The sequence below is a fragment of the Leuresthes tenuis genome, unplaced genomic scaffold (assembly GCF_036924035.1).
Source record: "Leuresthes tenuis unplaced genomic scaffold, fLeuTen1.0.hap1 SCAF_10, whole genome shotgun sequence".
NCBI classification, from domain to species: domain Eukaryota; kingdom Metazoa; phylum Chordata; class Actinopteri; order Atheriniformes; family Atherinopsidae; genus Leuresthes; species Leuresthes tenuis.
Window position 1 is genome coordinate 23647222 of NW_027325364.1, and position 72089 is coordinate 23719310.

Genomic DNA, 72089 nt, shown 5'->3' on the forward strand with positions numbered 1-72089 from the left:
CAATTGAACAAAAACTGAGCAGAGCCAATTTCCCCACAGAAATTAAGTCGACTCAAAGCATGCTGATTACAATCCAAAGTATGATTTTTTTTTCTTTTATATGTTCAAATATGTGAGGTATTACTTTTTTCAAGTCTGAATGTAGCTATCGGGTCTGACTTGGGGTCATACTGGCATATTGTTGATCCTGGAAGGTTCATTCTTACAGTAGCCATTAGTAGATTCTATAAGTAGTTTCTAAGTGCTTCAGGCTCATTGCGTTGGGCTCACGCCTAGAACTGTGAAAGTGATTACCGCTGTGGTTTCTGTCTGCATCTCAAACTTCTGCAACAGTTTCATTCGGCGTTCGATCCTGACAGGAAATATTTGAATAGAGCACAAAATCGTGTCACCAAATGCCTACACACTCATTCACTTTTGGAGAGGTTTGGAGCAAAGGCACATATAGGCCTGTTCGAGCAAGTTTATTGGAGGGGACGCGTGGGAAGAGCAAGATTAATGGCTTTAACTTTATCTTGGCAAATCAAATTCCAATAAAGTGCAGAGAAAAAATTTAAATCTGGCCAGCGAGAGCACTAAACTGTGACTTGATTGATGCATAAGGGTCAAAGTAGTTCAGAAAATCTGCAGGTGATTCTTTTACAGGCCGGATATCCAATTTAAACTCTGGGTGTTTTATTAGTGGCTGATTGTTTATACAGGGTCGCTCATTTCCCCAAATGAAGTGCATGCTGTTCACCTGAATGTGCATGTCAGAGGGAAAGATTTACAGTCTCAAGCTGGACATTTATTTCAAACTCCTATGTTTAAAACTGATAATTTCAATAAAGTGAGCTCAAGAAACGACATGGAGGATCATATTTAGAGCAAGTATTTTCCTGCAGATTGTAATGAATTTAACAGAAACAGTGTTGTTACTTGAGAATGCATCAGTCATATATACTAAACACGAACATGTGCTTTTGAGGAAAATTAAACAATTCTTTATTTTTGATTCATGCACCCAAATTGAGTAGCGGTAAACATTTCCAAATAGACTTTTTCAGCCTTGCAAAGTTCTCACAATTGCCTGGTTTGTGTGGGATTTACTGTTCTTAAACTTTCCCCCGCAGTGGAACGAGTTTAACAATAACAGTGAAGAATGGGAGCTATCAGTCCTTCTGACAAAGTCAGACTTTGTTCCCTCACACTTAACACAAGGAGAACCCTTTATTTAAAATTTTTAATAGTTTGATGTTGGCCCCTCTGGGAGATTGAAATAAAATTTAAGTTATTGTGTGCAACTTAAGCTTGCAGGTAATTTTTCTAGCAGAGAGTTCTTCTATCTTTTATGTGAACTTTAGAAGCCTCACATTCCATTTCCTCCTCTCCTTCTTGCATCTGTGCTGTCTAACATCTAATGTTTAAATTTTGAAGCATCCCGCAGTAAGTCCAGGCTGAACATTCTGTGCTTCCTTTAATCCAGGATGCCCCGCTGACTGGGGTTCAGGATAGGGGCGACTTAGTGAAGCTTGGACTCTTTAAAGTACTGACAGCAGAAGCTGAGGGGAGGCCAGAGGGAGGCTTGATGGATGGAAACCATTATGGTAGAAGGCCTCTGACTGTTTTGTAAACTGAGTCAATTTAAAGACAGTTTTCCTCCTGTCAACTTTTTTTGGGAAAACATTATGTTCTTAAAAGGCACCAGATTCCCAGATTTAAAAGTTTAGCTGCTTCTCAGGTAAATGCTCATTAACAGCAGTGTGGGAGCATGAGGCAGGGCCAAGGAGATGATGGGGTGGCCTGTGGTCGGGTGCCAGTCAGGCCATCATCGAGAGAAGGCCATACCCGTGAGACAAGATATCACTATAGCCTGGTTGGCTGACAGCTTCAGGACCTTTATTGAAAAATCAATGTCCATTTGTGCGTCCAGCTCACCTGGCCGTCTGCCAGCTCGGCTGAAGTCACCTAATGAAGCCTGATCCCGTTACCTGATTCCAGATTCACTGAGTCAAAGTGACTTTGCAGCTGAAGTCATCCATGCATCAGGAACCTTGGGGGCAAGTTCAAAGCGAACCTTGCAGCATGTTGTTGTTTTTTCATTTTGTGTGCTCCTGTTCCTTTTGGTGTAGAGCAGCACCTGCAGACCTGCTGGTTGCAGTGATCACATGCAGTAACGGTGAAAGTGGCTGCTTAGCTCAAGAACAATTGAAGCTTATTGTAAATTTTAAATGAGAAAAATAAGATAATCAGATATTTAAAGATTCCAAACTTTTTGTTTCATATTATCATAATGAAAGACTCGACACTCAACCCTCTGGTAATTTCATGTCATTTGCAAATGCTCTTGATTAGGCTTCTAATCAGTGTGCATGTCAGCAAGTTGTAGTTATGACCCAAGAAAACCTTCTTCCTCTTAAAGCCTAAAATGTCTGACCTAATGAAACAATTAAACTGCAAAAACTGTTGTAAACTAAAGAAACGTGGCTTTCTCAGATTGGGCATAAACCTTCCAGTCAAGGTAATCAAAGGATGAATTTCATCTATATTAAGCTAAACTGTCAGTATGAATTATTTTTACAACTGCATGACCAACTCCGTAGTTATACAACAATCCTGAGCAATCAGATGTTGTGAACTTTCACTGGAATCTTTCTACATTTTACAGTATTGTCCCATAGGGCACAAAGTTTAACACTCCTACATCAGCAACCCGATATTACCACAATGAGTGATAAAGAGCTGCTTCTCAACTGCAGAAAAAAGTGTGTGTCAATGTCACATTTTGAAGTACAGACCAATGCAAACTACATGCATGATTGTTTTCTGAAATTGCCACAAATGTCCACAGGGGGATGCTGGAGGTGATTGTGGTGGCATTTGATTCCTTCCTTCTATCCAGGAATCTTGGGTTAAGGTCATGTGCTGGACAGTTTTTTGTTTTTTTTTGCTGTCCACTTCTCTGTTTCTGTCACTTGGTTAAGTTTTATATAACACTAGTTTAGACTCAGGATGCAAAATTAAAAAGACTTTGTTGAAAAAGACACGTTATCCTGTTGTAGAATGACATGTCTATTCCATATTTTGTTGTGACACTGGGGTGGTCTCACTTTATACCACTCTGACTCATGCCAATTGTCTATTGACCTAGAATCCTTGCTAGTCAGGGTTCAGTTAAACCAAAAGCTTCTCCCAAACTATGCAGATAATCTGGCCATAAAATGACTTGTTGTCAAGCATGACAATATTCTGACAATTAATTAATTAATATTTGAGAATATTGGTGGATTTTGTCATTTCTATTTTGGTTTGACGGAGAGAAAAATAAATTCTAAATTGATTCTCTCATGCTGATGAGATGGAGTGAAAATGTTAGGAGTTGTAATCACTGTGCTGTTTCAGAATTTGGAAAAACTCTGGAAACTCCTCTGTCTGATAGCATACCGTAAATGACTCACACCGGGCTGAATTGCTACAACCAAAATGCTGCCTGGATTCTGTAGAGAAGATTCCAACTGTGGTCATCTTTTCAAGCTTTCTGGATAGACCACCGCAGTATCACCGCTTATACTGAGGTTTTCCTTCCAGTCATTCCACTCACAGTTTACCATTAGATGGATAGAGGAACTACACTATGGTATTGTGCATTGTGATTCATTTTTAGCCCATTCAAAGACTGTGGTCTAATTGTGTTCGGGAAACCTTTCCTGTGTGTAAATGCCCGGCCACTCTGACTGATCATTATGTTAAATGTCAGCTGGCTTGAAAGTTGTGGCTGAGGCAGCTGAGTGGCCTTCTTCACTAGATTACTTCTCCTGTAAAGTTTCATCTGTCCATGGACAGACTCGAATCCCTCTGGCCACAACAGCAGCCCGATCCGAGGTGGAATGAAACAACCAACTGTGAAGCCCCAATCAGAATTTAAATCCCAGTAACTCTAGTGGACTAGGGCAGCAAGTTGATACAGTAGCTGGTGATTACCACGGTACATATGACACAGATATACAATCCCTCTCTGTCCGGCTAAGTGATGCGCTCTTTCCTGAAGACCATTCCCGATGTACCTTCATGAAAGGTTGAGTCATACTGGGTAGGGGTAAGTGGAAGGAGGAGTGAGGTCAGTGAGGGTGAGGAGGAAAGAATGATGAGCAAGTTGCTGGAGAAAGGAGAAAGGAGGAGAGGAAGGCACTCCCGAGGACAATGCTCATGATAAGACAACATCGTCCAGGGAGAGAGTGCCCTGCCTATAAAGCGGCAGATGCTTTCAAAGTTGAGCTGGCATTCATTACCAGAATGACGTACTCTGTCTGTGCACCTTGACTGTCCTCAGTATGACCCTGAATTCTCACTGGCCTCTGCTTCCTTTCACTGCTTGGAAACCAGTACAGTTGGAATTCTTGAACATACATGCAACAAAGGGTTCTCTCCAAAATTTCTCTATATATATTGGGAATACCCCCCTTGGTGCCCACCCCTACAGCACCATCTCTGCAGACTATCCTGTCCCTCCTTTGCACAGTAGAGTCTCCCAGAGAGAGCAGTGTGTAATGCAATTTAGTTGATTAAAAGAAAACATTAAAGCACTACCTTATTGAATTTGACGGCACGTACGGATCCAAATCTCACCAGCCACTCTGTTATATTGGCCGGGATAAAGGGGATCACGTCATTCCCTCATCACCCCCCCACCACCACTACCACCTCCGCTTTGCTCTGCCCACCCAGCGGCCCCGCCTTCCTTCATCCCCTCCAGCCACAAACAGACAAACCTTGGCAGGAGGACGTCCTGGCAAGACAGAGATTTGTTTAGACCCTTGTCTCCATCTCTTTTTTATTCAACTACCCCCCATTTCTCATTGCAACTCTCTAACCTTGGTCACCACAATAAAGAGCAAGAGATGTGGGGGAGGACGAGATATTATGCACAGAGTGAAAGTAGGAGAGACCCCTGGCATGAGTGAAGAGGAGACATTTTGTTTGTGTCAATAAACAGGCTGATAGGTCATTAATCTCATGAGTGGATGAGTCGTCATCTCTGTCACTGTCTGTCCAAGATGACTCACTCTTGCTGTTCCTAACAGGTTCCAAGTCTTATAGTCTGTAATTTAGATTGAGACAGGCCTTTTTTCTTGTTGGGGGGGGGGGGGGGGGGGCTTTTACTCAAAATCAAATACCTGCCTGTCTTCTTAGTAGAGACCCAGTCTGCTCTCAGTTCCTCATCATGTTTTAGAGTCCATGTATTAGAGTTATGACGATGGTGCCGCTCGACCCGTTGTGTAGGAACAAAACAACTTCTGAATTAATGTCCTGTGTTTAGATGACATCATCTGCGGCTGCTTCAATTACACTGCAAGAAATTAATAACAGCACACAAGGGATGACGTAATGCATCGGCACTGTGTTGGGGCACTGAATTGTGACTTTTAATCCATATTGGGTTTGGTGCACTGTTGATGCCAGATACTTTATTACATCATCTACAGTAGAGTCTGTCCTCAGCAGAACAATTACGAAAGTTAGAAACTTTATCAAATTAATCTGTGTATTTCCTAAATGCTAAATTACTACAGCTACATTGAGTACCCCTTACCAATCCCCTTAACCAATAACCGGTTCTTGCCTAACCTCAGTTACCACATAAGCACTAACCTAACTAGGATCAATTTAGCCTTGTGAGGACACGGCTTTGGTTCCCTTAAGGATTACTGGTTCTAAAATGGTTAGTGATTATACGATGAACAAGTTTTATGGGGTAACAAGATAAAGAACGTACACACACACCCGTGCCTTTCAAAAAACTGGAGGGGCAATGTCCAACAATTTTGTTTCAGAAACTAACTATCTGCAGCTTTCTCTGGATTTTGATTGACTAGTGGAGTTGATATCGATTTTTGTAAGCTCAGCAGCGGGACAGACTCATGATTTGTTAAGACCCCAGAGCGTTTCAGATTTAGTAGATGGCAGATCCCCAAACAACATCTTACACCCTCTATACCCAAACCAAACCAAGATGGTTGGGCTGGTTCCTGTAATTTCAATTAAATTCAGACATTTTCAAAACCCCTCATCCAACCAGCATTCAGCGATCATCAAGGTCTTCATGAATCTTTATTCCTGACTAAAGCTGGTGATGTTGCAGTATAAAGCTATATTGCGGTCTGAAGTCGTTCTGTGCTCTCCTCAACTTTATCTGACTAGTAACAAAATTGTATTGATTAATCTTTACTACTATCAACTAAGACAAGGTTTCAAGATACTTTATACAAGCTAGTGTGTTTTTAAGTGTACCTCAGGCTTTAGCATGACACATGGGCTGAAACAGGAGGAAGCAGCTATATCTGTTGGAAGAGGAAAATATGTTTTTTAATAATGCCAAAGTTGCATCATTGTTTTAGTTTTTAGTGAGCAAGCTAGCCACTTTGCTTTCGGTAAGCATATGGACTTGCAGCTTCAAGTTGAAACCATTGGTGTCAGAGCACTGCAGGCAACACATTTGTTTTGGTTAAGCTAGCTGTTGATGGTCTGCAAACTGGCTTGACTACAAGCTGGCAAGTTGTTAAACCACAATCCCTCATAACTGGAGTTGACGGAATAACAGATAAACAACGAGAAGAAATGGTCGACATTAATAGTATATAGCTGTTGTGATTACTCATGCTAATCATCAAAATCCCATTTTGGGTTTATTGCTACACTTAATCCAGAGACAGGTTGCTTCTTGTTACTACAGTCTTGAATCAAAAACAGAGTGTCACTTTTAATATAGACATTCTGGCACTCAGTATGAAAAGGGAACCGAAATTCAAATATACATGTTTTGCAGGACAAAAAGAAAGGAAGTGGGCAGCATCAATTAGCAGAGAACAAAGTTTTTTCAAAGTGAAACTCCAAAATCATCAGAAGTACAGAGACACCCCGACCATTACATCCCTCTTTGGAAAGTAAATGGTCTCCATTCATGCCTCTTAGGCGAGGCTAGCACCTGCACATGTATAATTTCATTTTTTTTTTGTCACATTCCCAACTGAATTATCCTCTAACGCACGGATGGAGAGTGAGGTGCATGAAAATAGAGATGGGAAGAATAAGAGCAAAGAAGAAGAGAGGAGCAAGAGGGGGAAGGATGAGGTGGCTGTGGTGGTGGAGGAGAAAAGCAAATTTGAAGGTTAGGGTGATGAGAATGTACTGCCTCACTTTGGTGCGCTCTGCCACTGGGAAACTTGAGATGTGAGCAGATAGGATTGTATGCTAGAGTTTCCCGCAAAGAGCCCCCTCCACAGCAAAGCATCAAGGGAGGTGGAGAGGAGGGAGGTAAGAAGGGTAGAGGTATTATTGTGTTAAGACATTGGATCCAGGACATCATCATTATCTCTGTATCAGTTGCATAACACTTTTGATGCCACGGCAGAAAGGTGAATAAACCGATGAAATGAAAAATAAGGCAAATGGATCATAAAGACAGAAAAATAGATGGATAACAGTGTGGAAGTGCAAAAAGAAAAAGAATAACTGTCAAGTAACAGCAAGAAAATTGGAGTTAGAAAAGAGAAAGTCAAAGAAAATTGAAAGATCTTTGGAGTTAGATGAGTGTTTTATAACCTTTCATCAACACAGACTCCTGGTGCTCGAAGGAATCATAGGCCAAGATGAATTATTCAGTTTCTGGCTAGTGGAACTCTTCTGAGTCGCCAGCCCCCCTCAAATGTTAGAACACCACTTGATGGTAAATTCTCCATGGAACAAACAAGAGGTCCTTAAAAAAGTACCTGTGCACTTAACTCACACTATAGCACCTCTTGTCACCCTTATCCTCCTCCACGCACCCATGTCTTGACCTTTGCCAGATCAATACTTGGCCAAAGTCAGATGTTGCACAATACCACACTGGTTTAAAAGGGGAAATCTCAAGGGGAAGTTGTGTGCCTGTATTCAAATTCTTAAAATGCAGGTACTCATGTGCATGCCAGGAGATTGTGGTGGTATGGATACATTAGGCGAAAGTGTAGAGTAGCTAGTACAAGACATATATGTAATTTAATCAGTCAATTTTTTATATGTATTCATTTCTACATGTATATTTTTATATAATTGCAGTGTAACTCTGACTTCACACAGCCTGCTCTTAAAGCATCAGACTCTGATGCTAACAGGAGCGCTGGTGCAATGCTTTTGGTTCTGTTGAGAGGTATAATGCTGCCATCTTCAGGCATTAAAATGAAACAACATTTTATGCACATAGTGTAGGTGACAGCACAACTATTGGCTGTTTGTAATCCAAGTACAGTGATTTTTCTTATGTATGTAACTGATATTGCTCTTAGGACTTTGAGGCATGCACATACTGGTACTGATACACATGAAGGAAATGAGAAACAGTGATTCTATATAAATACAAGCAGCACACTGATAATTAGTGTTCCAATTTTGTTGTCAGTATCTTTGAGCATTTGTTGTCAGATCACGTGAGAAGATGAATCAATTCAAGCTGCCACAAATATTTGACCACAAAACGTTTGGACAAGTTTTTTATTTATTTATAAATTTTATTTGATTGGTGATGGTACAACCACAAGAACTCCCGTAAATGTATTTTCTAAAGAATCTGCAGCAGTTTTCTTACACTTAGTTTTAAATAATTGTTTGAATTCCTGTCTATATAAGTGTTTTTTATTTAATTTAAATGACATGACATAAAACATGCATAACCCTTCATCAAGCTCCCAAAGAGTGTAGCACCAATCTGAATTTCAGCACAGCAACATCAATTAATGCTTTTAAGCATCAGATAAAACAATTTTTGGCTTGCATTTAGCGATCATTTCTGTTTTTTTAGTTATCTAAGCATTTTTCTTATTACATTTTCAACTCTATTATAGTTTTCTTATCTTTCTTTTTTAAAGATTTTCTGTAATTCATTTTATGTTTATCTATCGGCAATGGTAAATCGACTATTTACATAGCGCTTTTCTAGTCTAGTTGACCACTCAAAGTGCTTCTTCGCTACAAGTTGCATTCACCCATTCCCATAGACAACATATTTTAGTATATACAATGTTACAGGCTATGCAGTGCTTTTATTTTTCTCTATCACACACCAGGCAAGGTGGGTTTCAATGTCTTGCTCAAGGACAATTCAACATGATGTGTGGATGACTGTGCTTCCTATATTTCGTTTCCCTTTCATTCCTGAAGAATAAAGGTGCAAAAGTCCCTCATTTGATATGTATTGCCAGAAAAACAAGAAGGTGTAATGTTTTGTTGAAATGTGCAAAAATGAATGTAAATATTAGGAAAACACAGAGTTTGAACAATTCTAATGGACTTGAGACTCAATATTTGGTATGACTCCCTTTATTCTTCAACATAGCCTGAATTCTCTTCGACAAGCTTTCTTGTCATTTCACTATTCTTCAGAATAGTTATCCAGGCTTCTTGAAGGTCATACCAAAACTCTTCTTTGGCTGCTTATTGTTACGTTTTCTGTCAAGGTGAAACCACACTGCTTCAAAGATGCTGAGATACAAACTCTGGGGAAGATTAATCACTCCATAAGACCTGTTCTTGTGTCAGTTGGCATAGCTCAGTCTTTTCTTCTTGTTTTTCTTCCTTAAGAATGGCTTCTTGTCAGCCACTCGTCCATGCAGTCCATTTCTGATGAGGCTTTGGTAAACAGTAGATGAATCAACTGAAAGATGAGATGCACATTTCAGGTCCTGTGTCAGGTCTTAAAAAACACTTTCAGACACAATCAATTTGCTGTAGATGTTTTTTGTCATCCACTTGTCCAGTTTCCTTTTTTTTTGAGGAACACATTAGAGGCCATTCAGAAGTATGTGAAATATTGAACTCAGTTCAATTAAATTTTATTCATATAGCACTAAATTACAACAAATTTCATCTCAATACACTTTAAACATACAATCCAATTCAAGCCAATTAGAATCAAACAATTAGAATTCAATAAAATCTAGTGAATCAAATTCAAAATTAGTCCAATTCATACAAAGCCAATTAGCTTTAGCCTAGCTAAGAAAACCAACAGATTGCACCAAAACTTCTCTTTGATCCAATCCTGAGCATGCATGAAGCTACTGGAAAAAAAAAAAAAAAAAGCCTTTTAACAGGAAGAAACCACTGGCAGAATCAGACTTGGGGAGGGCAGTGTGCCTCAACCAGCTGGGGGTTGTGAGGACAGGAAAGAGGAGACATCAAGCACCATAACACCAGGCCAGGGATACCTGCTGAGAGAGAGAAACACAAGTCAATGACTACAATCATTTTATATGTACAGAGAGAAAAAAGAGAATAGAGTGAGGGAAGGTTCATCACGAGAGGTCCTTCTGCAGATCGCTCTTTGAGAATCACCTTTGTGGCGCAAAAATACTACAATATACCTACTGACATATGTTATCTTCTGGATTTTTTATAGATTCAACGAAAAAAAAAAAGCAAAAAAAAAGTGCATTTGTGACAAGCCGTTAGTAGTTAAATTTTGTTATGTGCTATGTATAGAACACTAGGTTCTCCCATGAGTTAGCTGCCTATTTTAAGCTGAAATGATTCATAGGTCTGTGTTAAGTAGCTTACAAATATATAAAAAAAAACAAAAAACAAACATATTCCTCTGAAAATGGTCATGCTGAAAGGATGGTCTAAAATTAACAGAAAAAGCCTAGAGAACCATTACTGGTTACAAAAAATCAGGCTAATCTAATGCAATAAGAACAATGGAGGTGTGGCTCAAGCCGTATTTTTCATCTAGATGCGCTAAATGATAGATTATTTTATCTTTTATTTCAATCTCTTTCTCTGAACCCTTATATTGTAGCATTGTAACCCGTCAAGAGCACCCGTCTGAGAGTGGGAGTATTTGATATAATTTTTCATTCCTATGTGTGTGTCAGCATCCTCCCCCTCCACATCCTGCAACCTGTCTCCAACGTTGTCATCTCTCAGCAGACCAATGCTCTCTGGTAACACAACACTGGAGGAAAATGAAATGCAGCACAAGATAATCCACTCTGCAGCGCCTGCTTTTGGTCTGGGCTTCACACCCAGCACTATTGCTGACTCTGTCCAGTCTGTCCTTTTTTTTTCTGGGTTGCTAATCTAAAAATAGCTAATATTTTTTCTTCAAGTGAAGGGCATGCTGAAAGTGCTGAAACAGCAAACATTTACACACTGAAAACCAAACACAAGTAGAATGGATGCAGTTCTAGAGGTTGTGACAAAATTACTCTTTGAGTTCATTTTGCTTTAGCTGACCTTTGTGCCACAAACTACATATCTTATCATAGAAACATGCTAAACCTAGATAGTGAATTCGGTAAATGTAGCACTATCAATAAGTTGACCTTTTGGCGTTTCAGCTACTTAAAGGACTAGCACAATGTTGCGACAGAAATTTGTGGTTTCAGAATAATGTAGCTGAATAACTTTTAAATTCCTTGCATTATCAAGTCAAAATATCTACCCGCATAGTGCTTTGTTGTCTGATAAAATACCTGCTAAACAGCAGCTTTGCGCTAAACACTTTTTAGCAACATTAGCATGCAAGCTCGCTAAACCTAGAGGGTGAATAAGGTAAACTTTAGGCCAGCCTGTCAATATGCATAGCCAGTTGCCTTGCTACCACTAACATTTAGCACAAAGCATGACCTCTTAAACAGTAATAACTTTTTAAACAACACAAAAACAAAAAAAAAACAATGCACACATTCATTGTACTTTTTTTTAAAGTATCAATGTTCTGTTGTTCAAGGAGATAAATAAGCTGTTGTCTTGGCTCAGTGATGTCTTTCTAAAGGTCACACTCCAGCCTATTTAGAGCATTTACTGCAGCAAACTAGCAAGCAATCACAGTAATTAGAGGTAAATGCAAAGGCATAATGGGGGAAACAAGCATACACGGGAGGCCACGCATGACAAATTGCTGCATTAGCAATTTGATACAAATTAAATCAGCAGAGCCCAGCAAGACTGTGTGATTTACAACAGAGGGGGCTGAACAGAGAGGTGATCAAGAGGTGAACAGAGCTCTGATTTGTTGAGCAATACATCTACATTACCCACATCTTCTAAGCTGAGGACGCATTTAGCTCATTAAGGATATGGCGGTAATGTTATTGTTAAAGCAGCCACTGTGAAACCACAATGCTGGCAGGGGCATGGCCTCTGCCACTGAATACAGTGCATTGAAAATTCACTGTGGAGGATGACTGGAGAGGCTGAGAGACACACAGAGAGATGTAGCCTGCATTGCTTCCCCACAGTGGCTGAGTGGTTTCACTGTATGATTGATCTAACTGATCACCTCATTTCCTCTCTCATGTACCAAAGCCGCCAAAGCACTGGTAGTTTATCTGTCTGAGAAAGTGATTTTAAGGTGCCAAGTACAATACAGGAAATGGTTCTGCAGACGTTCTTGTATCTGCTCATGGAAGGTCATGATTGCTGGCTGTGGGATGAAGCAGCTAAAGAGGCATCACTGAGGTTGACCAGTCAGGGAGTGACAGAGCGCTTACAAGGACTGTTACACTCCCAGCTGCACAGAAAACGGCTGATTTGACTAAGAGCTGTTAGTTGTGGTACTTTGCCGTAAGAAAAGGGTTTTGTTCAGTGTTAGTGCAGCTTAAGAAATTTCTGTAACACTGAGACTTTTAGGAAAAAGGAGAAGACAGCACTAAAGAGGATGGGGTATGTCATTTTAAACTTAGTTTCAGAAAACGTGGAAAGGGAGAATCAAGTTTATGAGCTTTGAAATAATGTAAAAAGTGAAACCACAATTAAGAGCTTGGAAAAGGCTGAAAAGGGACTTTCTTGCTGTTTAAATGTAAAACAGCCCAGCTAAGTCCATCCTGAGCAATGAACTTTCCAAAAATCTACTATGCATATTGACTAAAAATATCCTGTCTGAATAGAGTGGTGGAGGGAGCTACCGAGAATGAAGTCATATCCCTGAGGAGCTTGGCTTTAGTTTTCCTCTCCACAGCAATCAATCGGAATGGAAACTTTTTGTTATTTTGGCCTCTGTCTCCGCTGATAGATGGAGAGCAAGTTCACCGCACATATGTATAAATCTCATATGCATGACAAACAGAAGCTGCCATTTCTGCTTTAAGCTTAAAAAGCCTATGAACACACAAAACTTTGACGTTCATTGCGAAGCAATTAAAGGAAACCTGGAAAGCTTAGTTTATTCTGAAAACTGCTACCATTCTTTTTACAGTAGTCAGAAGCAATTTACCTTGCCGTAGCATTCTTGGTCAGAAATATTTGGAAGCTGACAGATGTCAACATGAGTAAGAATAATGGATAAATTTTTTTCTTTTTAACTTATGCATAAAATACTTAATGGCAATACCTTTTACAAATAGTTACACCTTAGATCTTCTCCCAATGGATGAAGTTTCTAAATGGTATCCACTACGGTGGCAGTGGTGTAGTACAAATGTTGTGTTCTAGTCTTAGCATTGATGTTTTTTTTTTAACCCTAACCAAGTAATTTTTATTTGTACACCTAACCAAGTGACAATATTGCCCAAACCCAAACAAGAAGTGACAAATTTTTGTTGTTAAATGTTTCTGTGTCAATGTTTCACCAAGGCACCCGGCAAAATGGTGTCCAAAAAGTTGAAGGCAGCATTATAAAAACAATGTAGTTCTGCCCTCACTTACGCTGAGCAATTCATACTATTGCTTAAGATCAACCAGGATCAGACATCGTCTTCTTAAAGCGTTTTCATGTAATGGGGCAAAGGTAATCCAGTAGTAAACAGTCATGACATCTGGGAGTTGAACTCACATGGTCAACAAGGTTGAAAGCATTGTGAGTAACAGTGCACTCCACCCCCTCCTTGCTCCTGGAGAAGACATTTTGGTTTGGAAACATTTCAGAAGGACATCTGATGTCTGCTCTGTCACAGAAATGCTCTCGTGAAACATATATCCCTCATGCTGCTCAGGGATTTTAGTTTAGACAATACTCCTGTGGGTTGTGTACAGGGGTTGGCAAATTATTTACTTGACAAACTGATGCATTGAACAGAAACCTTTCATTGCAGTTTACTTGTTTTGACTAAGTATCATGCTTTCCATAAGGGGATTTATTAGATATTTAAAACAAGAACAATAACTCATTAGCCAACTACTTTTGTCTCCAATTCATCAACCCATTTCTGCTGTAGCAACCACACATTCTGGAGTAATACTGTACTGCTTTCCTCTGCTTTGCCTGCATTTTCTGGTGATTTTTATTCTTGTTTAAAACAAGAGAACTGTTGGAAATTAAACTGCCAAATCAGCAGCTCTTTAATCTAGGAGTGTGACACACAACACCTGCGCAAACTCATAGATACACATCGTCACGCATACACATGGAGTCTTCGTGACACAAATTTGGAAATTAGCTGATGGCGGCAGTTTAGCTGCTTGTGGGCCTTACCTGAGGGGATCGACTTACAGAGGAGCCAACCAGATATCAATAAGGGTGATATAGCTGTGTGCTGCTCAAGGATAAAGAGCTTATGTTTGAAACCTCTGGAAATACACTCCAGCTTGGCATGTAAAATTGCTGTCGCTTTAAGCAAATCCCTGATTAAATCCCCCAAACACGTTTGGTTGGCGGTATGAGGGGAAGTCTGGTGTTGACTGCGAGGCACAGCGCCAACCATGGGAAAGGACTGAAAGAAGGAGGGGGTGGAAGTTAAAGAAGGAAATGTAGAGAGTGGGGGAGGAAGAGTATATATCTAAAAACCTACAGCATAGCGCTTTTTCATTCTATAGATGTTGCTGAATGTCTGTTTATGGCTCCCCTCAGGCATTTATGGCCCTGTACATGTTGCAAAGTGACATTGCCAAAGATGATGCAAATTCTGAAGATGACTGCAACACAGAGACAAAATCATCTTCACATTTTACTGCTGTTGGATAGTATTTCAATCAATGGTTCAATATTTTTAAGCATAATTGTTGGCAGTGGTATGGTTGTTGGATACTCTTCAAGAAAAAGACTAATGCTTTGCGTAAATACTGGTGGTTGGGAAAAAGGACACTGACAGAAATGAGTGTCAAGCAATCCAGCTTGGGTGTCACACCCTGTGCCCACAGCCAGCAACATCAGGAAGGTTTGATATGTAAACTATAGCTTTAATATGTGTTGGATGCAGATTTATAGCTTCTGTGAAAAGAACAGGACAACATTGCCTCATTTTAGCCATTAAATTTTATTACCTTTCCTTAAAATCTCTTCATTTGGCATTTTATTGCCATTTTGAGCAGTAATGGTTGTTTTGCAAGGATGCACACACACTCACACACTTGTCACCTTTGTGGTCACAGGAAGAGCAAATAAATAAAAGGCTCCAAGAGCACAAAGGTGCATTAATTCTCTTCTTCAGGTGTGTGCCCAGAATTCTTCTAAATTGTTTTTGCACAGTATACCTTTTTTTTTATCTCTCTGTGCACAGGCTGGCGCTCAGGGTGCATGTTTATGCTGTGACAATTTACATAGAAGCAAAGCAAAGGAATGAAAGCACAGAAACAATGTGACAATGTGACCTCAAGCTGTTTGCTGTGGAGTAATCAGCCCACACGTCTCATTAATACAAGCTGACTCATGTCGTTTTGAACATAAGTCTTGAAACAAGGTCACACAAGCCCTCACACAGGAAACCAAAGGACAGAAAAACAATGTAACAATGGCATTGCATAAGAATCATTAGCACTTGTTTTGTGGATTGCAACGTTTGGCTGTGTAAATGCAAATAGGACTGAATCCCAGTGTTTCATGCAACATTTATGAGCCATATGCAGAGTAGTCTGGACAAAAAAAAAATCTTTCTCTTTCAAGAGAATTGTGTATAATTCTTTTTTTCCTATCTAGAGGCCTCTTTGGATTGCATTAAAGCCACCATAAAAAAGAGAAAATTTTCACACAGCATCAGCTAAAACAAAAATGTATATCTTCTTAAGTCTCCCCTGGTAATGAGGAAATAACATTTTAGCAAGTTTACACTTCATACACCTCTTTAGCTAAGCTCTCTGTGTTAACCTGGAGTCTTCTGCTCCAACGTAAATCCCTGTGAAACACCAAATATAACCTTTTAAAAGAATAATATCCCATATTAGAGAGGTAATTGGCTCTTTGAAGTCACAGTAGCCTAAGGTTTTGGAAGTAGGGCAACTCTTTCATGTGTGATTAGATGTCCTTAAGCCCATCTTCAAGTAGGGGATGGAATAGAAAAAAGCAGACTGATAAGTAAAGGCTGATCAGCCTTGAAGAATTCCAGGCACTTAGGCTATAGTTGTCTAGAACCCTTCTCTCAATTCAAAATATGTTGTGACGTGTTCATAGATTTGAGAGAGCAGTTTATATCTGCAGGAGTATAAAAACGGCTGCTGTGGGAAAGAGAGGAGGTGAGGCAAAACTCAGTGAAAGAAGAGCGTAAATGATCAAGAGAAAGAAAGGTAAGGTGCAGAGCGGATATCAGTGCTGTCAAATGCAGTCAAATTCCCCCCAACAATCAAACCAATGTGTGGCCTTGGCTCAGATGCATGAAGCCAGGCTTACTGGCTTACCTCAGCACTGCAGCAGAGAGGAACTGTCACTGGATATTACCATGTGGCCCACTGAGCTGACTCTCCTACCTCGCAGCAGACAGGGACGACTTTATAGTCCTACTTACTCCCACTCTTCTGCCCCCCGCGTTCCCCTACTTCCTGAAATGTGTCCGCATGCAATTTTGCTGTTGGAAACATTCACATTAAATATGAATAGCCTTAATAATAAATGGGAGCTCTCAGAGGTTGTATCCAGAGCACAAAAATTTGATCCAGTTTTTGTCACACAAAGCTCTTAACATTCTACTTGGTCACTTTCATGATTTTTTAATAATTTTGGAACAACTCAATACCACACAATGCGTTTCTTGGCCAAATAGATATTTTGATTTGAGTGCTTCTTTTGCCTTGACATATGATAGCAGAAGACCAAAAAGTATGTAGATTTACATTTTTGATGTATCATTACGAGTACAGTATGTTAGAGGTGGAACATGAACGGCGTCAATCCTTTAAACATAGTCTTGTATGCCAAACAGCGGCTTAAGTCAAAGTTTCCTCTATATCCTCCTCTAGGGAAAAGTGCGCAGACGAGTGGCTGGGGCTGGATCTAGTTTTCAGGCTGATGGAGCCGTACAGTTTGGCTGAACGCTTGGAGTAAGCAATGACCTTTCTCCTGTACATCTCCCCCTTCCACATGGAGATCATCAGCAGCGTGGAGAGCACCACGCCGCCCAACGTGAGCAAGCAAAGTCCCGCGATCACACACCGATCTAGGTGGGCACCAATCCGGGCGCTCTCCATCTCCAGCTTCTCCATTTCCCTGGCCGTAACGCTGTCACGGTCCACCACCACTTCTCGCGGCACTGCATAGGAAATTATCACCAGTGAGATCCCCGTCACCAGGAACGTGACCGCACTGATAAAGCCGTAGTCTATAGAATTCCCAGAGCCCTCCCCGAAGGAGAGATCATCGTCGGACATGAAGGAAAACTCCGGTAAAGTCTCAGAGCAAGGCTCGCAGTTGCGCACTGGCCTTTGAGTACTTTTGCAACTTGTCTCTGGGCTGGCCAGTCGCAGGTTCACATTCTCATCAATAATGGTGAAAGAAGTCTCTAACTCCTCATCGCAGCAAACTCGGACTTTCTCCTCGAGGAGGGGACAGAGTTTAACCTCCGAGCCCGTCTTGCGCGGTGCTGTCCTTGGTGCTGAAACGCCGCGGCTGTGGCTGCTGCGGACCGTGTTACCACCGCCCTCCCCTGGGAGCGCTCCTCCTGTTGATCCGGCCGACTTGTGAGCATGCGGCGCAGTGAAATCCCGGTCAAGGACATCAGGAGTATCGGGCTGTTTGGCTCCTCCACCTGCGGGGAGAAGCTCCAAAGAAGCCATTCCTGTTTTGCCACCCGCTGGTTCACTCTGAGCCTTCCTCCCACGATGTTTTCACTCAACAGCATCCCTAATAAGAACACACACACCAGCTCGAAGTTAAATGGTGCATCCTAATTAGATTACCCTAGTAGCAGTGTTAAAGCAATTTGTTGCAGAAACTTGCCCCTATACACTTTTATGTCTTTGCTTTACAAGTTTCGCAAAATGCTACTATTATGACAGTAAATCTAAGACCACTTTAAAGTAGATCAGATAGTTTAAGAAGTCCGTGGACGCCTCGTCAAAGGCGCTTATAAAGATCGGTGATTAGCCAAAAGCCTTCGTATCCAATTAGGAAAACATTTCACGTTTAAACCGAGGTTAAGCTATGGCCGTTTGTTCTCAGAAGGACAATGCGTAATGAGTAGATACATTTGTCAAACTAGACTACAACTAATCAATACATAGGAAACATATTCATAGACGGAAATGGCCACATTAACTACTTCATTCATCAACTGCATTGAATATAAACCAAATAAAAGGGGCGTCGGAATGATCCTGCAAACTTAATTCGAATTCAGCACTGGATGTGATAAGCCTCTCTGCATCGGGGTGGACCAGCTATGCACCGTCCGCCTTTATTTCTATTTTCCGTAATCCTTCATAAAATAGCTCCACAGACTGCACAAATCAAAGGAAACAAACTCACCGCGCTACGTCAGCATCCCGCCCGACTCCTCTTTTTCAGCAACACAAGATATGATGAGACCACGCTACTGGTACAGATAAAAGAAGAAAAACCTTATCAGAGAATATGCTTTGAATGTATTCAGTGCCCGCACGATGCCGTGGTGGCAGGATGCTCTGGGAGAGCTTTCCCTTAGTCCCTCCCACACATAGATTCTATGGAGCGCTGAGAGGAGCGCCGCTATCTGAGCCGATAAAGATCGCTGCCAGTCAGTAAACACAAGCGGGATGAAAGATTTGAATGGCTGAGCCGGGAGGAACCCTAAAACCTGAATTTAATTTACCCATTTCTCATTTATTTACAGGCAATGCTTCTCCTGCAGGAAACAGTTGAGCAGAATTTGATGCTGCTGAAACGTCACTCGGGGACTGAGTGGGTTAGTGGGTCACACAGCGGGAGATCAAATACTATAAAGAAATTAAGTTTTTATTTAGGAATCTACGGGAGCTTATTATACCGCAAAGTTTCAGGTGCTTGCTACTGAGCACTGCAGACTGCATATAAATGAATGATCATACCGCAACCGCATAGTTAAGCAATATTTGCTCCTCGTTAAAAAAAAACAAAAAAAACCCCACAAGTTCTCTTATATGCTGCCCATGTCAGTGATACAGAACAGCAAACAATATGTAATCATTTTAAAAGGATATACATGAAATAATCAGTGATGTTGTAAGTCATAATGGTCGGTGTCAGTAAAAACTATCCAGCTGTGAAATGCAGCTGACATTATAAAACTGCATGTATCATACACCATCTGTTCTCTTGTGCCCTCTCAGAAGATTACTGCTCACTATGCCAAAGCCATCCTAATCCATGTTTAATCTAGAGATCTAATAGGTCAACTGATCTGAGACTCCCCTATTTAATTCTTTTGGAGGTTCATGTCATTTAAGTCCCTGCAGTCCTCATCTTTGTAACGTTGGTCAGATATTTATAAAAGGCAGTCACCAGTGGAAACTATGGCTTTCATTTTAGAAAACGGCACTTTGCAAACTGGATGCTAAACACTGGCCACCATCAACCATTAAGTGCTTAATCCCACTTCAGACTGAATAGTCATTTGCTGACTGTTCCACCTTATTTGGCCCAAGCCGACAGTGGCAGCTATAAATATAGTTGCCACTTTTTCTGGAGTCCTGGTGGCTGGGTGACTGGCTTTGGCTCACGTCCCAGCATGACTTAATTTAACAGATGAATAAAGAGAAAGGCAGGGTGGTGGCTGAGGTAGGGAAAGAGAGAAAGGCTGTCACACGCAAAAATTTATATTTTTTGTTCCCAAATATGGTTTGCAAGAAGATGGGAGGGAGCACGAATAATCCTGCGTTACTGACTGATGGATCACAATGATTTATGGCATGGTTAGCTGGATTTTGGTCAGCATCAGTGAGTCCCCATGCAGAGAGAGGAAGCTGAAATCTGACCATGTGCTCGTCTGAGAGGTAACAACGGCCAGTTTAGATACTATCTATCTGCAACAGTGCACCACTTTTCCTGCTGGCAAGGACACCAGGCCTGGAAGAGGAGGATCCTCTAAAAGATATATATCCCTATAGACCGTCTCAACCACAGGCATGTACCCTCAGACATAATGAAAATTACGAGTCATGGATGTAACACTGCTTTTTCTTTAGCTAGCAGAGATGAAGGTGATGGGGAGGGGAAGTGGAGGTCCCTTAGAATACAGCAGCTGGAGGGAGAAGAAGAGAGAAGCAGTGTACTTGTATGTTTGGGAGAGTTAGTTATTAACTGATTTAATGAATGAGGGTGAGGTTGAGATCATCTCACCTTCAGCTGACGCAGAAACTGCTAGCTGGTCAGTGTCCTTCATAAGTGGGCTGGCTTGCTAAGTAAGGACTGCATGAAACGTTAAATAGGCTACTGAGGGAAAAAGCTCTTTGCACCAGCTCTTTGTGACCTTAATCTTGTATCATATGCATCAAAAAATAAAAAGAGGTCACACCACACACATACACAATCCAGTTTCTACAGAAAGATTAGTTGTGATAAGACATTTGAACTTCTTATTTTTCACTTTTAATAAAGCTGAAAAAGAACAATCCCAGATATCTTTTCGGCACTGAACCATATATTCCTTAACCTCTCAGTAGCCATGACCTCGTGAGATTTTTTATTCAAATAAAGTTTCTTCTATTAGCAAGAAGATTCAAGGCATCTTTCTGACTATCATCACTAATGTATCACCGAGTACAGTAGTTTCAGAATTCGCAGTAAAACCTGATTTGTGTTTGGACTGTTTTTGTCCCATCAAGCTCTCTTGAGTTGACAAAAGAGTCTTAATCTAAACCATAAACTTGTCTTCTGTATGAAAATGCAGGCTGTCAACATTCTGACCAAGAACAGTGATGATAAATCAATACTTTAACTATGAAGGAAACAGAATGTGGAAAACTTAAGGAGGTTTAATAAACACTATCATATTGGATATGATCACTTTGTCTTTATTGTCATGCTGTGTACTTCAGGCCTTTGAGGATGTTGTAATTAAACTTTTACCTAAAAGAAAATCCTCTTGATCCAGAATTGTTAGCCAGTTATAGACCATGTATCCAATATCCCCTTTATTTCTAAAATTGTTGAAAATTTGTACCATTTGCACAGAAATAAACAGTTTGAGGAGTTTCAGTCAGGATTCAGTTAACATTACCACTGATTTCTTCATTGCCACAGAAATTGGACTAGTGTTTGTACTTGTTAAATCTCAGTGGCATGTCTATTGTGGTTTGTTACATTCTATTGCAGAGCTTTGAACATGCTATTGAGATTAAAGGAACAAGATTAGGCTGGTTTTAGTCATAGTTACAGGTATGCTGTGATGGACCGTGGTTGTTGGGGAACCACCCATGATGCGCTGAGCATGTCCTCTCACTTTGCTCTCTTTACTCTTTATGCCATTATTGCTGTCATTAACTTTGTGTTTCTCTTTTCCTTTTTTTCTTTCCCATTTTAAGTATACCATGACCACTGTTACGGTGTTTATTGACGTATCCTTTGTGTCTCTCAACCACCAAACAGTTGAGGCAATTGGTCACAGTTCCCACTTCCCAGCTTTGGTCCTGCTAGACGTCTCTTCCTGTGAAAAGGCATGCACAGGACAGGGGGCCTGAATCCAAGTGAAGATTTGATTGAGTTGACTGAATTGGAGGGTTGCATGGTGGTGTGGTGGTTAGCACTGCCCCCTCACAGCACAAGGTTTCCAGGTTTGATCCCCAGCTGGGGCCTTTCTGTGTGGAGTTTGCATGTTCAAGAACCCATGCATACACAGATTCTCTCTGGGTACTCTGGCTTCCTCCCACTGTTAAAAAAAAAGCATGCATGTTAGGTGCTCATGAGCATGTGTGTGGTCATTTAGCACTGTGTGGCCCTGTGATGGTCTGGCAACCTATCTAGGTTGTACCTTGCCTCTTGCCCAGTTTCACCATTTCTTAACCATATTCTGTTTTTTTTTCATAGTTACAGTTTTGATTTATTATCCATATAAGTGTTCTTCAGCATGTTCTAATGTGATTGCTTGCACTTTCCAGGTCTTGCTAGTGTTTAAATGACCATAATGCCAATAAGGAGGAAGGGCGTGGCAGGAGGCATTAAAATGTACAGTCTGGGTTAAATTAATGTAAACGTGTAGGTCTACAAGTTGCAAAATACATTGTTAAACAGTTACAAAAATCTACATGGTCATGACTCACACATTTGACGTTCATGTGTAGCAATTCCGTCATGTTTCGTGCATGTTACCTGACAGACAATTTACAACCACAGATTTTGAAAGTGGACAAATGGACAAATGTATGTATTCCTCATTTTCTGATGAGACTGTGCTGTATTAAATGTGTTTTTCCAGGAATATGACATGGTTTTTATTTATTCTGAGGACTGAGTTAGCCCAGTAGCAGCAGGGTGGTGGAAGCCACTGGTGTATTGAGGAGGACTTGATACCGGATGCCAACGTTTGAATGATTGTTTGAAAATGTCTTGCCTGGGCCAGGAGCCAAAAAGGTTTCTGGCTTTGTGGTTTTATTTCTCATTTTGTGGCCAACTGCACATGCTCATTGCATGCTTTATGCATTGGTTCTGCTCCAGTGATTGCATTTGTCCCACAGAATCCTTTGAGACAGCGATGACAATTTTACCCAAATAAATTCATTGACTTTACTTTTGATGTCTTTGCTTTATATTTGGAATTCTACATTTGCCCAGATGTTATACTGATTCTGAAAGAAAATCTCCCTTTGTCTACCTTTTCTGCTGTATTCCACAAATGAAAGCACCGGAATGGCGATAAAAGCATGGAATTGCTACAGAGCAACTGCCCTGTTCCCCTCATCTCAAAACCATTAGTGGAGGATAAGAAATGAAAAAGAAAAGAATAATTCAAAAATAAAATAAACAGCTGGAAGTAATGTGAAGGTGTGCAGGTGAGTTGTAAGATAGACAGTGGCCCTCTCGTAGTATTGTGCTGTGGAAAAACCATGAAAATATAAACCTAAGTGGACTCTAAGTGAATGTCACAGATCACAAACTGAGCCTCCACTTGCATAATGTAAAATTAATCAGTACAGTTTCATACTGCATACCACTATGGAAAGCTATTGTAATTACTACTCACTGATTTTGAAGACAATCCATATCTCCTTCTTCACACTATATCACACTTTTCATCATACACTAACAATATTTTTACACTTTGAAAAACATGTCTGCAATAAGCAAACAACAGAGTATGTTTTTTCACCCTCTGCCAGAGATCATCATGAGGACTATGACGAGGGAATGTGCCACCCCAACCGGGTCCTGTAGATTATTAATAAGCAGGTGTACACAGTCCCCTGGGTTTGTTTGGGAAGTCTGGCACGCAAGCTCCTCCAGTAGGTCTGAAAAAGCACTTCAGACGAGCGTGCTGGCAGACAGCACGACGACAAGGGAATGGAGAGAAAGGCCGGCTGAGGTTAAGTCTGGATTTTTTTTTTCATTGTCTTCCTTTTCTACTGAGTGTGTGTGGAGGTGGCAGCAGACATGTCCATGAAATATTTAGTATTTGAACCTCCAAGTTCAATTACAGTGACTTCCCTGATCGAGACACTGGGGCTGGCCCCAACACAGACACTGTCGGATAATGGGAGTGAAATTATGGCTTTTGTGTGTGCGTTTTCATTTTTGTTACCACTTTGAGACCTTTTTTTGTATAAACACAGACCTTGTCAGGATAAGTTCGTCCTCTGTCTGAGTCAAATGGGGTAAAACATCATCTTTAGTTATAATTAAGGGGAAGGTGTGAATTGAGGTTAGGTAATGGTATGGGTTAGGGTTTAAATTAAGCTGTCCATGATGAATGGAGGTCAACAAAATGTTTTAATAAGGGAGACTTTCCTCCTCACCAAAACATACCCATGAGCCACTGTGGTGTAGTCTGGTTCAAAGGTCAAGAAAGGTGGCAGGTTGGCAAACTACAGGACTTTGTCCCTCTGTGAGGTGAACATTTTTATTTCCATCCATCATGCAATCAGAAAAAAAATAAGTCACAGTGTGTGACTTATTTTATATATATAGGACAAATTGACATAGCTGCAAAACACATATCAAAGCATAATGTCACTTCTAACCCCAGAGCACAAAACCCAATTGCATTTTTTTTTCTTAAAACTGAATGTTCACCCACAAAAAAAAATATATATATATATGTATATATATCAGGAAGCTCTAGGCCAACCCCTCTCAGACACTAATCCTGCATGGGGGGACTGCACAAAGGAACAGAATATTTCATGTTTAAACCTGCAACTCAATAAAGGTAACTGAATTAACTAATGACTGTTTGCTTTAATCCCACTTAAACACTTTGATGAAAGCTGTAAAATAATAAGTGTTGCAATGTTACAAAGGCAATGGCAAACTAAAGCAAAGTGAGTAGATATAAAATGGGGAACGATGGACAAGAAATATGTAATGGAGAAATGTTGAGAAGGAGATCTCACCCACTTTGTCACATAAATAAGTTTGAAGAATATTTGACTTGTGGGAGAGCAACTGTGGGTGAAAAGTAAAAATGGTGTCTAAGCATTGTAAAAAGAATGATCCTGTCACGGACCGTAAAGACACAGGACACAGAAGCAGGATCGTTTTCAAAGTAAGAGTGTTTATTAGCTATAGACAAGTCGAGGATCTCCAGACAGAGCAAAGCATGGGGCTGTGAAATTCCTGAAGCACTCTCCTCAGTAACTATAATCGAGGAGGGTGCAGCGATGAAAATGATCAAAAACAAACTCTCCACTCCAAGAGGAAAACAGAACAGGCTATAAACGATTACAAAATAAACTCACGCTCTCCTACTGAGGCGGACTGAGACAAAAGACGGAACAAAAACAGGCTATGACCTTACCGTGAGATAAACTATGGCTAGGGAATAAATTACAAATAAAGATGGCTCTGAAGGAGGATCGCTCGACTTCAGGCTCTTGGATTCGTGACTGTGGATTTCATGGGACAAGGCCGCTAAAGTGAGGAACGTGACCAGTTGCAACACACTGGCACAAGACAAGGGAGACGCAGACTATTTGAGCACAAGAGCAGCCATGGGGAACAGGTGGAAACACTTTGGAATCAGGGAAGACAATCAGACACTTGACACGAGGAAGGGCAAGATACCTGAAACGAGAGGAGCACTTAGTATTTCAAAATAAAACAAGAAATGACGCGACAAGACATTAATCAAAACGTAAACGGGGGCAGCACGGCACGCCCAGGCAGGTGTCTCTCGTGTGCGCCGTTACCGACGTAAACTCAAATCTGACTACATATATTCTCTGTCATCTGTCCCGTTAACGGTGTATTTTCCTCTGGATTCCGCTCAGGAAACGAGAGCAGTCTAAAGTTACATGCACTGACACACGCATGAAATTGATGAGAAACCCTAACGTGATGATGTTAGAACACAATGTAAAATCACGTTACTGTGCACCACGTCACCTAATGTTACTGTAATTACTGTATTTTCATGTCTCCGTTAACATGGCCCTTCACAACCCACTTAATGGGGGCATAATGAAATTGTATTCATTATGGTCTTTCAAAAGTCTTGAATTTGATTTGTTGAAATCTGTAGAGACCCTGTTCTCTAACCCTAACCAGTAATGTTACAGACTAAACACAACCAGGAAGTGACAAATATATTTTAGTAAATTTGATCAACATGAGTGTATTGCCTGGAGGACTTGCTGAAAAATTATAGTCATGTAAGCTTGTTGGTGCTTGTGTGTATGTAAGAAAAAGAAAAAAGGCATATGTGATCAAGCAACCCAGCTCATACAGTTAACTCAACCAATCCATTGGAAATGCATTTCTTCATCGCCTCTGAATCATAATTAATGTGATGTTATCTCCTCACACCGCAGCTGTTTTTGCTTCCAAAAACTCTGGGTGCTCTTCAGGATGATTGTCCTGTTTTTTGTTCATTTAGAGCACTGATTATCTCTTACAAGTATACTGATGTGACAAGTTAAAATAGTTCCCTAACTTGCTGCTTGATTCTTTAGCAAGTATACAGTCAACATCACATTAGTTCAAGGATTCTTGTGTGTGCTGCGTTTATAAGCAAAGTCAAAGCTGCTTCTTGATATGGACAAGGCAAACATTGTAAAGAAAATGGGATGAGTTTTATTCATTAGGTAAATGAGAAAGTCTTGATTTTGGGCCAAAGACCTAATTTATCCGTGGTGAATATCACGAGCCAAGCACTGAGTGGTCTTCTGGCACAGATACCGTCCGTAAAATTTTTGCTTCCAACTCTCTGTTGGAGATTTACCTTGAATTTTCTATGAAGAGCCCCTTCTTTAAAAGCTGCATCGAATGAACAATGCTTTGTATTAAAACAGCCGAGATGGCTGCAGATATGTGAATATGTCAAGTGACACGTAGATATTTGCTGCCAGTCACTTTGCATTTCTTCTTGACTCTCTGAGAGAGGTAGACAAGGAGTTTCTTTTATAACTTGAGGAAGGCTGTCCCTTATTTTATACCCTGCAACTATTGTTCAGCTGTGAAAGAAACATCTTGGAGTGAAGTATCACCCCAAAGAATGTCTGAAGGGATCCATTTCATTAATTTAAATGAAATAGTTAAACAATTTAACAGCCCAATTAGTGTGTAAGAACAAGGTTTTAAAGGTTCAGAGCTATGTGACAGCTGGTCATTACTGCATACATGCTTCAATCAGGCATAATGAACAGTACTTAGTCGCATAAACCATGAAGTTATATGCTTAGATTGCATTTTTAGAAAATGATTGTGAATACCTGATAATAAGGGCACAATTCTTTGTTAATGCAGGACTCATGATTATTTAATGTATCAATTTATGCAGGATATATCACAAATTCCTCACACTAGATCATCTGTTAATGGATGTTAGTTTCTTGTTAATTTGTAAATCAATCTATATGTGCCTAATTGTCAGAAGAACTGTACCTGTTGTTATATATTAAATTTTGAAGCTCTTCAAAAAAAAAAAAAGAAAATCAAACTCGTCATTGGAGGCAAATCTTTATTTATCATCCATAGAACAGAAGAAGCACCACAGGGCTGTCCAGAAATCTGAGCGGCTTCTTCTGATCAAAGGGTGATCTGGAAAGATTTGCTTCCAATAACCAATTAAATGTTTTCAAACGATTCAATTAGTTATGGACCATCAAAGAAATACTTGTGGGAAAGAAAAACAGACAATTTGGTGGCATATCAATTCACACATGAACGTCAAATTAGGATTCAATAACTGACGATTCATGAAGTGTGACGTAATTACATAAATCCACAGATCATTAGTTTATTGAGACAAACATGAACTCATGATATATCCCGAAATGATTTATACATTAGATCCTCCTTTAACTAAGTATCACTTAAGTATATGATTTATACACCTTTTTTTAAAAAGTGTCACCAAATGTTTGAAGGTCCAAGCTTTTACAGTAGCTGAGCTCCTGGCACCTCATTAAGTTCAGTAACAGAGTTTAACCAGCAGGTGGCAGTGAAGACCTACTGGGAACACTGACAACAGAGGGAGCAGCATCAGCACCATGGAGGAGAAATATGATTAGATCAGTGGAAAGTCGTATACTATACTATTCCACTATTTAAATGTAATACTTTCCTCCACTACTTCCAGGTGACAGTGCTTTTCTTTCTCTCTAGATTTATGTGACAGCCAAAGAATTTCTATAGGATTAGCTAATGAATGGAGTACAAGATACATTGGTTTACCCAGCCAAAAAAAAAAGTAGTGGCTCTACCTCCTTCTCAATCTACTATAGCAGCAAAATGTAATAATTTTAAATCGATAACACATCGAACATCAGGTCGGATAATAATAATAATAATTATTATATGGATTAAACTATTATTATCCAGTGCCATTAGTGCTATTGTCAAGTGAAAGATAATGAGCACCGTCACATAATGTCATTGTGGTCTTCTGTGGGAATCATTTCACACTTTGTTTGACATTATATTTTGTCATTATCATCGTCATCATTATACTGTAAATTATCTTCAGACCTGACATTATGCTAACTGTCTCCCATCCCTATCCTGTCAAGCCCTGGGTAGGTGTTGACATTTGCAGCTCAGTGTGATGTAAACAGAATAAATAGATTTGCAGGTAATAAATCAAAGGTTCTGCTGTTTCAACCAGAAAGGACACCATCGGGAACGCAAAATCAGCATTCAATATATTCAGAGGACTAAGTTATAAGAAGCATGCACATCCCAAATGGATATGATTGTATCAATAATGAATCCCAGCAAATATTGCGCAACCGATCATATTAATAGAATCAATATTCACTTAGAATGACCTGGTAAGCCTGCCATTTCTGACACCTCCGGTGGATGTGTTCTTTAGGGAAGCAATTACCAAATTCCTCTCCCACCCGTCAATTGTGTGATTCTACCTCTCGACCTACTGGCTGTGAGGAGTGATGATCTGTTACAGTCTCTCACCTGAACTGAACACTTTGTTTAGCCCCACCATGATGTGGCATAAGAGCACAGAGAGGATCAATACAGAGGTGACAATGACTTAGTACCACATGATAAGTTGTATAAACACTGGTATGAAGCTTTTGGGGGGTTCCAGTCATTATATAACCTGTTAAAGATGACAACACTAAGGAGACTTAAAACAATGATAATCCATTACCCAAGTCTTAAACAATGACAGTCATTGATGCCATTATTAGTCTGGTAATCTTCCGTTTCATACGTGTAGTCTGTGGATAATGTACTCTCATTCTGAATGGCCGCATAAAGACAGAGCTGCGCTTCTTTCCGGACTGTTTTCCTGCAGATTGCTGAGCCCTCATTGCTAAACCAGCCTCAAGGGATGGTTATGTATACAGTAACAAAGAGCTGCATTGCCTGCTGTGCTGAAATATTAGTAATTTCATCCACTGCCGTTCTTTTTTCATTGTTGCCCATTCAGCTTCCCCAAGGATACACAGTCGCACCAGCCTGAACAGAAGTTGAACAACTGCCTGAAACCTCGGCCCGTTTGTTTATCTTTCTGGCTACCAGACCAAAAACACCAGAAGGAGGGGGATGCTAATCATTGACAGTCAGATCATGAGTCTGCATGTATCAGTTTGGTGGTCTGCAAGGGGTATCTGCACATGGAGTTGAATGTGGACAGTGAAGCACTTTCCCGTACCATTGAGAAGCAGCCCCGTCAAATCCACACATGCAAGGAGAATTGTATCTCTTGATGTCTTGCTCATCGCTTTCTGTGTTAAGATGTAATGGAATTACATTACTCAACAATTGAGCTTATCCCAGCCTCCATTGGGCAAGAGACAGGGTACAACCAGCACAGGTCGCCAGCCCATCGCAGGGTCAACACCGAGACAAACAACAGGGCACCCTCACACCCACTCCTAGGGTCACTTTAGAATCCCAAATTACACTAATGTACGTTTTTGGATGGTGGGAGGAAGCTGGAATAGAAACCATGGAAGCAGAGAGAAAACATGGACACTCCACACAGAATGGCCCTGGCTGATGAAATAGTAATTTTATGTAATTTTCCCTCCAATTATTTCTGTTTTGGTAATATTCCAAAAAATCCTTAGAGCTTATGTAGAAATTTAAGCAGCATGACTTCATCTTTTGGTTTTTGAAGAGTTTTTAGTCCTTATCCAGGAGACTTCCTGATCTCTAAATAAATGCAGGGTACTCAGCACCTTGACAGTCATTTAAGAGTGTGCCTCTGACCTACCAGTCCATCAGGTGAAATATTCAGGTCACATAATTCAAGGTACAAATGGTGGTAAGACCCCCAGGGGATGAATCTCTGAGCAGCACTGGCGGCTGTCCCAGTTTAGGAAAGATGGCTTTATTTTCTCTTTTCTCAAACTATATGTCTGTCTGTTGTTGAACTGATGTCAGAGTCAGACAGCAGAAGAAAGAAGGAGCCAATGAGGAGAGGGAAACATGGAAGACTAAGTCCCTTTATGGGATTAAGACTGAGGAAATGAATGATGTTAAAAAAATGCTACCAGTGGCTAGAAAATGCCAGTCTGATTGACAGGCCTGACCAAGACAGCTCAAGTACAAACCCTAGGAGACAGCTTCAAAAGGCAAATTCAAGACAAATAGCTCTAAGGATTCTGTAAGGATTCTAGGAACCGGGAAACTCTCTCAAGGATAACATGCCAACGAGGGATTTTTTCTGGTTGTGTTTGATCATATGGATAATAATGCTAAAGTGACTAATTCGTCAGCCATAGGGTGGGGGAAGCCAGACAATCAGGCCACATTTCCACCATCTCAGTGAATCCAGGGCTTTATTGTGGCTCTATCTTTTATTTAGGTTTTTGGATTCCCTACCCCTGAAGTTCCCCTTCATGAAAGTAAAGCTACAACTATGATGTAGGAACTGAAAAAATTCAATTCAATTCAATTCAATTCAATTCAATTCAATTCAATTCAATTCAATTCAATTCAATTCAATTCAATTCAATTCAATTCAATTCAATTCAATTCAATTCAATTAAATTCAATTCAATTCAATTCAATTCAATTCAATTCAGTTCAGTAATATTTGATTTATCCCTGAATGGGAATGATATTGCTGCATTATAAATTATTATTAAAGTTAGTGTTATAAGCTAAAAAAAACGGCAAGTAACATCAGTGAACTCTCTCAGTAGACAACATGAACACAAACTCTTTGTGTTCAAGATCTGGGGACCACAGATGTGCCCAGGACCACACCATATGCTGCCAATAAGCACTGCAATACCTCTCTGTCTGCCCATATCATCTTAAAGTAGAGAGTTAGGTTAAGTAGAGAAGTGTTACAGTTGTTAATGTAACCATATAAGGGTGAAAAAACTGTTGCCATGCCGATATTGCCAAATTCCTCCAATTTCTCCAATATTGAGCTCACACTCCTTGTGATGATCAAGAGAAGAAATGGTTTAAACTTCTTCCTTATTTCTCTGTATTTTGTTCCTGCTCTGCATCCATACGATTCCTTCAGATATCCCTTCTATGCATTTTAATGTATAGAAAATGAATTTTACCTGTTGCCATGGTTGTGTATCATGACAGCCAAAGTTGACTGCAGAAATAATTTAAGCAGCACAGCAACCAAACCAGCTTAACAGTGTTCTTAAAAAGCTGCAGTTTGACAGTAAAAACTTCTATTAGAAAAATTTCAATGAGGTGAAAAGAAAGTCACAGTATGTTGAGAGCTACTCCAGTAGGCTGCCATCATTCTAAAACCTGAATGAAAAAAAGACCTTCAGTTACATGAGTTGTATGAATTATAAATAGTCCATCATTCATCCATCCATCGTTCCTGTGGTGCAAACACAAAATATGGGAAACTGTCACATTTAGTTTAGAATTTTAAGAATTATGGAAAAAAGGTTCCAACAGTCCAAAAGCATTCAGTAAGGCCTTTATTAAGACCTCAGGTGCAATTTCTGTATAGATGTCCTGAGACTGTAAAATACTTTGTAGCAGGGTGTAATATGCTCAATGGGACGTGTGTGTTTGTCTGCTTTCACACTTTCTGATACAGACTTGAGATGATGTCACGGAGAAGAACCCCCAATTCCCTCTATTGCACCTCCATGGGTCAGTTTAGCAACAAGCAAGAAGCTGAGAGCACCCGTTTGATCAGAAGATATTAATGCTGTGTGCTTGTTTTTGCAATGGCAATCGCAAAGCAAACAAACTGCAAAGCGAGGCAGCCATGAAGTGCTACCAAATGACCCGTGAACCTATTTGTATGTGGGATTAAACATGGCTCAGCACAGGAGAGTCAGCTGCTCAGATCAAGACTCAGCAGTACACCCACAAGTAAAAGGGACACTCCTTTGAAAACAGTTTTACTAATTAATAGAGATGGCATATGGTAGAAGAGAAATGAGATAAAGTCATATAAAATAAAACATAGTTAAAATACAACTATTGTGTTCTATCAGTGACCACCAGTGAGCCAGATACATCCGTTCCCAGGCTTTTGAACCACCACCACCACCTTGCTTCATGTGGCTGTAACGTTTCACATGATGGCTGAGAGGGTAAACAACCCACATGTGACCTCAATGGCCCCAGTGACCTACATGATCGCTGGGTGGGTCACAGACACACGTGACCTCAGCCACTCTGAAGGTGCTAACTGCCCCACAAGAGGTTAAATAACTGGACTTATTACCAATCAGTTATAACTGAGAAACTCTGGAATCAGAGGTGAGACATCTTCAAGGACTTTCTACTTAAGATCCTAGGATTACCTTGACTGGGGTGACTAAAACACATTTTACTTTTTGTAATTGATAAAATATTACACACATAGTTGTATCAAATGAGTGGTAAATTACAAATTTTTGATAACCTTATTCTTCAAGATTTTCCACACCTGTAAGGTGCTGCGTTGTAAATGCAAGAAAAACGGAAGGTAAATATCATATAATGCAGATGCAAATAATGGAGTTGAGAACCTTGACTGCTGAGGAGCTGTTGCTTTTACTTACCTGAATTGTTCAAATAACATTCAAACAGTTACAATCAGCATCAAAACTACTCTCATAGAGCATATTTTACAGCATCAATAACTGTAGTGTGATGTTAATTATAATATAAATTAAATGAAAAATATTTTTATTTATAATCAAATTATATCTGCAAATGACTTATGTGTATAATGACCTGCTAGGGGATGCTTTGTTCCGATAAAATATTTATTTATGAACAGAATTCACAAATTATACTCAGTAAACAGTACAAAAAAAAATCTGCATTAGTAATACAAAAGTCCTTAATCTGCACAAAAAACATTAAGATAAAAAAATAAAAATAAACACACACACAATACCACATTTCCTTCAATCTTTAACAGGACATATTAGTGTAAGATATAAGCATAGTTGTCCCTGGAATGAAAAGAAGAAGTTACTAGTTCCAGTGCGTCAGCCCGTGACTTCACTACGAGGCTCTCGGGAGCTCAGAGGCTCTGTAGGAAGCTCTCAGTCATCAACATTTGGGCAGTGAGACAAGAGCGCGCGGAGCTGCCTTGCAACACATCCTCTCCTCTGTCTGAAAACTTTAACCAGCAGTCATCTTTTTTTTTTAACAGGCTTGCATGGGACACGTATAGGAGTTTCTTTTGATGGCTTTGAAAAATCAGATGATTGACTTGATGGAGAGAAAAGAGCAGTTTGGTTGGATTATGTGTGGATGAAAAGTGCACAGGTATTCAGTCTCCCCCGGTATGGAAAACATCACCATGGATAACATGACTATGGAGAATGACACGTCGGTGCACGATAACCAGACCCTGGGTGTTTGGACTGACTACACTGTTGAATACAAGGTGGTCAGCGTGTTTTTGGTGTCCCTTATATGCGGGTTGGGGATCGTGGGGAACGTGATGGTCATTCTGGTGGTCCTGACCACCAAACACATGCGGACTCCCACTAACTGTTACCTCGTGAGCCTAGCGGTCGCTGACCTGATGGTCCTGACTGCCGCCGGGCTGCCCAACATCACCGACGCCCTATGCGGACAGTGGGTGTACGGTTACGCGGGCTGCCTGGGGATCACTTATTTCCAGTACCTCGGGATAAACGCGTCATCCTGCTCCATCACCGCCTTCACAGTGGAGCGCTACATCGCCATCTGCCACCCCATCAAAGCGCAATTCTTGTGCACTTTATCCAGGGCTAAGAAAATAATAATGTTGGTGTGGGCGCTTACTTCTGTCTACTGCATCATGTGGCTCTTTCTTTCCGACACCAAAAAGTTAGTGTACGACAACGTGGTGTTGGTCACCTGCGCCTATAAAGTGTCCAGGAGTCACTACCTCCCCATTTATTTCACGGATTTCACGGTGTTTTACGTGCTACCACTCATACTGGCCACGGTTCTGTACGGACTGATCGCCAGGATACTTTTCCTTAACCCGCTGCCCTCAGATCCGAAAGGCGGCAGTAAGAAGTGGAAGAGGGAGGTGAGTCAGGGAGGGAGGATGATCAGCACCAGTTCCTCCAGCAGCACCACGGCTGCCTCCCGCAGACAGGTGGGTCCATGTTTGTTCATTGAACTCATTTTGTGTAATGATGCGTGGATAGGGGATCACGGGTCCATCTGTACCCAATGTCAGCAGTATAAAGCCTTCATTTCACCCCCCTCAGAAAAAAATTAAACACTTGAATGAGTTCACTTATGAGATCAGTCTTTATAAGTTTTTTTTTATGTTTAATGTTGTTGTCCCTCAAATCTCTTCTGTCAGCCATTTTCCCTTCTTATCAAAGAAAAACAAATCTTTTCTGATTACCTTCTGAAAACTAAAGTTTTGTTGGTTAAGGAGTCACTACGACAACTGAATGTATATAATAATTATAATTATAATACTCACTGTAGCATTAGTTTAGGATGAATTAGACCCCAAAATTTTTGTTTTGTGGACACCTTGAACAAAAATCCACATTCACTTATTTGGGAGTCAGTAGAGTTATACTGTCCTGTGGGATAGCCTCAAGAAAAAAAAAGGAAATAGATGCAGCAATTTGTTAAAACATGTAAACATGAATTAAAAAAATTCTGTATATAAGTATATAATGTGTTTGGAAATGTGCTTGAAAGTCAATATTGTGTATTGAGCACCTTTATTCTTCAGCACAGCCTGAACCCTCTCAGACAAGCTTTATTGTATCTTTCTTTTTTTTTAAATAGTCTTCAATAGTTCTCTGGGCTTCTTGAAGGACATTCCAAAGCTCTTCTTTGTTGGCTGCCTTTTGCTCCGTTCTCTGTCAAAATGATCCAATAGTGCTTCATTAATGTTGAGGTCAGACTCAGGGGAGGATTCATCAATCCATAAGACCTGTTGCCACTGATTTCAGTCCACTTCTTGTGTCATTTGGCATACCTCAGTGTTTTCTCCTTGTTTCCCTTCTTTAAAAATGGCTTCTTTACAGCCACATTCCATGGAGACTATTTATTATGAAGCTTCAGGGAAAACTATGCATTGACTGATGGTCCAGATGCATCTCTCAGGTCCTGTTTTAGGCCTTTGCTGGATTTATTTTCCGATTTCTTAAGAGCATCACTTTCAGCTACTGTTCATCTGCTGTACTTTTTTTCTCCCACATGCTAATTGTCTGTCACTTGTTTCCTCAAATTTTTAAAAACACACTGCGCTATGCTGTAATATGCCAAGTTTTCAGGTATTAGCTCTTTTGCAGTCACCATGGTGGTGCAAAGAGCTAATACCAGTCTTTCAAACTGTCATCTTTTGTAGGTGCAACTAAAGACAAGGGAACAAACTATGTCTTTTAGACAGGCTGCTAGTAACAAAATGCCTTGATATATAATTTGAAATGGGTTTCTTTGCTAAATTGTCTTTGACTTTTCAGTGTTACAAAAGTGGGAAAAGTTGGGAAACATCAAGATAAAACCAAATGTCAGAGCTGTCAGAAAACAGTCTGGGCTTTCTGGCAGCAGAGCATAAATCCTTTAAGCATTTTGCAATTTTTTGTCGTCCTTTTGCAGTTTCCATCTGAAAAAACATCTGCAAATCCTTTAAATAATAGCTCAAAGATCAAAATGATCAACCTTAGGCCCCATGGATAATACACACCTGGGGGAATTTTGAAATACAATATGTCCCTTTGTCCCAATTTCCAGGCCGTAATAACACTCCAGCAAAAATATGTACTTCTCACTTATCAAAACTGCATGTTAGAGGGTGAATAACAGATTTACAGCAATCAGTTAGTAAACAGCAAATTTACTGCAACTGATTTTTACCTCTAAATATTATAAAGTACAGCTCCACTAAAGCTGCGTCTATTTCAGTCATTGTAGTGCTAGGTTGCTCAGCAACCTTCCAAAAATGGTCTCAGTACAGGACCTCCTGGGTGGAAAGAGTTAAAATCAGCTGTTAGTGAAGGCATAGTTTATTTTCTATATATTTTTATTTCTCTCCAAGAAATTTTCTGAAAATCCTTTCGCAAACTTACTTTAAACCCAGCAAGAATCCTTTTTTCACCCCATTATATGGAACCAAGGCTGTCCACCTTTTGAAAACTAAAGCAGAAATGTATTATTCAAACATGTGACAAAAATGATAAGACTATGAGGTCTTTTAGTATCTAGACTGTAACAACCATTTCATTTATGTCGTTCACTGCCTTTGGGCACACTGTTATACATTAGATAAACCACAGTGCAAACCTGTTTCATCATCTTCCTCATGTAAAGAAAAAAATCATGCAGACAGTTCTCTTACTCTGTTTAAAATCAAGCAGAATGCTCTGAAAGCAAAGACAGACCATGCTATCTCAGGTAGAGTTTGTTTATCAGATTAGAGAAGACGCCTTGCTGGAATGACAGGGGGTGGGGTCCCCTGAAGCAGCTTCATGCTTTGTTGGATTGTCGGATCAGTTAACCCCAACTCAAATAGGCTTTTGGCTCTTTTCTCCATCAGTTTGTCTTCAGACAAACACGTGTGCATTTGACAAACAAACAGTCACATGTTTCTGGTTGTCACCATTTGCTGCTTATTGTGGATACAAGTGGTGATCCACTTCATCTTTATTACCAAGTTACTTAAGAGGTCAAGAAGTAATGAAGATGTTGCATGAGGTTTGTTACTTGCTGAAGTCACATTACACTCACCTGCCTGCAGCTGACACAATATAAATGTGGATATGACTAAATAATGCACAAGATCTACATTAAGATTTTAACATGGTTGTTAAAGAAGCAAATGAAGGCTTTAATGTGCATTTGAATTCGAGCTGAAATTCATCAGTGCAACGTGCGATTGAATAATGGCTATGACAACTACAAAGGGCTGCTTTTTAAAGTTAAAAATATCAATACTGTTGGCAAGCATTCAGACTGGGTGATTTTTAATTTTTGCTTAAAATAACCTTTGAGGGTGTTTTGCCTTTTTAAGCTCCATGGAAGAAAAATATGGATATTCAGGTTCAACAAAGAGGCCTTGACTGAGTGTCCCATCAACAGAGACACAGACCGAGCAACACTGGATAATCTTCCTCTTTCATCATGTGTTAAAACGCATTACCTGGAGCTGGTTGTACAAAGACGAATGGTGCACAAGGTGGTGAATATGACAATACTGCTCAACGTTTACACAACAGAATGATGAAAAAAGTGTGTTCAGTCAGAGGCTTCTTCAGCTCTGCTGCAACAAAGGACAGTACAGGAGGTTATTCCTGCCAGCAGCAATAACCACCTGTAACTTCTCTTCTTCAGGGACACATCATACAGTCAGTAACCAATTAGACTTGGGAGGCTTGAGTGAGGTGTGATATGTTCTTAGCTCAAGTTATACAGTTTGAACAAAATAAGGGAAAAGTAACAAAACAAAATGAATAAAACAGCTCTTAGTTCAAAGTGTTTCATTATTGCTGCATCATGTGGTGCAATTACCAATTAATTAACAGCTTTTCTGTGGACCTGGGGGTGTTAGAAGTCTTTGCAGTATCTGGCATGCAAAGCTTTTATTCCCAAATGTAATTATGCAAATCTTACTTAAGAAAAGTTAATTAGCTGGGTAGAACCTCTTGTCCATATAAATGTTGGGAACGGTTTATCAGCATGCCAAATGAGAAAGTATGAACAGGAAAGTATTTGGAAGATTTAGGGCTGAATCAAAATACTGCAAACAGTTTTTAAATCCTCTCTTAAAAGGGCACACGTATACTCTCATAATGGAATGCAGGAGACCAGATGAGTTTCTCAAAAAGGAAACTGTGTGGATATATAAAATGGATATATATTCCATATATATTTTAAAAACACTTATCAATATCAAATTGAAAAAGTTTTTCACAAGGGACCACTTTAGGAGTCAGTAGCAGGAAGAAGTTGTACATAATGGTTATTGAATGCAAACTCATGTAGGTCTAAATCACTAAAAACAATTTTAAGGCCACTTTCCATTTTTTTATGTCTTTAATCTTTTTTTTTTAAATCATTGCAACTGATAGTATCACACAAGAAAATAAGGAATTTAAGATAATTCTTCTTGGAAAAATACATATTCAGAATGTCTAAAACCTCCATAACTTCTAGATATGATAGATCCATATTGATAACAATTTTTTCTATGTAATTATTTGTCATTATTTTTATTTCAGTTCCACTTGCTGTTTAGTTACACAATATGTTTGGGATTTTAAGGATATATTCAACTCAAATATCTAAGCAAATTCTAAATTATACAATAAACGTTTTGTCGTTGCAGCTATTCATGTATGCATTTATTTATTCATTCATTCATGCACTTATTGATTCATGTATTAGATCCTTTTCATCAACATCTCCAGACTTCAGATTCTGTCTTTTACTTTAGCTTTCTTTGGGCATAAATGATCATGTTATAGCACTTTGCTGATCTTAAATGTATTTGAAAGTAAGTCCTTTCCTGCTGATTACAGATTGTTTGTACAAAATGTCAGCTTCACCCACTCTTGAATTGCAGTTGGATTGATGCTCTGAATCTTTCGTCCATTGGGATAAGTCAAGATAAGTCAAAGCAGTCATCATGTGTACAAATGGTCATTTTAGCTTTTTATGCATGTATCTACATTAAAATAGAAGAAGTAGAACTAACCTTTGTTAAAGAACAGTTTATGGGATAGTGATTTAAAGCATCCCCACCCACAAAAATCCCATCCCTCCTGACATGTTTTTTTTGCCACCATTTCAGAAGTGATCTCTACTTATAAAAGCATATCTGAAAAATAAATATCACATGCTTGTGGTGTCAGAACCACAGAGACCCATAATATGGCTGAAATAGACCTCATATGCCTGAACACAGACTTAAAGTCCAATTACTGTTCCTGTTTGTATTTTCACTTTCTGTCATTTTAACATTATTGATTTTTATCAGGTGACGAAGATGCTAGCTGTGGTGGTGGTCCTGTTCGCCTTACTTTGGATGCCCTACCGTACCTTGGTGGTTGTCAACTCCTTCCTGGACAAAGCCTACCTGGATACCTGGTTCCTGCTCTTCTGCCGTCTCTGCATCTACCTAAACAGTGCCATCAACCCAGTCATCTACAATGCCATGTCCCAGAAGTTCCGCACCGCTTTTAAGAAGTTATGTCACTGTGGTCCTCAGCGCATGGAGAAACCTGTGTCCTACAGTGTGGCACTTACCTACAGTGTCATCAAGGAGACATCCAATGGGGAAAGTCCTGATCACTTCACTACTGACATGGATGAGCTGCACTCACCATCCGATCAATACCTGCCTGCCAGCATTTTGGAAAGTGCCAAAAAAATGCAGTATGAGGAATCGTCCCTGTCTGACGGAGGTGTCAAAGCCTGACCTGAGGCAAACTTTGCACCCTATGCGGATATCAGATTCTGACAGTTACAAAATGAGTTCATTCTAGTTTTGATTAAAAATACCCAGAGATATCCAGCTTAATTTCTCCAAAGGGGGGTTTTCTTGTAAATATATGGTGTGACAAGAGCATTTGTCGTGCCACCCATTAGGAAATGTGCTGCCATGTTCTGTAGATTATAAATACTGTAGGTTTTAAATGCACAAAATAAGTAAACAGTGTTGTGAATCACCAGAAACACAGTTTACTGATACAAATGTACAGCAATGATTCATAGCTCTGCAGAGAAAATCTCTACTCATTGCTGTTGTAGGGAGTAAAGCGCCTAACCTCCATGATATGATAATACAGAGTCACCGTTTATGTAAATATGACCTTAACATGATAAACTTGCATGAGAGCAGTTTGTCAAAGTTTATTCTGCCGTTGCATGTAGAATACAGCTTGATAAATTTCAGTAAACAATATGTCACAGTGAGCAGTAGAAAGTCTCCACAGTGGATCTTATCAGACCTGTTTATATCACGTTTGAATTGATTGTTAAGCTATTCGGTCTATAATATAACTGTCTGTTCACTGTTACTACTCTAAAAGCACCTCTTTCAGCCTCAGCGAGCAGATGTTTACGACAAGAAAGCTCTTAACTGCCATTCTGCAGAACCTACTCAGCACCAAACAACAGAGAAACACTATTTATAGCTACAGCTTGTAAAAAACGAAAAAGACAAGAGTGGTTTAGCATCTTTCAGGAACAGGGTCAGGTATTTGCCAGGTAAGAGTTACTGTTTGGTCAAAGAATTATTTGATTTCAAGTTGTGAGGTGACCAGAGGTTTCCTTTGCTTCCAAATGGCCCAAATTGTGCTGCATTATCATATTCAGTCAATCAATACTCAATAAATCTGCATTCTGGCATTCACTCTCACAAGTTAGAATGACAATTGCCACCTACGTACTATAGTAAAAGCACTTCGCTACATTATCAGCCTCCCTGAGTATGACAGCAGTTAGCGCCGCAAACACAATGAGTAATGGGTCTTCAACAAGCCTCCAATCTGGGCATCTGGGAATCAAGGGAATCACAGGGTCGAAAGGATCGTCAACATTCTGATACCAGACAGTTCAGGATGTCCTTAGATGTTCTTCATCCACACCCTGACTGGTCAGAGCTCTTTTGGCGGTATAAGGAGGACCTACCCAATATTAGGCAGGTGGTTGATCAATAGAGATGCTACTTGTTGGAAAATGTTTAAGTAAGAGATCATATGAGAAGTTGGGTAGACCTCCTTCTGGTCTTCAGTCTTCACCTCTGAGCAAAGTAGTCATCCTCAGAAAGTCCATAAGAAAAAGTGCAGGTTTAAGGCACTTAAGCATTCACTTCACTTTTCAGAACTAGGGTCTACATCCATATTTTATATCTAGTCTAAGTCTGGCCACGAAATGAAATTGTTTTTACACACTGCATGTTCAATGCATAAAGAGTAGGAAACCACTGGCTCTACTAGAATTTTCATTGCTGCTTTTCTTTGAGGACATTAGGTTACTCAGTTGCTGAGACAGTAGAGTTAAAAGAGTGCACAAGGTATGCTGGATAACTTTTTGATAGGTCAAGAATTACAACAAGATTAGTTGTTGATGTATTTTTGGGAAATTATGTAAAATGTGGGAAATTTTTTGGTACAAATTTTGGTAGATTGCCCCCCATTTGGGATTGGAAGTTCTGAGCACTCACTGTCCACTTAACGTAGCATAATAATGAAACTGTCACTTGTCAGCATTCAAAGTCTGCATCCTTTGGTGCCTGCAAAAACAATCAATTATTCTCAAGGCTAAACTGGAAAAGGTTTGTTTAGTTCCAAATAGGTGTCCCTGTGCATGTGACGGTTTTCTTCGGGCATGGTTTAAAAAACATGCATGGTCGGTTAATCATTGATTCTAAACTGATTGTAGGAGCAGGTGTGAGTATGCATGGCTGTTTCTATTGTTTATCTCTTGTTTGTCTCTCCGTTGGCCCTTGTGTGGACTGGTAATCCATCCTGTGTATCCTGCCTCTCGCCCAATGGCACCTGTAATAGGCTTCAGCCTCCCATGACCGTGAATTGAAAAAAAAAAAAAAAACAGGTATGGAGGATGGATGGATGTTCTGAATAGTAATAGGTCAGTGACATATAATAAGCGATCTCAATGACTTAAAATGTTCATGTCCCAACAACAGCTTGGATGAGTAAATACTTAAACTCCATTCATTGGCTGAAGTCAATTATCAGTGTCTCTTCTTTTTAATACACATGTTAAATACATAAGATGTTGTGTGTGTGTTACTTATCGTTTGAATAAGTAGCATGGTATTGATCTTTCTGTTATATGTCCATGTGACCGGCCTGAGATAACTTTGTTTCTATGTTGGGATCTGGAACACTGTTTTATAATGTTTACGTTTTTCAAATCCTAATCATCGTGACTTTTTCACATGATTGATGTTAATATGGTCTATATTGCATAGTCCTTATCTATCATGTTACCAGCTCTATTGTATCAGAGTTTTACAGATGAAGCTTTGTTCATGTGCATCCCCACCTGAAGCCATGTAATTCAAATTAATCCAAATGCACACCACTGTGACATTTTAATTTTGTTACCAGAGGAAAGTCACGGATGTGGATTTACGTGACCTTTGAAAATGGTCCAAGCACAGAGAGGTAGATAAAAGATACTCAATTACACCTGCTGTGTCAATTTAGTATCACTTGAACGCAAATTATTTCTACAAGTACTAGGTAGATTGGTATTAATGTGACAGTCACACCGAAGCTTTATAATGTTTTGGTCAGTGTTATGACGATCACTGTGGAGTCTGTGAAGGTCAGTGGCTGGCGTGTCATAAAGAGGAAGATCCATACCTCTGAAGTGCAGACAGAGGCTTTTCTTTGAAGGGTCAGATCACTGTTGTAGCAGTAATTTACCAATACTGGCTTAGACAGCAGAATGCAGCACTTTCGCTGATCTATCTGCTCAGTAAAACTGCCCAATGCAATGATGGAATGTGTAAGTTGACCACAACAAAGTGCCATACTTGAGTTGGTGCAATCTATAATGTATATAGCTTACCCTGCTATTACAAGAAAAAATTATGGTGTCTCTTTAAACTACATCTAATTGTATAATTGAAGAGCCCTAAAAGGGAATGGATATACAATTTATGAAAGGGATCTATCCATGTCTATATTGTAAAGTTGCTCAAAATTGATTGTGCAGTACAATATGAAAATTATGCAGTATTGTGTTTCTAAATGTGTGGCAGCAAATTCATGGAAAAAAAACAAAACTGATTTTGATCTTTTGTTCCATCAGTCTGTTTGCTGTTATTTCCAAACAATTGAGTGAAAGAAAATCTGCAGAGTGGAACTGGTGACAAAAATGTGAAAATAAAAACAGTTTAAAGTGTGTAGTTTGTAGAGTAAAGTATCTCCCTTTTGTGCAGTTATTTGTTTCTGCCCATTGTTGAAACATATTTTGCTTTAGGACAAATGCCAAACAGTTGTAATGTGACGGAGGTGTTTTGTGTACTGTGCGGTGTGCAGTTTGCAGCATGAACACAAGCTATTGTGATGTGAACACGAGAAACGATACTGTTTGTATTGACATGTGAGGCAACATTCTTTGCTCGTTTCCATCTCAAAGTAGTTTTTCCTGTGCTTTTGCTGCATTGTTTTGTATTTTGTATTGTTCTTTGTCTACAATAAACATTAACTATGTAAAGTATGCTGTGGATGCTGCATCATTATTACATTTCTGTGTATCATGTAGTGAGCTCTTTCCTTCCCAACTCCTCACACTCTCCAAAACTCCTGACTCATTGCCAGCAGTCATTACTGAAACTGCCTGCTCTAAGATTCTGCCATGAATCAGTCACAGAGCTGGTCTGATCACATTAAGATCATCAATCACAGGGACTGATGGCTTCGTTTTAGAATCACTTAGAATGTGGTGGGCTGCCTCGATACAAATTCATCTCACTAAAGCTATCAGAGACCTACTGTACTCTCATCACAAACAATGTTGACACCCGTATGCAATTTATGTTCAGCTGCTGTTAGTAATGTCATCGCACATACCTGATCAAACCTCAGTCAGTTTTGTTAAGTGATACTGTTAACATTAGAGTATACTGTATATCCCAGTAATTACCGGGAGAGTGTTAATATGCTGCGAGGAATGCCCCCGGAACAGAGAAGAAATAATTGCCAACTGCCGTAACATTTCAAATTTGAATTCCACTTTCAACCTCCATCCATAGGCACTTTGCTACTAGCAGTCAGTTGCAGACATGCATTATTCGTTTCCATTTCTTTTGTTGCATCTGCAAAAAAAAAAAGTAAAAATCTAAAGTTAGCACAGTTAGACAGCTATAAAAATAGTATTTCTACATGAACAAGGTATTCTCAAACTTGAAGACACTGGACAAATGGAGCATAAAAAGTGTGTCAGGTCAACAGCAAATGAACAGTACCTGAAAGTGATGTCTGTAAGAGATTGGAGAAAATCCAGTAAAGACCTGACACACACATATATATATAGCTTAAAAAAATAAAGGGAACACTTTTCAATTCCTAGATCTCAAGGAATTAAATATTCCAGTTGAAAATCATTATTCAAAATCGTTATTCATTACATAGTGAAATGCTTTGAGAAGAAAATAACATAAAAATGATCAGTGTGAATCAAAATTATTATCTCATTGAGGTCTGGATTTGGAATCATACTCAAAATAAAAGTGGAAAATCACATTACAGGCTGATCCAGCTTCAGTTGAAATTCCTCAAGACAAGTCAAAATGAGGCGCAGTAGTGTGTGGCCTCCATGTGCCTGTATGACCTCCCTACAACGCCCGGGATCTCCTCCCAGACCTGGATTAAAGCATCAGTGTTATGACCTACTGCTTTAGTTTTTTTGTTGTTTCAGCATCTGTGTGGTTACCCATCTGGTTCAGTCCTCATTCATCGGAGTCCCCACCAGCTCCTTTATAGATGCACCGATCCTGGAGCCAACCAGGAACCTGGGGCAGCTGGAAAAGACTCTGTGATGGTAGCTCTCCCTTGGCTATGCTCTTTTAGGATAATTATTTGTAGGCACTTGGAGATGTTGTATAGGATACATGTCGAAGCGTCCTTGGGCAAGACACTGAACCCCACGTTGCCCCCCCAGTGTATCATTGGGGGTATGAATGTGTGTGAATGATTAGAAAGCACGTAGTTATGTGTATCTTAAGACGTGCTGTATGAGTGTGTGTGAGTGGGGTGAATGCGGCATGTAGTGAAGCGCTTTGAGTGGTCAGTTAGACTAGAAAAGCGCTATACAAGTACAAGTCCATTTACCATTCCATTTACTTGATTAAGAGAGAGCCCTTTGTTTGAATTGTTGAGTTTTCTTTTGCTAGACCCTTCTTAATTTTGGTTTTTAAGTCTGATTTGGGTACCTTAAGAGTTGATTTGTTATATGTTTAATTTTGTCTATTGAATCCTGATTACTTTTCTCAATCTTTGCTTTTATTTTCCTTCATGTTACCTCCCCTTTTCCCCTAGAGTGCTGGGGGTGTAACAATCAGTCAACTCTGTCAGTCTGTGGTGCAATGTGGCGTTGGTGGATGGAACGAGACACGATGTCCCAGATGTGCTCGATTGGATTCAGGTCTGGGGAATGTGCAGGCCAGTCCATAGCATCAATGGATCATACAGGAACTGCTGACACCCTACAGCCACACAAGGACAAGCCTTGTCATGCATCAGAAGGAACCCAGGACCAATGCACCAGCATATGGTCTCACAATGGGTCTGAGGATCTCATCCCGATACCTAATAGCAGTCAGGGTACCTCTGGTTAGCACATGGAGGAGCCCGCCAAAGAAATGCCTCCCCACATTATTACTGACCCACCACCAAACCGGTCATGCTGGAGGATATTGCAGGCAGCAGAACGTTCTCCACGGCGTCTCCAGACTCTGTCACGTCTGTCACATGTGCTCAGTGTGAACCTGCTCTCGTCCGTGAAGAGCACAGGGTGCCAATGGCGAATCTCCCATTCTTGGTGTTCTCTGGCAAATGCCAATTGCCCTGCGCGGTGTTGGGCTGTAAGCACAAGCCCCATTTATGGACGTTCAGCCCTCATACCAACCTCATGGAGTCTGCTTCTGACAGTTTGAGCAGAAACATGCATATTTCTACTTAAGCAACTTCTGTGGGTTGTAATCACTGCCTCATGCTCTAGGGGTGAGAGCACTGACAAAATGCAAAAGTGACCAAAACATCAGCCAGAAAGGATGAGAACAGAGAAATGGTCTGTGGTCACCACCTGCAGAACTACTCCTTTATAGGGGTTGTCATTTCCACCTGTTGTCTGTTTCATTTGCACAACAGCAGGTGAAATTGTTTTACAATCAGTGTTGCTTCCTAACTGGACAGGTTGAGTTCACAGAAGTGTGATTGACTTGGAGTTACATTGTGTTTTTTAGGTGTTCCCTTTATTTTTTTGAGCAGTACACACACACTTTTTTTTAAGTTTGCAGTCACACGTTACTCACATAAAAATGCAAAAACTGATACGCCTCACCTGACAAATATCACATTTTTAAATGATAAATTACTGGGCTATTATGTACGTGTACAAAGATAACCCTTTCATCTGAAATAACAAGACACCTGGAAATTTGATGGTCTTTTACAAAAGATCTATTGATTTGCGTACAAGGATATTGGTCTCCTTCTTTCTCCCTTTTGTGTATATGTGGACACAAAAATAACTTTTGGTATATTCAAGTCTCAGGGCATATTTGCAGAACTGTCAGTTAGTTCTGAAAAGGCGAAAGAGTTTATGTTACTGCTGGAGGGTGTTTTGGTGGAGTCACACACGCATATAGTCATCCAGAAGACCCAAGTTAGTTTGCCATTCAACTCACTATTATCTATTTCTTCGGCTCCAGTGGCCTTTGTTTAAAAGTTGCTTGACAGGTTGGTGGGCAGAGAGAGGGAAATGACATACCAGCTGCGTTGAGGAGCTTTAGCCTCTGTACATGGTAGCTCACCAGTTGAGCTACTGAACGTCCCCATACTACCACATGTCAAACTTCCCTAGACTAATTTGTACTTGAGCTGTAAGGTAGTAAACCATCAAATTTTTTTAATTGTCTTCCTTTTGTGTTAACCTATGCACATCGTAGTGGCTTTGTTTAGAGCCTTCCAGCTCACAATCATCCCCTGAGGACACAAAATTCACACTGTTCTGGAAATTCACGTGGGTTTTATATTCCAAAAAAAAAAAAGGGTCCAGGGTCACATCTGCTGTCTTTTCATGATAACATGGGTAACAGAGGTCTTCTGTGAAGCCCTGTGTCGGGAGTCTGATCAAAGACATGCTGGAGCTGGATGTGTCTCGCCTGGTTGTTTACATGGTTGTGCAGTGCTTCCTTGGCTGGTTTGACCCTATATCTTCCAAAGATTGAGGAGCCTGTCAATCCTATAAGTGATAGTTTGACATAGATCTTTTTGAATAAAACAGTAAAACAGAATACACTTCAAAAGGTCACAATTCCATTTCCATAGTCATAGAGTTCAAACGTGATAAAGATCTCAAACCTGTTGCCCGAGTTGTGGTGTTTCAAATATCTACTGACAATAATTGGTTTAAAAAAAAAAAAAAAACTTGTCCCGAAGCAATGAATTTATCTTCAACCTCTCAAGCATGACCTTTCAGTCAAAGATCTACCAGACACTGCAACCTGCACCAAGGCAAGATTGAGTCAAAAGAGAAACAGCTGAGCAGGCGCCGTGAGTGGACAGAAATACTCCACACAAAAGAGACAGAGGCAGAAAGACATTATAATAAAGTTGCTACAAAAACTCAGTTATTGTACTCTAATGAATGAGATAACACACTAAGGTACAAGCTCATTATCTTTATTTTATCATTAAATTGTATATACACCCACATCAGCCCAGTTTTTCTGTGGGAGAGACGGGTTTACAGCCACCTTGATCTGGCATAGATTTTGAACTGCTGACGTTAGACGTTGGGCAGGTGCCTCAGAAGTGGGCAGCTGCACAAATGAAATAGGCCCTCCTTATTCATTTCCCCTCCTCTGCCGTCAAGCCTTAAGTTAAGTTTTGAGTGCTGTATATCTTTACGTTTATTTTAATATATTTCTTACTTCTGCCACCAGCAGACTACCAACACATTTACATGGACTAAGAATAACACTGAAATGAGTTTCCTCTCAGGCTGTATCCGCATATTCCAACAGTGAACCAAGGCTCTGATCCTTCACCAGACCTAATTTATATTCTTGACTTGTTTTTGAGCCAGTTCATTATCATTGTTGTCATATCAGCTTACGGACGTTTCAAACTGCGAGTCTTTTACTGTTTCTTTTGCGCACAGGTCAACACAGCTGACAAACTATTCTTCATCTTCAAATGTTCAGTAAAAGGAATGATTGGCAAGATTTTTCTTTTCCGGTTCCACAATAAACTTATTCCTAGTTTTATAACAACAATGCTGAATCATAATTCATATATTTGGTAAGAGCTTAGGGGGCTCATATCTGACATTTCCCTCAACATCAGTCTGTTGATATTTTCATAAACGCAATATCCAAGGAGATATTTGTCAAAAACAAACAAGCAGTGTATGATGGAAATGTTTCCTTGAATAGTTTTAGTCTACAAACAAGAAACAGTCTGCACTTCCACATAAATTCCTTGTTGAGAAGGAACATTCATGCTTGACTTCACCAAGACTTGAACAGGCACAGATCATTACTCCAATATGCCCTGTCCACAGGTGTGAAAAAGTATACACCAAAATCAAGTGGGATTTTCTTTTTCAAGTGTTTTTCAACATGTCCATCACCTCATCTTTCAACATGCAACATTACAGGTATACTCTATTATTGGTAAATAACTCAACTTATAACTCAAATCATTTTATTGAGTCAAAAGGATCCACACTTGTTCCCAGTTATTGAGAAATTTCAGCGCTGTCATCAGTGTCACTTAATGTCTGAGCCAAAGGTCAGGAGCCCATTTACAGGCACAAAGAGATGGATATTTTCATGGTGCTTGACCTTGTTTTCCTGAGAGGTAGTAACACACCTGGTTTCACAGACTTTCAGCAGATTTTTCAAAAGATAGGATAGATAGAATGCTATTTTGCCAGCATGCTACTACATACAGCAATTTGACATCTGCATACTACAAGCATTGAGCATTTTAAGCACACAATAGATAAAAAGAACAAACATTGGAAGCTGTAGGTGGCTTCCGGTGACTACAGTGCCCAAGGAGCAATTGAAGTGGTTGTGTGCGTTAGTCAAGATCACCTGAGCTGCAGCTGGGAAATGGAGAAAGACTATCCTGATCTGAAATTAACCAGAAAAGGCTCTGCTAGCTTCTGGATCCTACTAGAATTGTAACGTTTTGTAAGGTCATACAAATTGCAAATAAGAATCATCTTAAATACCAACTGTCTTTGTGCACATCTCATATTTTCAATTAACTAAATGTAACAATAATTGATCTGAACTTTTCTTACCTGTTAGAACTGCAAAACATGTAATATTTCTTCTATTAAAAATGTGCTGTATATAGAAAAAGAATGGCAACACTTTACTTGAAGGTATTGTCATAATAGTGACATAACACTGTCATAACTGTTACATGATAGCAGTCATAAACATTATGTCAATGTCATAAACGTTTATGACTGCTGTCATCAAGTGTCATTTGGTTTTTGTAATGAGAAGTTGACATTGTTTGGGTTGTCTTGAGTATGACAACCTGACATAAATCAAAGTGACATGACCAGAAAATGTCTTTGTCATGCCAACTTGACATTCACAAAATATGCATCTATTTTTGTGTTTATGGCTAGTTGACATAATGATTATCATAATTAGATGTGCAAGGTTACACACCAATTCATGTTTGACAGGATCCGGACAGGATACCCTAAATTCACTGTCATGACATCATTATGGCAGTGTAATGAAGATATTCTTTGACTTCAAGTAAAGCGCATTTTGATTTGTCATGAACATATCATGAAGTATGACATTATGATATATTTTGATGTAGTATTTTCTATTCTTAAATCGGGTAAAATACACAAAACCTTTGTGAATGTGTTACAAAAAATGTATGTTAGTCTTCTGGGTTTAACAGATCAACATACGGATGTATCGTATAAAGATTTAGTATCCCAGTGGCATCTTAACAAGAATATAAAGTCACTCAACTTTTGTGCAATGTTTCAGATAAAATATTACATTTACTGAACTAAACATACTGTATGTCGCCAAAAAGACGCTTCCAGAACATTGTAAAGGGGAAGAATGATTAATACATGAATGTAAAAAGAAAAATAATCTTCATGTTTAGTGGTATTATTCTTGCCCATAGCACAGAAAAGAATGCCTGTGATTTATTAGCTTTAAACATTGCACAGACAGAATATTGCCTGGAATCAACAAGATGAGACTGTGGTGCTGCCTGTAATAAATACTAGCTGTCAAGTTAAATGGGAAGTTTTAGGTCTCCGATTTGATTTCAAAGTTTGTCATTTCATTTCAGTCAGCCAACTGTGGTGACATCTGAGATAAAAGTGATTATATTCATATACATATTGAACATATAACAACATTCACTTTGTTTAGCCAACATTTTAGCCCTGATCGTGTAAGAGACATTCACCCTAGAGGTCCCTGTACGGCACCACGCTGTGTCCGCTTTAGAAATGAGTTGTTGTGCGTGACACATTTACTGAAGAGGCAGCTTGGTGTTACAATGATCTAAAAGGATTTAGCATTTCTTGGGATTCATTATTACTGTATCAGATTTATAGTTGAAAACATCTTTAACAATATCACAGTGGTCTAAAAGTTGGATCAAGTTTCTGCCATGAAAAAAAAACAACTTTATTGTATGAGACATGACTCTCCAACTTCTTCCTGGTCCAGGGAGTATGACACCATCTTTTGCACTTACTAGCAGTTTAATAATTAGTTCAGTTGCAAAACCAAGCTGTTTATGGGCCAAATTTGTGAACCATCTTTCTGGGAAATGCAGACTGCAGACTTGTGTCCTTGTTTTCATAGGACACCCCAGTGGTGCCCAAATAAACTAAATCCACTTCTGCTGTAGTTAAACATCTGTGTATAAGACTGAGGTTTGCAGAATTTGCTTTCATGTTATGGCAGTCACAAATAGAACATGTTACATCTACCATGTTTCAGCTACCCAGAGCTACACACACCAACTAGCCTCTCAACCTCGCTTGTGTTAGTTCCTCCTCTAACTTGCCAGAGCCCCACCCAACAATGAGCTGTCTGTCCATGCCTTTATAAGGCTATGGATGGTACGGATTCACAGTAGAAATCCTAAACTGTAGTGGTAATGTCTAATTTAAATGACACAGCATGAACATGTTAACAAGGTGAACAAGTTTTTAGAGGAGAGGGACTTTAAAAGGTTTAAATGATATTAGTGTGATGTATAACCACTTTAACTGTATCTCAGACAATCACAGGGAGGTGAAGTCTGTGGGACAATTGCTGGTATTTGCTTCCACACCAATGAGCACACCAGTGTCACTTTTCATTTACTTTTGTGATTGGCTGACAGAAACAAACCTCAAGGGACTGTAAGCTGACTCTTTGTCTGACAACCTAGATTTTCTTCCCTTTGAGTCAGATCATTTCGGACATGTATCTTGTCGATAAAGCCTAAGTTTTCAGAGGTAAATTTTAAAAATTCTGATTTAGAAGGCATATTGACACATAATACTGGTTACATTTACTGTGGTCTATCTATTCAGAAACAGCTAAATTCCTATGGAATTAGTTTGTGCTACAAATACCCAGCTGAGCCATATGATAAGGTGAGGCCTTAAAAGAATTCAGAATGAAGACGAAAAAAATCTCAGGCATAGGATATCTCTCACTGGTGCGCAGCCTTTATGAAACATGTCAGTGTTTCATAACTGAACAAGAGGAGGCTGAAAACACTTTGTGATAGATGCCACTTCTGTGATAGATGAGCAACTCATAACACTGACTTTGTAAAAGAGAGTATTATAAGCAGTGAGATCTCAGTGGAAACATATTGTTTAGAGCGATTACTAGTGTATGGTTCAAACTGACTGAAACAAGGGGAGAAAAAAAATGGGTCCCATTCCACATGAACAGCTATGCTTTTTGGTAAAAAGGAAAGATCCCCCACAGGATGAACTTTTGATAGGATGATTTAGATTATATGGATATTTCCAAGCTTTTCCAGCTCATCCCTGTTATTACAGAAATCACATTTTTCCCTCTCATTCCATGCCCAGGCAGAGGTTTAAAGCTTCACATCGAGTTAAAGCTAATGCAGCGATTTAGTCATGTATGATATAAAATAAAGAAGAAAAAAGCTCCTTTCTTTAGTATTTAGAGAATCGAAACAGCTCTTATCATGGCTGCCACGTGGATACTTCTGGTTTATTTAAATCAGGCTGTGCTGTGACTATTCACTTGCTCGCTTAAAAGGTTGACTAAACAGAGGACTCAATAGGGGATAAGGGCAACCTGACACTGATGTATTTCAGGGGTGATCACAGGTCTGACTGTGACTATCTGACTTCCCGCAAGCCATGAGGTTCTGAAAATTCAAATACAGCATAGGTCACAAAACACTGCTCTCAACATGAATTACAAAACCATTTAGTGTCACTGACAACCTTAGCTAAATAAATAAAAAAGTAATTAAAAAAAAAAAAAAACAAGTTCGGTCTCCACGACAACTTCAATAGGGGAGTACCCAAATCATGTTACGACCCAGCTTGCTGGGCTGGAACATAGAGTGGAGACTGAACACAAGCAGTTCAGAGAGTACTTGCTTTTTATTAAAACCCAAACGGGGTTAACTGACAACACCACACTACAAGGAGCAAGAGCAAGAACAGTAACCTCTTTACAAGTCACACCAGGCATGCACGCCTTCATAGGTCCAGCCAATGAAGCCAATTAGAACAATTAACCTGAAGACTCTTGCACTGCCACTGCAAAACCAGTGAGGATGCAGAGTGGTTTAACATATATGGACAAATCCCGGTCGCCTGGGCAGCAAGCCAACACGATAAATCTGGGGCGATGAACAACCAAAGTTAGCTGTTTTTTGTTTAGCTGAGTAAAAACTCACTCCTATAATAACACAAAGTCTGAAACATTTTTCTTTATTGTACTGGATCTATTTACATTAGCACTGACTGTAGCTGTAATTAAATAGGACTCTTCAATATAATGATGAGAAACTAATATTACCCAAAAAAAAAAGCAATTGTCAACAAAAATTATTATCGGTAAACAACTGTTTTTAAAGCTAATGCGGCCCAGTTGTTATTGCTTTTGAAATATTTGCCTATGATTTACAAGTTTTTTTAAGCTATGTAATCTAGAGAAATCATGTCCATCCCAGAATGTTGCGTTTACATTTACCATTTAGTGTGTTTTTAACTGTAAAATGATGTCCAATTTGTACCTTATGTTATTTGTACACAATGCTATGAGATGACAACCACTCAGTGACACCAATACAAAGACATCAAATCATAATAATCATGTAATATGGATGAGGAAACTAATTACTTAACAATCCAAATCATGACGATGTTTTTCTTTTACCCATAAAGTGCCCTTTATAGATTTTTTATTTTGTTTATTGAAAGTGCTGCCATTAATCACTGGAAGGGTGCCCAACTCTGGGCCTCAAAGTACTACAAAGGAAAACTGTTCTTTTACCCCCCCCCCCCCCTTTCTCATATTTTCATCCATAACAATGGCTGCTTATAGACCAATGAATCATGTTGACATTTAAAGGCTCTTTCTTGCATTTCCCCTCTTGTGGAGAAAATGTAAAGTAGACTCACATATAAAGACATTATTTCCTTTTACACGAATTAAGTTTTAAGATCAAACCTGAAGGAGTGCTTATCTCCAATTCAATATTATGGAAAATTCTTAAGGAGGTTCTGATACTAATCTCATTCATAACTTACAAATGAAATTGACAGCACCTGTCTTATGGGTTTCCCCCATATAATACTTGCATGCATGAAAGTTTAGTAATTTAGAGCCATGGTTAAAAAAAAAAAAAGAAAAAGAAAAAACCCGCAAACTTTCTGGTAGATGAGATCACGATGATGGTTGAGAAGAATGAAGTTGAGGAACATATGGACTTAACAGTTGGTTGCCAAACAAAGTCAAACATGCACAGAAGTGGCAATGAACAATGGAAGACAGGAAGACATCTTTGCCAATATTAAGAAAAAAAAGGTCTGACCTTAATCTGCAAGGGAATTAAAAGTAATGTGCATGCTTAATGCCATGCATTCAGTAATTGCTTACACCTTAAATGGAGAGTATAGCTCATAAAAGTTGTGCAAAGTTCATTGCAGGCTTACACAGATGCATTCCAAATGGCAATACCCCTACAGAACCTGCCAGAAAATTAAGAGATAAGATCAGTTACGTGTCAAGGTGAAGTTTTATAAATAACTCCTCAAACGTGATTGTCTGCTTTGTGCATGTATGTTTTGAAAAAGAGGCCCAAGGGCACTATTACAGTTTATTTATCTAAAAGGGCACCCAAGAGTATATTGCAGTTTGGGCTGTGACGCATTTTACACTGTAAGGTCTCCTTATAGGGCACTTCAACCTGACGTACACATAGTTATCACACTCCTCTGTGCGCATTGATCCACTGAATTCACCACTGCCGAAACTCAGGTCTAATTTATTTTCACATACTCTACAAAGTTATACAAAAACAATGTGAGTGTGGTAATAACTTATTGCAGAATTGCATCTAGAGAGTACTTTGTCCCATTATACTTATATTTTTCCAGTCTTTCTATGGTATTTCCAGCAAAGATTTTACCACAGCTTTGCCATTTTAGAATTTGCAATCTAAAGCAGCTGGTGTATGGTCAGTTTGCTCTTTGAATGTACAGATCTGCAGCTTGTAAATGGAACCCCTTCCATGAGATATATATTAAAGTACGCATATAGTGTTATTTACTATAAATTATATTTAAAAACAATCAAGATCGAACAATTTGAATATTGAATCAGATCAAGGAACTGTATCCAGAGAGAAAGCAAGAACCTCTTTCATATCATATTTACAAGCTGATATAAGGTTACTTGCATTTAAGGAACATGCATTGCTTCAGTATCTATTAAGAAAGAAAAACAAATGTAAAGCCAAAATATTTACTTCTTTTCTTACAGACACTTGTCATTAGATTTGCAAAAAAAAAAAAAAAGCTTTTTGTTATCAAATGTCTTCTTTGCAGGGAACACTTGCTAATTAGCTTCAAGAACAAAGGACAGCTGTGGATAATTATTTCTGGATCAAAGTAGTTGACCCATCATTCAACAGACCTCTCTTTTAACAAGAGCTGCACCCTTGCATGCCGAACAATGCAATAGAGATTCATTAAGGTCGGCAAAAGCAAGTGTAAAATCTGTCAGGAAGGCATCATTACCAACAAGACATAATTATGATTTATGCATGTAACAACTTTAGCAATCAATTTAATAGAAAATAAGCTAACATTACTCTGCAGGGTAATTACATGTAAGACAATTAAGAGTACCATAAAACACAGAGTACAACATAACTCAAGATGGTCAAACAGAAGCACTGACACCCAAATGTGTGTTTCTTGCACTAAAACAGTGGTTTCTTTCTCTTAGAAGGAGAATCAGTGTGTTTCCTCAGCTGGTGCTCCACATTCTGGTTCTCACACGCCAAAAGTGTCATATGGATGTGTATTGAGCTTCAGGTCATTTAGCTCCTATCTGCTACTGTGCTCTCAATTCTAACAGTTCATCAACAGACCTGTTGCTTACAAACTAATAATTTGTGGGTTTTGCTTGACACTGTTGCAGGTGTTATGTATAAACAGTGTGTTAACAGAGACAGTGATTTACTGTAGATGAAAAATCCCCTCACCTTGTGGGTATGAAGACACTAACGAGGGTAATTGGTAAACTATATGGATTTTTGAATAAAAGTATAACAATGATCACCATTAGAAATTAGTCTGTCCTTATCAGATCCTTGAGTTTTTTGCAGGTAAGGGCTTTGCTTCTGACAAAACATGCATAACAAATGCAAAAATCAAGGCAACTTGTGTGGATGAGATCTGTGTACATTTCCCATTGACTGGAGAGGTGTCTGAGTTGTGCGTGTACAACACAGCATGTTAAATTTCTAGTTCACATTACCATCATATTTCTGACAGGTGCCTTATTGACCTCGGGCTTGCCCTTCTTCTTCTGACAGATGAAAGGGATATTGTGAGAATCAATGACTTACTGTATCTTTCAGCCACAACATGGAACTTCAGAGTACTCATTTCAAGAATATAAAAAAAAAAACAGAATTGTTGACATTTTTAACTACAAACACCAGTAACAGGCAAAATTCAAACACTTTTAGTAAAAGTGAGAAAGAAGCTTTTGAATAAAGTAGATAAATGAAAAAAAAAAGGTTTTATGCATAGGGACATATCTAAAAAAAATCATCTGGTCCATCCCAAGTCTTAAAATTAGATAAATATAACCTAATAGGAAATACAACATGACATATCATGTCACTCTTTTTCAACAAAAACTAAGTCAAGATACAGAAGCAGCGAATGATGAACTAAGTGCACGTCATGACTCAGCTTGTAGCACCTCCTTCAGCAGCAATGTCTTGAAGTAATTGTTGTCTGTGTGACTATCAGTCTCTCACATCATAGCGAAGGAATTTTGTCCCCCTCTTCTTTTTAACATTGCTGCAGTTTATTGAGGTTGGCAGGCATTCATTCTTGAACAGCTCTCTTAAGGTCCCACCACAGTAATTTAATTAGGTTGAGGTATGAACTCTGGGTCACTACACCAACTTGATTCTTTTCTTTTTCCACTGTTGTAGATTTGCATTGTCCTGTTGCATGACCCAATTTCAACCAAATTTAGCAAGAATACTTTTGTATACACTATACAGCCAAAAGTATTCTCTCATCTGCCTTTACATGCATATGAACTTTAGTGACATCCCATTCTTAATCCATAAGGTTTAACATGACGTCGGTCCACTCTTTGCAGCTATAACAGCTTCAGCTCTTCTAGGCAAGCTTTCCTCAAGGTTTAGGAGTGTGTTTTTGTGAATTTTTGACCATTCTTCGAGAAGCACATTTGTGAGGTCAGATTTGTTCATCAGATTGCAAATGGAGAAGCGTGATTCATTACTCCAGAAAACGCATCTCCACTGCTCTAGAGTCCAGCGGTGGCATGCTTTACACCGCTGCATCTGACGCTTTGCTTTGCACTTGGTGATGTATGGCTCGGATGCAGCTGCTCGGCCATGGAAACCCATTCCATGAAGCTCCCTACACACTGTTCTTGAGCTAATCTGAAGGCCACATGAATTTTGGAGGTCTGTAGCAATTGACTCTGCAGAAAGTTGGCGACCTCTGTGCACCATGCACCTCAGAATCTGCTGACCTCGCTCTGTCATTTTACATGGCCTACCACTTCGTGGCTGAGTTGCTGTCGTTCCCAATCGCTTCCACTTTGTTCTAATATCACTGACAGTTGTGACGGCCCCGCCCTGTATGTCAGGACGTTTGCAGCTGGTTGTTGGTGGCTGCTGTGTATTGCAGGTTCAGTGGAGGCAGGACTGTCATAAGTGAATGCGTTACACCTGGGCCCGGTGGAGCGTATTTATTCCCACGGTGGCTGACCACTTGTGTTCTCCTTTTCCATGCACGCCGTCTGAGGGGGATGCCGGGGCACAGCTTAGTTTTTTTTGTTTCGCACACTCACACACACACATAGGTGCATCCATACACTCCTACACTACTGATACTGATCTATTTGCTTTCTTTTCATTCATAAATTGTTATTTTTTTTTGTTGCAACCTCGTCTCCCCTATCGTTCCTGGTTACAGTCCTTGAGCCGGGCTGTAACAAGTGGGGGCTCGTCCGGGATCGTTCACCCGGTTGTTTTCGGAGCTCAAGTGAGGCCTGTAGGCAGATTTTCTTGAGTTTTGTGAATGAAGTCCATGCCGGTTGTCGCGTGACGTCATTGCGCAGCTGTTAATGATTGCGGCATTTGTGAATCGATGCTCAGCTGGTTGCTCGGGAGTAGCGTTGATGAGGGTAAATGTTTCTATTTGTCGAAGTCGCTGCATGGTGTGATAAGTTAATTTTGGGCCTGCTGGTTGTTTGTCTTTGTCTTTGTAGCAGTGGGTCCGGTAGCCAGCCACAGCCATGGTAAGTTGCCCAAGTTTCTGTCTCTGTTAGGCTGAAGTGCGGACTCCCTTTGGCATTCACATTGGGGGGTTGTAGTGTGTTGTGAAAGTGGTTGGAGTAATTTTCCCGGGGGCACGGTCGAGGCTACAGATGAGGTCGCCAATTGCTGGTTGCTTCACCGGGTTTGCAGTAAGAAGTGCGTAAGTACTCGCTGCAACTAGCGCCTGAAGACTAGGTGGGGAGTTTTAGTTGGTCTGGTTAGGCAGTTAAAGGGACAGTGCTACGGTGGCGTTCAGGCTGTGTGTGCGGTGGCTTCGTAGGGCTCAGTGTGCTGCGAGGTTGTTGTTTTTTCAGACGGAGTGAGTGGTGATGCAAAATGGCAAGTGTGGAGGAGTTTGCTAAAGAGCTGTCACATTCATACCCCCAATGATACACTGGGGGGGTAACGTGGGGTTCAGTGTCTTGCCCAAGGACGCTTTGACATGTAGCCCGGTGAAGCCAGAGTCGAACCACCAACCTTCCGATTGGTGGGCGACTGCTCTTCCTCCTGAGCTATGCTGGTCCAAAAATGCTCACTGCTGGTCCTGTAAGGGATGGTGGTGTGTCTGTTTGTGAATATTCGACCTTGACGTTTGAGCAGAGGAGGGAGCTATTTTGCCTGAAGACCGAACTTAAAAGGCTGGAGTTGGAAGAACGGAGGTTGAACTTGCATGCTAGAGGGGCTGCTGGTGACCTTGGTGGTTCTAGTTCGTTATTTGATGTTAGTGAGAATCAGTGTTTAGTTCCTCAGTTTAGTGAACGAGACCCTGACACCTTTTACTCTTTATTTGAGCGTATAGCTCAGAGCAGGGGTTGGTCTGATTCTGAGCGTACACTTCTGTTGCATTGTGTGTTAACAGGTAAGGCTCAGGAAGCCTATTCGGCTCTGTCAGTGGCGGAAGGTAGGGTCTATTTGACTGTTAAAGCTGCAGTGTTAAAAAATTATGAATTGGTTCCTGAGGCCTACCACCAGAAGTTTAGATTCTGGGAGAAGACTGGCAGAAAAAGTCATATTGAGTTTGCCAGGGATCTGGTCACCTTATTTGATCAGTGGTGCAGTGCTTCAGAAGTTGCCACGTTTGATGCTGTATGCGATATGATTGTGTTGGAAAAATTTATTCCCTGTCTATTCCCAGCCACACCGCAGTCTATATCAGGGAGCACAAGGCGAAGACCACTGCTGAATCTGCTGTATTGGCTGATGAGTACGTTTTGACACACAGGAGGGACATCCGGGCTCCTGAGGGAGGTATGCATCGTGCCCCAAGTAAATGGGAAGAGAAACAGCCTCCACGCCATGGTAAGTCCGAGTACACTGCATGGGGACAGTTTCAGTCTGATTAAATGTTGAGCCTGTTCCATTGCATTCTCTGTATATGGATTGTGGTTTGATACAAGTTAGGTTGTCATGGGGGTCCGTCCCGAGTTGCCAATCAATGGGGTGGATGTCATTCTGGGCTGATGGTTCACCACCCCTGATCGTGTCATCTTCACCTGTGGTAACTGGTAACTTGGATGAGAATGTGCAGTGCTTCTGCTTCCCTGAAGTGTTTTCAGCTTGTGCTGTGACAAGGGCTATGAGCCATTTACACCAGGAGGAGCCTAAGGAAGAAGTGACTGAAATGGAGGTTGTAAATGTCCCTGACTCTTTGCCGTCTGTTTCTCGCAGTGTGTTAGGGGAAGAGCAGAAAGCTGATCCTTCCTTGAGCCAGATGTTTGAGTCTGTCCTCTCCTACATATTACAAAATTTTTTTTGGCCTCGTTTAAAGAAAGATATGTCACAATTTGTTGAATCTTGTCCCACCTGCCAGACCACGGGGAAGCCGAATCAGGGGCTAAATCCTGCTCCACTTTATTCCATTCCAGCAATTGCACAGCCGTTTGAGCACCTGGTGATTGATTATGTCGGCCCGTTACCTCGTTCTAAATCTGGTAGCAACTACTTGTTTACAGTGATGTGTCAGAGCACGCGTTACCCAGCTGTGTATCCCCTGCGTTCAATCACAGCAAGGTCAGTTGTAAAGGCGTTGTCACAATTTATTTCTATCTTCGGGATACAAAAAGTTATCCAGAGTGACCAGGGCTCAAATTTTTCATCACATCTGTGTTGAAGCAGCTAAAAGGTCCAACATAACATGTAATCGGCTTACCATGCACAGTGCCAGGGTACTCTGGAGAGGTTCCACCAAACACTTGTGGCAGCCGTCGCTCTCGTCTCCCTCTTGCTCACTGACGCAGAGCCTTTCCCAATTCTAGGGTGTGTGGTTTTATCTGTAAGAACTTTTCTTCTGTGTTGGCGCACCTCACTGACCTGTTAAAGGGGAATACTCGGTTCGTTTGGTCAACCTTGTGTCAGCATTCAAGAATGTGAAATCTGTGCTGTGCTCATCTCCTGTCCTTGCAGCTCCTCGAATGGATCATCCTCTTGAATTACAAGTAGACGCGAGTGACATGGAGGCAGGAGCAGTGCTACTCCAAAAGGACACTAACGGTGTCGACGATAGATTCAATCCTTTCTGGTTCAGTCTGAGATGAGAATCTATTTGAGGCTTAACTGTTTCCAAAGTTGTCAGAATATCTTTTGGACTAAAAATGTTCTAAAGTTGTTGGCAGTGGTGAAGAAATATGCCTGGGAACACTCTCCAAGGCGGATGTATTTCAAATGTGCTTTTATTTTCTTATGATCCTAAGGTTTTCCTGTTGTCCTGTGTAATAAGAGAAGTTAATGACAAGGATCTGTGTCGGGAGAGAATCAATATTTTAATGTGTAGGCACAGACCATTTTCCCCCACTATCTATCCATCTATCTATCTATCTATTATATATATATATATAATAGACACAGATCCTTGTCATTAACTTCTCTTATTACACAGAACAAATAGATTCTCATCTCAGACTATATATATATATATATATATATATATATATATATGTATATAAAAAGTATTTTAGTCCGTAGTCATCTTGCTTTTAAAAATTAGAATATTGTGGATTTGTATGACTGTTAAAATTCCCTAGAATTAGTGCAGGCTCTAGCTCTGCGGGCTGTTGTTTTTTTTTTTTTTTTTCTTTTTCTCTTTTCCCCATGTTTGTTGGGGTGGTATGCAAGAATGAGCACAATGACTTCTGTTTTCTGTTAATGATTAGGGGTTTCTGCTGGAATGCAGAGTTTCCCTTTCTCCAGACATAACACTTCTCAACAAAAAATTAAAGCAACAGGACAGGGAACCTAGAGGAAGTATTCTACAAAAAGTTGATTATGATGACCATTGGTTTTCTCCTAGCAACCCTCCCATGCATGACATTGTTGTTCAGTGTTCACCTAATTATGGATTTGACTGTTAATCGTAGAGGGCCACATACTTTTGACAGTATGTGTAAGGGATCTCCACCCCTCGACCCACCTTACGACTCTTCTCTGCTCCTAGCTGGGATATTGTCCTGTTCTCTACACTTAAGTACCAAAATAAGAGCCAATGGGATTGTCATTCGGTATTGTATGTATGCAAGCTTGAAAGATATTCAGAGCTGGTCCATTGATCTTACAAATGCAGTCTTGCCTGGTGGAGATAAGATACCCAATACACAGGCCGTTTCAATGCTTATTTAATGTGGATAAACTGCATGCCCAATGAGGCTTTCAAAGAGCTTCTCCACTTCTGCTGTTGGACCTTACCAGGCTAACCTTTGCGTTGTAGTTCTTTCATTTTAACATTCTCCTTTTATTTTTTAAATAAAGTAAAACCTTTAATTTTAAGAAAACTCACATTGTCCAATTTATCTAGTCGAACATGAGTCAGGTCATAATGTAATCTCCCTTTGGGATAGATTAAGTATTTTGCATTGAGAATATTCCAACAAGGTTTTGAGGAAGCCAAACGGTAAACCCAGTCAACATCTTGACATATGCCCCACAGGAAAATTTTTTAAAATTGATAAGATCCTTCCTGCATTCTTTGACTGAAATGGCCATTTTCAAAGCACCTCTTTTGCTGACATGGTAGAGTGAGGCTGAGTCCTTGCTGTGACAGGCCCATGTTCCATTATGACGCAGGCCATTTACTGCAAGCCACTCCATCTCTCTTCCTGCAGTTCATTGAATCTATCTAAAATGATGGTGAAAAGCCCCCAAATATTCTATTCATAAGATTACATTGGGTAACATTTGTCAGTGTTGTGGGTGTTGTGGTTCAGAAAGGCACACAAAGAGAGAGAGAAACTATTGCTAAACCAGTTATGCTTACTTAACCACACAAATTAATTATTCACAGTGTGAAAAGTTGAAAACTCATGAACAGTGTAAACATCCAAAATCTACAAGTGCTCACCTACCACCTTCAAGCACTCACTCATGCAAACTCCAAGCATCCAGTGCATATTAGAGGACAGCGTTGGAGAAAAGAAGAGAAGAGATACTCTAGTCATCATAGAATATTCCCCAGTAGCCAGAGCCCACAGTATAGCAGCATCACTATGTGATGTTGCTCTGTGATGTCTAAAATGTACTTTATCAAAAAGGAAAATTCAAACACAATAATAGAAACAGAGAGGGTTCCCTCCCTTTTGTCTATTAAAGAGAGGCGTCGAAAGCAAAAGCCTCTGCCTCTCATTGTAGTATTGGAAACTCAAGGAATCAAAAGTAACATAAAAACTGAGTGCACGCAGGCTGAGCATGAGCTTCGAGCTCTTTTCGGTTGATATGGATAATATAGTACAGGGTTCATAGAACAACTGGACCCAATTGCAGAGAGAAGGCAGCAAATTAGATTTAGAACTGAGAGAATCTAATAGACTTTCAGAGCAGGCATCGCATAACAGATAATCAAAAAAGTCCAAACAGAAATCAAAAAGAGTGGTGAAATTGTAAATCCAAATACTTGATAACAAGAACAAACTGAGAGGAAGTCAGTCTGTTAAAAAAAAAAAAAAATTATCTGGCAAGTAGAAAACAAAGACCAGGAGGACATATACAGAGGGAGTGATGCCCCTCATCAATGACAACGGGTGAGAGCGAACCAGCAACAGAAACCAGGTGTAACACAGGAAGTAAACTAACCAATGAAAAGAGATTTGTTTTTTGTGCTCATGGTACAGTGGTTCAGACCTATAAGCAGCCTGTACTAGTAATACTGATAGACGTTAAGTGTGATGGAGGTTTTAGGTGTGACATCACAGGACTCGGGCATTTCATGCGTGTACGGGTCAGAGGTGTTTGAGTGGAATGAGGTAGACCAACAAAATATTAGGCAGGTTGCTGCTGATGTTGCAGCTGATCTGTTATTTTTCTTTTGAGGGGCTGTTTTGTATGTCTATTTAAGTAAAACTACTACTTAATGAATCCTGCATCAAGATTTTGCTTTTACATATAGGAACCGTAAACAACTGGAGATGATACAATTGAAAATTTATTTTCAGATTTTGTCATCAAACTACATTCTTGTTTCTGGTGCATAAGCTGGTCAACAGTTGTTTGGTATTATTTTCTGTATGGACAAATTTCCCCAAAAATAAATCATTTTTAGCTCTTTAGTGGAAGACTATATCCTATAGTTAAAAAGTTTGCCTGTTGGATGTTTCGTGTCCCCATTCTGGTCAAAAGTTTCACCAATTTAAGAATCAATTAGATATCAATAAATGAAGAATACTGACTGGGTATCAATGTCAGTGTCCTTAGGATATCCTCCCCTTTGTGAAATATAAATGATCCACCTTTTTAATTAAGAAGTATTTAGTAAAATTTTGTATTTAATGACAATGACTTTTACAAACAAAATCATTTGGTTTGAAATGGTCAGTAAACTTATTTACTCAACTTTCACAATATTATCCCATTTGTGTGGTTGATTAGATTCTTTATGAAACAATTAAACTGTTTTCTAACATTTTCAGAATCCCAAGAAATACTGTCATGTGAAAAAACAGCTCACCCCTTTTTCAGGTCAAAGGTTTTAGACATCTGGACATAATAGAAAATCCACTTGTCCTTTCAGGTCTTAGAAATAGGTGCATACAACCTCACATATTACACTGGGTCATTATTAATATTAATCTATTAAAAACAGAGCCAAAATGCAAAAGCAGAGTGTTATAATACAATACCAAACAAGAAAGATGATTTTAGATAAGCAATTGTTGCTGTGCATCAATCTGGGAAGAGTCATATGACCACTTCCAACCAGTATGGAGTCCAACATTAAATAATTCACAAGTAGAAAAAGATCCAATACAGTTGCCAGTCTTTCCAGGAGTGGTAGTTCTAGCAAAGTTCAGCCCAAGGTCAGACCATGCAATGCACAGATAAATTGAAAAAAAAAAAAGACAAAAAAGAGCTACATCTCAGACTCTACAAACCGCAGATAATATGTTGAATGTTAAAATTCATGAAAGTATAATTAAAGAAAGACTGTAACATACTGTAACAAATATGGCTTGTTTGGAAGGGTAGCCAGAGGAAAACCAACATGGCTACACAGCTTAGGTTTGCAAAGTTGCATCAAAACAAACCAAAACTTCTGGAGTGAAGTCTTTTAGACAAACAAGACCAAAGTGAAAATGTTTAGCCATGATGCACAGCACCACATTTGGCCAAAGCTAAAACAGCCTATCACCACAAACACCTCATGCCAACTGTCAAGCATGGTATTGAATGATGATTTTTTTTCCCTCTCTTTTTAATGACATGATATCTATAATCTTGAAACTGAAAAAGAGTGTACCTTCTCTTTCATATGATTGTATATCATTGTGACCTGTCAGCTCTGCTCAGTTGATCTGCATCTACTAAAAACAAAACAAAATGACAAAAAAAAAAAAACAAGACTAGATCATCAAAGTCCTCATGTATGTACAAGACCAAAATACTCCTCTGTCAAAATGACTTTTCTGTACCAAAATAAGACTCCTTTGAATCTCCTTTCACCTGCAGGTTGATTATCAAAGAGGTCACAGAGTGAGGTCTTGCTAAGGACACGCTGTATCCCCCTGCAAAACAGAGTGAACCCGATGAAATTCAGCAGATTACCTTCCAATCGTGCAATGTATCAACAGACAATTACATGGTTGTGTGGACCACAGGCAGGTGACAGCTCATCCACAGCAAAAATAAATAGTATTGAAAGTATTGATTCCAGAGGGCTCAGACAAACCTGTACCGTTACGACTCTGATAGTGTTTGTCACTATATGTGAAGCGTATTACTGTACATGTGTTTTCATAAGCCTGATCCATAGATATCGTCACCATTCAGGAAGTAGCTTTTCACATTTTTTTTCTAGGATTCTAAGATCTTCTAAGACAGATTTCTGATATAAAAGAGGTGGCATTCACCTCCCACATATAAGATACTGTCTTCATATACTGCAGAGAAAATGGAAGTGGAATAAAATGTTGTTTGATTTGTGAGCCCTGTTACAAATGTCAGGTGGTAGCTCTTGTTTTTCATGAATAGCAGTTAAAATTGACTGAGGAATTGGCCTCTCTAAGTGGTTTTACTCATAAATCACATCGTATTTTGTGTAATTGGATATACTATTAAACTGTACCATAAAATTTCCACCCACCAAGGTCATCACTATGAGTTTGGCCGCTTTTACTGAAATGTAGTAAATAGCAATGTACATGTTTTAAGTTGACGGACGCAAACATCCAGAAATTATGTAAAAATACTTTGGTGCACTGCAAGGTGTTAGAATCTAAATCAAGTATACATGCACAGTATTTATCTTCTTTACTCCTCTTCCTCTGGTCTGTAGTGAAGTTTATCCATCAAGATTGCCAAGCTACCAATTTTGGGAGGTGTTGGCTATAGATTTTTCGAGCTGTCTACCTTATCTTAAGTATAACAAAACTGGATGGCACTTAGAGATTTTATCAGTATGCACCACACACACCTACCCTCAATAAGTCTTGTCTCACCCCCATATTCATACTCCCTCTCATTCACTCTGTCATTGACAGCTGTTTATTTGCACTATGTGAGCTTTTGTGTATGCTCCTGGCCTTCCCATAGGTTTGTTCGCCTCATTGAGTGGCTCTAAATATTTTTTGCAACATTAATATTTAGGCTCAGCATGCGATCTGTTTGACAATGAACTTCATGAACTTTCGTACACACTATTTTGCTGGAGAGTGGCATAGAGCTCCCAGTTGAAAGATTAAGAGGTGTGCCCTGCTGTAGTGCCTTAGGAAGTGAATGCAGGACCTTGCCTGTCCAGCTTCTTTCCTGGGCCAGGAAGAATCTCAACACCTTTGACCTGCAGTTAGCCCTGGACTCTGAGATATCTAACATCCACCATTTGTATTATGGTTATAACTCTTTGCACAAACACTTTAAATGTTTCTTGACGTTCAGTCATCACTATTCGCTTTCCGTGGCATCCTGCTAGGGATCCACCCTCCAGGAAGCTATCCAGAAGGAAATGTGACTTCAGCTAATGTCTCTCTGCTGCTCAGGGCCTTGACTGCCATGCTTCCTGTTTCTGCTCCTGGGTCAGTTGACATGGTCTCTCCATTCTCTCCTTGGGTTACTGAGGGGTTTGTTGAAGCCTCTCTGCGCCTATCTTAACAGTGATTGCTAAACCGTCCACCACTCTCTTGCAATGATCAATAGAGTCACTCCTCCTGTTTCAAATGGCTTAGTACCACCTTTTAGATATCTTAGGAGGTTGACACTCCAGGCCTCATCCAGGGTTCTTTGCCATCCTCTGAGGGGGTTGACAACCCCTTTTCAGTATTCCAGCTGATTGACACTGCACCTCATAGTGTCCTATGCCAAATTCAGGCCTTGTCCAAGCCGAGTAGACGAGTATCACTTCTCAGCTCGACACCTTCTGGTTCAGGAGAGTCACCAGGTCCTCGATTGCAAAAGACTGTGTTTAGTCTCCAGTCTCAACCAGTCCCATTGTTAGAGTCTGCTGAGATCTTCCCTATCTCTTAGACAGGTTTAGAGTCAACAAACGTTTTCTCTGTTTTTGTTTTTATTAAGTCAACTTAACTCCCAGGCCATGGCACTTATATCCCACCTGCCTCAAAGTATTTTCATCATTGCTTGCAATAAAAGGGTTTTATTTTATTCTTAATCAAAACATGTCAGATTGATTTACTTTGGGACATGCAATGCAACTTAGTAGTTGCATTAAATTGGTAGCTGTACCATATGTACAACAAATGTAGAAGATCATTGAAGATGCCTATCCATAGTCCGAGTGAATGATCAAGAGTGTATCCAACTGAAATATACTTCTTCAGTTTGAGAACATGGGATTTGAAATAATATCTCAGCATTTGAGGTTATAAGTATTATTTGTTTAGATTTTACATAAGGATAATGATAAAATCTTATCAGCAGTTAAGATCTGTAGTTGATACAGCATATAACATCCAACATCATACTCATACATCATCTCATGAGAGTTGCTTTTGTTGTAATTTATCTAAGAAGTCATAACATGTTACACAACATTTCTATGTAACAATACAGTCATTTCAGCCCGTTCTTTGAATGTCATTTATGTATTCAGGATGGGCCGAACACAGACTCACCTGCTGCTTAGGTTTATTACTATGACTGAATATGGCTTTGCCATTTCATTTTATGCAAGTGACCTTTTTTCGATTACGTTGAAGAAACAATTACCCAATGAGAGGAATGAAGAAAGGTCATTTGAGTATGAAGCTCCACATGATGTTTCTAATCACAGTTCTGTTTTGTGAGTTGACACAGCTTTGGTTTGTTCATTTTACTCGTTTTTGCTACTTCAAAAGCTCATTCATTTAATTATGTTTATCACCATGGCAACGCCTGGGGAACACTGTTGGTTCTTTGCCACTGAATATTTTGCTATGGAAAGACAACATTTCTAGTATTGATACTGCCATCCCTCGAGCCGCTCTCCAAACATGACTGAATAGATCTTGGTTTAGTTTAACTCTTTATGATAAAGCTTGTCTACAGGACATTTTCATATTATTGAAGGTAAGTTACATTAAAGCTCTCTTCAAATGACACTGCTGGAAGCCTTTCAATGCCAGGTTGACCTGTATTTTGATGTTTATAGGAGTTTAAAATCTAGTATCTGTAGCAACATTTCAATGCTGGTGCACTTATAGCTATGCATTTGACATCATCTAGCAATGACTGGTTTGCCAGAGTGACAGAGACGGAGCTAACTGCATTAACTAGTAATATGATAGAACTCTTGGCAGAAAAACCTTTAAAGCATCCAAGAGAAGTTTCATACACTTTAGATCAAATGAAACGCAGCATTCAAAGACACTTGCAATCTGAAATGGAAAATGATTGACTGTGAGCAAACACAAAGCCCCAATTGTGTATGTTCTAAGAATGTGCAGCATCTGCATAATCACTCCCATTGAAGAATGTCTGACTTAAGTATATTTACAGTGTTTTGAGGGAAAACATTCATGCCTTTTAACCAAATTCCATCCAAATCATTAAGAGCTTTTCTGACAACTAGAATGAAGTCCTTTCAATTTAAGGATTCAGCCACTGCATCGTCGCTTCTCTCCTCACTCCAGCCTCCCAACGGACTCATCTCATCTGTCAACTGCTCAGCATCAGGGGTAGACTGAACGGGAACAGAGATGTAACACTAGCTAATTAGCCTTTCTGACAAGCAAGTTACTTGTTGCCATCGTACTTTTAGAAGCAAAGAACTGAAAATCACACAGTCAAGCTAAAGCATCACTGCATTGCCCCGTAAGTTCCTTTGAACTGGAGGGTAATTTTGCTAATAAGCAAAAGTGGCTCATTTAATAACTTCTGTTTGATCATTTAAAGTCTTCTCTCTCACAAGCAACAACATTTAGCACATGATTTAAATAAAATCACTTGGAAACTTAGGACAGATGTAAAATTAATTAAGACCTTTAAACATTAAATTGTACATGATATGTAGCTCAAATGACTGAAGATTTCACATGAATTAAATTAACATGTAGATTAATTGAAAAAAAATTAACAAGAAATTCAAAGTTAGAATACTAAACATTTGTGTTCTCTATCAGTGTGTGAAGTATATTTTTAGAAAGAGAAATGTAATGTGTTCCATGTTAAGGGGCTCATGTAAAGGAGCTAGAATGATCTGATTAAAGTAGTATAACCGAAAAATGGGAGATTACATAAAAAAGTGATTTTGTTGGTTTGACATAGAGGTCATCTAATCAAATGTGTCTACATTATGCTCAGTTTTATAATGGGTATAATGGATACTATCAATTCAGTGATCACCCATTTTTAAAAAATCCCAGATGGCAGCTTTAATAGTCTCCAGCGTCCCAGCGATCCTGAGTAGGATGAAGCAGGAATGGAAAATGAATGAATGGATGGATGAATGAATGAATGAATGAATGAATGAAATTCGGATTTTCATTTACTTTTTATAAAGGCAATTATCTGTCCCAAGAGTATCTGCACCAAATATATATTTACAGTATAGTAGAGCTTGGATTTCAACAGATTTTGAATGATTAATTTTATTAAGTTATACTGTGTCATCATTTTATTTATTCTGATCATGAAAGCTTTCTAAACTTTATTTTGATCAAACAACAGAGCTTTGATCTTCTATGTTAGACATACAGAAAGCATCCTTACAGTTTTTTTCTTTGTGCAGTTCCCAACTCAAGGACTAATGTTATTTTAGGTTTAACCGAGAGCTTCAGAGAGGGAGGCAGCGCACTAAGAGACCCTTGAGCTTGTTTTTTCTGCTTTTGAACAAACAAGGCATCAGAGCAGGGCAGGAGAGCAGAGAAATACGTACTAACTTTTTTTAAAACCATTCACTTAACAGGCACCTGTGATCTAATGCAGATACCTATTTTTCCTGTGTTGTAATTAGAGAAAACCTTTGCAGCATGTGGACTGTGAGCCAGCTGTGCATTAAGGTCAGCTATATCCCCAAAATGTTCTCACATGTCCTGTGTGTCCTGCAGAAAAATATAAATTGTGAAAACAAGAAAGTAGTCAGCTTTGTTGTCAGCAAGATCCTGGCTAAGTGACTACCCAACATATTGAGAAGTTAGGCTAAAAGGGGACCCAGTAAAATTAAACATTAAAGGAAACAGAACAGATGTGTTAATCAAGTATCAATTATTTCCTGGGGGAAAAAAAAGCCATCGCAAACAAAATGTTTTGTAGCTCTGCAATTTAGATTATGCACTTGATTTTGTTAAATAAAACTTAAGAGAGGAGAAGGATAAGCAGTAAAAAGCCTCCTGGGAGTTTTTGCTCATCTTTGTGTGTCACTACTGCTGCATTAAATCTATTAGAGGAGAGAACATATAAGACACTCTCTACCCACACCTCAGTCACCTCAAAAGTGTATGTAGTACTTCTATACACTCCGTAAAAAACAAAGTTTTTGTAGTCTGCAGAGAGAACTGATCAACAAGTAGTGCCAAAGAAGAAGACGAAGAATACCAACTCTGACACCCGTGTTTGCATCCATCATCCAGTACATTTCACCACAGCAGAAAAAACTGCAGTTATTTTGCTACTGCTGAAACACAAAATGTTACATTAAAGTTTTGTGTTGTTAATGCAAAGATATCCCAGTGTTGGATTTGCTTGCATTTTCTCTCCATTGTTTTATTAAGCAGAGTTAAGAAAGCAAGATGGAGCCAGGAATTTGGGTCAGTTTCAAATAAGAAGAAGATGTATGGTGTATGGTGTGTGTCAGAATAAAACCATCACTACATTTTTTAGCTACTTTTTTATTTTTAGCTCACTATACTGATGAGAACTCAAAAATACTCTCTGCAAGTGATGCGTAGTTTCCCTGAACATTGTATGTATAAAATCATCCTACTCCACCTCATTCAAATTCATCTCTTAGCCTCTAGTTTTAAGAAACATGTTTTAAGTAACCACTGTCTTGCAAAATAAAACATGTTTCCATAGAAATCTCTAAATTTGAGGCAGTTAACAGTAAAATTAAGCTAGCTTAACCTCCAGTTTAGAATCAACAGTTGGGACTGGAGATTGGAGTATGATAAACCATGGCAAGGTGATGTATGCTAATTAGACTAATTTTTGCTTAAAACTGACTCTTTTGCCTTTCAGGCTTTTTACATCAATTTTCACATAGACAATGTGAAATTTCAAGGTTTGGATATACATGTAAAAAAAAAAAAAAGGTAGGTAGGTGTGTAGACCAGAGGGATATGTCACCTTGTGTTATTTACAGTTTATCAGACAATGTCAGTCAGATTTTGGAGTCAGTGCACACATGCAGCACACCCACTGAAACCCTGAAACCACAGAGACTCAACACAAATCTAATTTCAATCTCTAACCCTCATCTGAATTTTTGTGTTAGGGCCACGATTTCATAGCTTTAAACCTGGCAGTTGATCTAGCATATCTCAGGAGATTCTGCCTCCCTCATTTCGAATACCTTCTAACTAGATATTGTGAAAAAAAAAAACAAGAGGCTCTCTTATAACATGACCACCTTGTTTCCAGTAACATACAGAAGAGAGAACTACCTCAGGGAGATCCCACTCCCCTTTCATTTAGAGAACATGTATAGGTGTGATGTGACTTGACAGTCTAAAGAAAAAGAAAAAAAGAAAAACTCAGGTTCATGGTTTACTAGCTACTCTCCACCTGAGTCTTCAAGCCCAGAGCAGCTTTTACTTACCTCACCCATCCATTCCCCTCAGTCTTTGTTGTGTTGCTTGAGGAGGTGAGATGAGTTATTTTGGGTGGACATTGGCTTCTTTTGGAGGAGTGAGGCTGTACGATTGTATGAAGAGAGGGATGCTTAACCTCTTCTTTCCCCTGGCTCTTAGTCACCTAATCAACAACACGCCTCACCTATAATTTAATTGATTACTTCTGACATATTATAGAGCTTGTGTTTTATAGGGCTGTCACTTATGATTAGAACTGTGACAAGCCCAAGGTTATGATCACATTGTAGGAGCAACTGAGGTAAAACCCAGAGAGCCCCTGCACTGGTGTTTGAAGGTCTGACAACGTGGAGGCAGAGCTCCATGTCAAAACTCCTGTCCTTTAAGGCTCATTAAACCCTGATAGTGCTTGGCCTGCTACAAGACATACTTGGCAGATAGGAGGGGGGCGGGTAGCCAGACAGCCAGGTTAGCAGGTAGAGAAATGAATAAGCACACAAGCAAGCA

General features: G+C 39.6%; 2 protein-coding genes across 2 annotated transcripts; one reads left to right on the forward strand and one right to left on the reverse strand.

Moving 5' to 3' along the window:
• Positions 1-16754: 16754 nt before the first annotated feature.
• Positions 16755-18677, reverse strand: LOC140315752 (transmembrane protein 74). The gene is made up of 2 exons (XM_072393337.1): positions 18620-18677; positions 16755-17995 (listed from the first exon to the last, which is right to left on the reverse strand). Exon 2 carries the CDS (start codon positions 17926-17928, stop codon positions 17083-17085), a length of 846 nt encoding a protein of 281 aa, XP_072249438.1. The 5' UTR covers positions 17929-17995; positions 18620-18677; the 3' UTR covers positions 16755-17082.
• Positions 18678-33319: 14642 nt separating this feature from the next.
• On the forward strand, positions 33320-43220 carry trhra (thyrotropin-releasing hormone receptor a). Its single transcript, XM_072394803.1, has 2 exons — positions 33320-34253; positions 39102-43220. Exons 1-2 carry the CDS (start codon positions 33447-33449, stop codon positions 39540-39542), a joined length of 1248 nt encoding a protein of 415 aa, XP_072250904.1. The 5' UTR covers positions 33320-33446; the 3' UTR covers positions 39543-43220.
• Positions 43221-72089: the final 28869 nt, after the last annotated feature.

Coding starts and splice junctions, on each gene's coding strand:
- trhra (XM_072394803.1), top strand. CDS start 33,447: ATGGAAAACATCACCATGGATAACATGACTATGGAGAATGACACGTCG. Junction 34,254..39,101: donor CGGCTGCCTCCCGCAGACAG/GTGGGTCCATGT, acceptor GATTTTTATCAG/GTGACGAAGATGCTAGCTGT.
- LOC140315752 (XM_072393337.1), bottom strand. CDS start 17,928: ATGGCTTCTTTGGAGCTTCTCCCCGCAGGTGGAGGAGCCAAACAGCCC.